Source organism: Lonchura striata, chromosome W (genome assembly GCF_050655825.1).
Source record: "Lonchura striata isolate lonStrDom1 chromosome W, ASM5065582v1, whole genome shotgun sequence".
Taxonomy (NCBI): domain Eukaryota; kingdom Metazoa; phylum Chordata; class Aves; order Passeriformes; family Estrildidae; genus Lonchura; species Lonchura striata.
This window is the reverse complement of record NC_140743.1, coordinates 35,882,516-35,952,182: the sequence shown is the minus strand read 5'-3', so window position 1 is coordinate 35,952,182 and position 69,667 is coordinate 35,882,516.

Below are 69,667 nucleotides of genomic sequence, written 5' to 3'. Positions count from 1 at the left end.
AGACCCCTCGCCTGACTCTCCTACTAGGCTTAAGAAGCTTGGTCTCTCTGTTGATGTAAGGTCGAACGTCCTGCCGAGCTTTACACTCGAACTCCGAAAAAGTCCCCTCGCCTGACTCCGCCTAGGCTTGGGAAGCGTGGTCTCCCTGCCGAGTTACGGTTGAACCTTCTGCCGAGCCTTACACTCGAACTCCGGCCAAGTCCCCTTGCCTTACTCTTACTAGGCTTATGAAGCTTGGTCTCCCTGCCGAGGTAAGGTTGAACATCCTGCCGAGTCTTACACTCGAACTCCGGCCATGTCCCCTCGCCTGACTCCTACTAGGCTCAGGAAGCTTGGTCTCCCTGCCGAGGTAATGTCGAACATCCTGCCGAGACTTACACTCAAACTCCGGCCAAGTCCCCTCGCCTGACTCCTACTAGGCTTGGGAAGCGTGGTCTCCCTGCAGAGTTAAGGTCGAACGTCCTGCCGAGCCTTACACTCGAACTCCAGCCAAGTCGCCTAGCTTGACTCCTACTGGGCTTAGGAAGCTTGGTCTCCCTGCCGAGTTATGGTCGAACATCCTGCCGAGACTTACACTCGAACTCCGGCCAAGTCCCCTCGCCTAATTCTCCGACTAGGCTTAGGAAGCTTCGTCTCCCTGCCGAGGGAAGGTCGTAAGTCCTGCTGAGCCTTACACTCGAACTCCGGCCAAGTCCCTTTGCCTGACTCTTACTAGGCTTATGAAGCTTGGTCTCCCTGCCGAGGTAAGGTCGAACGTCCTGCCGAGCCTTACACTCGAACTCCGAACAAGTCCCCTCGCCTAACTCTCCTACTAGGCTTAGGAATCTTGGCCTCCCTGCCGAGGTAAGGTCGAACATCCTGCTGAGCCTTACACTCGAACTCCGGCCAAGTCCCTTTGCCTGACTCTTTCTAGGCTTAGGAAGCTTGATCGCCCTGCCTAGGTAAGGTCGAACATCCTGCCGAGCCTTACACTCGAACTCCGAACAAGTCCCCTCGCCTAACTCTCCTACTAGGCTCAGGAAGCTTGGTCTCCCTGCCGAGGTAAGGTTGAACGTCCTGCCGAGCCTTACACTCGATCTCCGGCCAAGTCCCTTTGCCTGACACTTACTAGGCTTAGGAAGCTTGTTCTCCCTGCCGAGGTAGCGTCAAACATCCTGCCGAGCCTTACACTCGAACTCTTGCCAAGTCCCTTTGCCTGACTCCTATTAGGCTTCGTAAGCTTGGTCTCTCTGTTGAGGTAAGGTCGAACGTCCTGCTGAGGCTTACACTCTAATTCCAGCCAAGTCCCCTCGCCTGACTCTCCTACTAGGCTTAGGAAGCTTGGTCTTCCTGCCGAGGTAAGGTCGAACATCCTGCCGAGCCTTACACTCGAACTCCGGCCAAGTCCCTTTGCCTGACTCTTCTACTAGGCTTAGGAAGCTTGGTCTCTCTGTTGAGGCAAGGTCGAACGTCCTGCCGAGGCTTACACTCGAATTCCGGCCAAGTCCCCTCGCCTGACTCTCCTACTAGGCTTAGGAAGCTTGGTCTCCCTGCCGAGGTAAGGTCGAACATCCTGTTGAGCCTTACACTCGAACTCCGGCCAAGTCCCCTCGCCTAACTCTCCTACTAGGCTTATGAAGCTTGGTCACTATGCCGAGGTAAGGTCGAACGTCCTGCAGAGCCTTACACTCGAACTCCGGCCAAGCCCCTTTGCCAGACTCATACTAGGCTTAGGAAGCTTGGTCTCCCTGCCGAGTTAAGGTCGAACGTCCTGCCGAGCCTTACACTTGAACTTCCGACAAGTCCCCTCGCCTGACTCTCCTACTAGGCTTAGGAAGCTTGGTCTCTCTGTTGAAGTAAGGTCGAACGTCCTGCCGAGCCTTATACTCGAACTCCGGCCAAGACCCCTCGCCTGACTCTCCTACTAGGCTTAAGAAGCTTGGTCTCTCTGTTGATGTAAGGTCGAACGTCCTGCCGAGCTTTACACTCGAACTCCGAAAAAGTCCCCTCGCCTGACTCCGCCTAGGCTTGGGAAGCGTGGTCTCCCTGCCGAGTTACGGTTGAACCTTCTGCCGAGCCTTACACTCGAACTCCGGCCAAGTCCCCTCGCCTAACTCTCCTACTAGGCTTAGGAATCTTGGCCTCCCTGCCGAGGTAAGGTCGAACGTCCTGCCGAGCCTTACACTCGAACTCCGGCCAAGTCCCTTTGCCTGACTCTTTCTAGGCTTAGGAAGCTTGATCGCCCTGCCTAGGTAAGGTCGAACATCCTGCCGAGCCTTACACTCGAACTCCTAACAAGTCCCCTCGCCTAACTCTCCCACTAGGCTTAGGAATCTTGGCCTCCCTGCCGAGGTAAGGTCGAACATCCTGCCGAGCCTTACACTCGAACTCCGGCCAAGTCCCATTGCCTGACTCTTTCTAGGCTTAGGAAGCTTGATCGCCCTGCCTAGGTAAGGTCGAACATCCTGCCGAGCCTTACACTCGAACTCCGAACAAGTCCCCTCGCCTAACTCTCCTACTAGGCTCAGGAAGCGTGGTCTCCCTGCCGAGGTAAGGTTGAACGTCCTGCCGAGCCTTACACTCGATCTCCGGCCAAGTCCCTTTGCCTGACACTTACTAGGCTTAGGAAGCTTGGTCTCCCTGCCGAGGTAGCGTCGAACATCCTGCCGAGCCTTACACTCGAACTCCTGCCAAGTCCCTTTGCCTGACTCCTACTAGGCTTCGGAAGCTTGGTCTCTCTGTTGAGGTAAGGTCGAACGTCCTGCTGAGGCTTACACTCTAATTCCAGCCAAGTCCCCTCGCCTGACTCTCCTACTAGGCTTAGGAAGCTTGGTCTTCCTGCCGAGGTAAGGTCGAACATCCTGCCGAGCCTTACACTCGAACTCCGGTCACGTCCCTTAGCCTGACTCCTAATAGGCTTGGGAAGTGTGGTCTCCCTGCCGAGTTAAGGTTGAACCTCCTGCCGAGCCTTTCACTCGAACTCCGGCCAAGTCCGTTCGCCTGATTCTCCTACTAGGCTTAGGAATCTTCGTCTCCCTGCCGAGGTAAGGTCGAATGTCCTGCCGAGCCTTACACTCGAACGCCGAACAAGTCCCCTCGCCTCACTCTCCTACTAGGCTTAGGAAGCTTGGTCTTCCTGCCGAGGTAAGGTCGAACATCCTGCCGAGCCTTACACTCGAACTCCGGCCACGTCCCTTTGCCTGACTCTTAACAGGCTTAGGAAGCTTGATCACCCTGCCGAGGTAAAGGTCGAACATCCTGCCGAGCCTTACACTCGAACTCCGGCCAAGTCCCTTTGCCTGACTCTTCTACTAGGCTTAGGAAGCTTGGTCTCTCTGTTGAGGCAAGGTCGAACGTCCTGCCGAGGCTTACACTCGAATTCCGGCCAAGTCCCCTCGCCTGACTCTCCTACTAGGCTTAGGAAGCTTGGTCTCCCTGCCGAGGTAAGGTCGAACATCCTGTTGAGCCTTACACTCGAACTCCGGCCAAGTCCCCTCGCCTAACTCTCCTACTAGGCTTAGGAAGCTTGGTCACTATGCCGAGGTAAGGTCGAACGTCCTGCAGAGCCTTACACTCGAACTCCGGCCAAGCCCCTTTGCCAGACTCATACTAGGCTTAGGAAGCTTGGTCTCCCTGCCGAGTTAAGGTCGAACGTCCTGCCGAGCCTTACACTTGAACTCCCGACAAGTCCCCTCGCCTGACTCTCCTACTAGGCTTAGGAAGCTTGGTCTCTCTGTTGAAGTAAGGTCGAACGTCCTGCCGAGCCTTATACTCGAACTCCGGCCAAGACCCCTCGCCTGACTCTCCTACTAGGCTTAAGAAGCTTGGTCTCTCTGTTGATGTAAGGTCGAACGTCCTGCCGAGCTTTACACTCGAACTCCGAAAAAGTCCCCTCGCCTGACTCCGCCTAGGCTTGGGAAGCGTGGTCTCCCTGCCGAGCTACGGTTGAACCTTCTGCCGAGTCTTACACTCAAACTCCGGCCAAGTCCCCTCGCCTGACTCCTACTAGGCTTGGGAAGCGTAGTCTCCCTGCAGAGTTAAGGTCGAACGTCCTGCCGAGCCTTACACTCGAACTCCAGCCAAGTCGCCTAGCTTGACTCCTACTGGGCTTAGGAAGCTTGGTCTCCCTGCCGAGGTAAGGTCGAACGTCCTGCTGAGCCTTACACTCGAACTTTGGCCAAGTCCCCTTGCCTGACTCCTACTAGGCTTGGGAAGCGTGGTCTCCCTGCCGAGGTAAGGTTGAACGTTCTGCCGAGCCTTACACTCGAACTCCGAACAAGTCCCCTCGCCTGACTCTTACTAGGCTGAGGAAGCTTGGTCTCCCTGCCGAGTTAGGGTCGAACATCCTGCCGAGCCTTACACTCGAACTCCGGCCAAGTCCCTTTGCCTGACTCTTACTAGGCTTAGGAACCTTGATCTCCCTGCCGAGGTAAGGTCGAACATCCTGCCGAGCCTTACACTCGAACTCCGAACAAGTCCCCTCGCCTAACTCTCATACTAGGCCCAGGAAGTGTGGTCTTCCTGCCGAGGTAAGGTTGAACGTCCTGCCGAGCCTTACACTCGAACTCCGGCCAAGTTTCTTTGGCTGACATTTACTAGGCTTAGGAAGCTTGGTCTCCCTGCCGAGGTAGCGTCGAACATCCTGCCGAGCCTTACATTTGAACTCCGAACAAGACCCCTCGCCTAACTCTCCTACTAAGCTTAGGAAGCTTGGTCTCTATGCCGAGGTAATGTCGAACGTCCTGCCGAGCCTTACACTCGATCTCCGGCCAAGTCCCTTTGCCTGACACTTACTAGGCTTAGGAAGCTTGATCTCCCTGCCGAGGTAGCGTCGAACATCCTGCCGAGCCTTACACTCGAACTTTGGCCAAGTCCCTTTGCCTGACTCCTACTAGGCTTCGGAAGCTTGGTCTCTCTGTTGAGGTAAGGTCGAACGTCCTGCTGAGGCTTACACTCTAATTCCAGCCAAGTCCCCTCGCCTGACTCTCCTACTAGGCTTAGGAAGCTTGGTCTTCCTGCCGAGGTAAGGTCGAACGTCCTGCCGAGCCTTATACTCGAACTCCGGCCAAGACCCCTCGCCTGACTCTCCTACTAGGCTTAAGAAGCTTGGTCTCTCTGTTGATGTAAGGTCGAACGTCCTGCCGAGCTTTACACTCGAACTCCGAAAAAGTCCCCTCGCCTGACTCCGCCTAGGCTTGGGAAGCGTGGTCTCCCTGCCGAGTTACGGTTGAACCTTCTGCCGAGCCTTACACTCGAACTCCGGCCAAGTCCCCTTGCCTTACTCTTACTAGGCTTATGAAGCTTGGTCTCCCTGCCGAGGTAAGGTTGAACATCCTGCCGAGTCTTACACTCGAACTCCGGCCATGTCCCCTCGCCTGACTCCTACTAGGCTCAGGAAGCTTGGTCTCCCTGCCGAGGTAATGTCGAACATCCTGCCGAGACTTACACTCAAACTCCGGCCAAGTCCCCTCGCCTGACTCCTACTAGGCTTGGGAAGCGTGGTCTCCCTGCAGAGTTAAGGTCGAACGTCCTGCCGAGCCTTACACTCGAACTCCAGCCAAGTCGCCTAGCTTGACTCCTACTGGGCTTAGGAAGCTTGGTCTCCCTGCCGAGTTATGGTCGAACATCCTGCCGAGACTTACACTCGAACTCCGGCCAAGTCCCCTCGCCTAATTCTCCGACTAGGCTTAGGAAGCTTCGTCTCCCTGCCGAGGGAAGGTCGTAAGTCCTGCTGAGCCTTACACTCGAACTCCGGCCAAGTCCCTTTGCCTGACTCTTACTAGGCTTATGAAGCTTGGTCTCCCTGCCGAGGTAAGGTCGAACGTCCTGCCGAGCCTTACACTCGAACTCCGAACAAGTCCCCTCGCCTAACTCTCCTACTAGGCTTAGGAATCTTGGCCTCCCTGCCGAGGTAAGGTCGAACATCCTGCTGAGCCTTACACTCGAACTCCGGCCAAGTCCCTTTGCCTGACTCTTTCTAGGCTTAGGAAGCTTGATCGCCCTGCCTAGGTAAGGTCGAACATCCTGCCGAGCCTTACACTCGAACTCCGAACAAGTCCCCTCGCCTAACTCTCCTACTAGGCTCAGGAAGCTTGGTCTCCCTGCCGAGGTAAGGTTGAACGTCCTGCCGAGCCTTACACTCGATCTCCGGCCAAGTCCCTTTGCCTGACACTTACTAGGCTTAGGAAGCTTGTTCTCCCTGCCGAGGTAGCGTCAAACATCCTGCCGAGCCTTACACTCGAACTCTTGCCAAGTCCCTTTGCCTGACTCCTATTAGGCTTCGTAAGCTTGGTCTCTCTGTTGAGGTAAGGTCGAACGTCCTGCTGAGGCTTACACTCTAATTCCAGCCAAGTCCCCTCGCCTGACTCTCCTACTAGGCTTAGGAAGCTTGGTCTTCCTGCCGAGGTAAGGTCGAACATCCTGCCGAGCCTTACACTCGAACTCCGGCCAAGTCCCTTTGCCTGACTCTTCTACTAGGCTTAGGAAGCTTGGTCTCTCTGTTGAGGCAAGGTCGAACGTCCTGCCGAGGCTTACACTCGAATTCCGGCCAAGTCCCCTCGCCTGACTCTCCTACTAGGCTTAGGAAGCTTGGTCTCCCTGCCGAGGTAAGGTCGAACATCCTGTTGAGCCTTACACTCGAACTCCGGCCAAGTCCCCTCGCCTAACTCTCCTACTAGGCTTATGAAGCTTGGTCACTATGCCGAGGTAAGGTCGAACGTCCTGCAGAGCCTTACACTCGAACTCCGGCCAAGCCCCTTTGCCAGACTCATACTAGGCTTAGGAAGCTTGGTCTCCCTGCCGAGTTAAGGTCGAACGTCCTGCCGAGCCTTACACTTGAACTTCCGACAAGTCCCCTCGCCTGACTCTCCTACTAGGCTTAGGAAGCTTGGTCTCTCTGTTGAAGTAAGGTCGAACGTCCTGCCGAGCCTTATACTCGAACTCCGGCCAAGACCCCTCGCCTGACTCTCCTACTAGGCTTAAGAAGCTTGGTCTCTCTGTTGATGTAAGGTCGAACGTCCTGCCGAGCTTTACACTCGAACTCCGAAAAAGTCCCCTCGCCTGACTCCGCCTAGGCTTGGGAAGCGTGGTCTCCCTGCCGAGTTACGGTTGAACCTTCTGCCGAGCCTTACACTCGAACTCCGGCCAAGTCCCCTCGCCTAACTCTCCTACTAGGCTTAGGAATCTTGGCCTCCCTGCCGAGGTAAGGTCGAACGTCCTGCCGAGCCTTACACTCGAACTCCGGCCAAGTCCCTTTGCCTGACTCTTTCTAGGCTTAGGAAGCTTGATCGCCCTGCCTAGGTAAGGTCGAACATCCTGCCGAGCCTTACACTCGAACTCCGAACAAGTCCCCTCGCCTAACTCTCCTACTAGGCTCAGGAAGCGTGGTCTCCCTGCCGAGGTAAGGTTGAACGTCCTGCCGAGCCTTACACTCGATCTCCGGCCAAGTCCCTTTGCCTGACACTTACTAGGCTTAGGAAGCTTGGTCTCCCTGCCGAGGTAGCGTCGAACATCCTGCCGACCCTTACACTCGAACTCCGGCCAAGTCCCTTTGCCTGACTCCTACTAGGCTTCGGAAGCTTGGTCTCTCTGTTGAGGTAAGGTCGAACGTCCTGCTGAGGCTTACACTCTAATTCCAGCCAAGTCCCCTCGCCTGACTCTCCTACTAGGCTTAGGAAGCTTGGTCTTCCTGCCGAGGTAAGGTCGAACATCCTGCCGAGCCTTACACTCGAACTCCGGCCACGTCCCTTTGCCTGACTCTTCTACTAGGCTTAGGAAGCTTGGTCTCTCTGTTGAGGTAAGGTCGAACGTCCTGCCGAGGCTTACACTCGAATTTCGGCCAAGTCCCCTCGCCTGACTCTCCTACTAGGCTTAGGAATCTTGGTCTCCCTGCCGAGGTAAGGTCGAAAATCCTGTTGAGCCTTACACTCGAACTCCGACAAGTCCCCTCGCCTGACTCTCCTACTAGGCTTAGGAAGCTTGGTCTCTCTGTTGAAGTAAGGTCGAACGTCCTGCCGAGCCTTATACTCGAACTTCGGCCAAGACCCCTCGCCTGACTCTCCTACTAGGCTTAAGAAGCTTGGTCTCTCTGTTGATGTTAGGTCGAACGTCCTGCCGAGCCTTACACTCGAACTCCGAAAAAGTCCCCTCGCCTGACTCCGCCTAGGCTTGGGAAGCGTGGTCTCCCTGCCGAGTTACGGTTGAACCTTCTGCCGAGCCTTACACTCGAACTCCGGCCAAGTCCCTTTGCCTTACTCTTACTAGGCTTATGAAGCTTGGTCTCCCTGCCGAGGTAAGGTTGAACATCCTGCCGAGTCTTACACTCGAACTCCGGCCATGTCCCTTCGCCTGACTCCTACTAGGCTCAGGAAGCTTGGTCTCCCTGCCGAGGTAATGTCGAACATCCTGCCGAGACTTACACTCAAACTCCGGCCAAGTCCCCTCGCCTGACTCCTACTAGGCTTGGGAAGCGTGGTCTCCCTGCAGAGTTAAGGTCGAACGTCCTGCCGAGCCTTACACTCGAACTCCAGCCAAGTCGCCTAGCTTGACTCCTACTAAGCTTAGGAAGCTTGGTCTCCCTGCCGAGGTAAGGTCGAACGTCCTGCTGAGCCTTACACTCGAACTTTGGCCAAGTCCCCTTGCCTGACTCCTACTAGGCTTGGGAAGCGTGGTCTCCCTGCCGAGGTAAGGTTGAACGTCCTGCCCAGCCTTACACTCAAACTCCGAACAAGTCCCCTCGCCTGACTCTTACTAGGCTTAGGAAGCTTGGTCTGCCTGCCGAGTTAGGGTCGAACATCCTGCCGAGCCTTACATTCGAACTCCGGCCAAGTCCGTTCGCCTGATTCTCCTTTAGGCTTAGGAATCTTCGTCTCCGTGCCGAGGTAAGGTCGAATGTCCTGCCGAGCCTTACACTCGAACTCCGAACAAGTCCCCTCGCGTAACTCTCATACTAGGCCCAGGAAGTGTGGTCTCCCTGCCGAGGTAATGTCGAACGTCCTGCCGAGCCTTACACTCGATCTCCGGCCAAGTCCCTTTGCCTGACACTTACTAGGCTTAGGAAGCTTGGTCTCCCTGCCGAGGTAGCGTCGAACATCCTGCCGAGCCTTACACTCGAACTTTGGCCAAGTCCCTTTGCCTGACTCCTACTAGGCTTCGGAAGCTTGGTCTCTCTGTTGAGGTAAGGTCGAACGTCCTGCTGAGGCTTACACTCTAATTCCAGCCAAGTCCCCTCGCCTGACTCTCCTACTAGGCTTAGGAAGCTTGGTCTTCCTGCCGAGGTAAGGTCGAACATCCTGCCGAGCCTTACACTCGAACTCCGGCCACGTCCCTTTGCCTGACTCCTAATAGGCTTGGGAAGTGTGGTCTCCCTGCCGAGTTAAGGTTGAACCTCCTGCCGAGCCTTTCACTCGAACTCCGGCCAAGTCCCCTCGCCTGACTCTCCTACTCGGCTTAGGAAGCTTGGTCTCTCTGTTGAGGTAAGGTCGAACGTCCTGCCGAGCCTTACACTCGAACTCCGGCCAAGTCCCCTCGCCTGACTCTTCTACTAGGCTTCGGAAGCTTGGTCTCCCTGCTGAGGTAACGTCGAACGTCCTGCCGAGCCTTATACTCGAACTCCGGCCAAGACCCCTCGCCTGACTCTCCTACTAGGCTTAAGAAGCTTGGTCTCTCTGTTGATGTAAGGTCGAACGTCCTGCCGAGCTTTACACTCGAACTCCGAAAAAGTCCCCTCGCCTGACTCCGCCTAGGCTTGGGAAGCGTGGTCTCCCTGCCGAGCTACGGTTGAACCTTCTGCCGAGTCTTACACTCAAACTCCGGCCAAGTCCCCTCGCCTGACTCCTACTAGGCTTGGGAAGCGTGGTCTCCCTGCAGAGTTAAGGTCGAACGTCCTGCCGAGCCTTACACTCGAACTCCAGCCAAGTCGCCTAGCTTGACTCCTACTGGGCTTAGGAAGCTTGGTCTCCCTGCCGAGGTAAGGTCGAACGTCCTGCTGAGCCTTACACTCGAACTTTGGCCAAGTCCCCTTGCCTGACTCCTACTAGGCTTGGGAAGCGTGGTCTCCCTGCCGAGGTAAGGTTGAACGTTCTGCCGAGCCTTACACTCGAACTCCGAACAAGTCCCCTCGCCTGACTCTTACTAGGCTGAGGAAGCTTGGTCTCCCTGCCGAGTTAGGGTCGAACATCCTGCCGAGCCTTACACTCGAACTCCGGCCAAGTCCCTTTGCCTGACTCTTACTAGGCTTAGGAACCTTGATCTCCCTGCCGAGGTAAGGTCGAACATCCTGCCGAGCCTTACACTCGAACTCCGAACAAGTCCCCTCGCCTAACTCTCATACTAGGCCCAGGAAGTGTGGTCTTCCTGCCGAGGTAAGGTTGAACGTCCTGCCGAGCCTTACACTCGAACTCCGGCCAAGTTTCTTTGGCTGACATTTACTAGGCTTAGGAAGCTTGGTCTCCCTGCCGAGGTAGCGTCGAACATCCTGCCGAGCCTTACATTTGAACTCCGAACAAGACCCCTCGCCTAACTCTCCTACTAAGCTTAGGAAGCTTGGTCTCTATGCCGAGGTAATGTCGAACGTCCTGCCGAGCCTTAGACTCGATCTCCGGCCAAGTCCCTTTGCCTGACACTTACTAGGCTTAGGAAGCTTGATCTCCCTGCCGAGGTAGCGTCGAACATCCTGCCGAGCCTTACACTCGAACTTTGGCCAAGTCCCTTTGCCTGACTCCTACTAGGCTTCGGAAGCTTGGTCTCTCTGTTGAGGTAAGGTCGAACGTCCTGCTGAGGCTTACACTCTAATTCCAGCCAAGTCCCCTCGCCTGACTCTCCTACTAGGCTTAGGAAGCTTGGTCTTCCTGCCGAGGTAAGGTCGAACGTCCTGCCGAGCCTTATACTCGAACTCCGGCCAAGACCCCTCGCCTGACTCTCCTACTAGGCTTAAGAAGCTTGGTCTCTCTGTTGATGTAAGGTCGAACGTCCTGCCGAGCTTTACACTCGAACTCCGAAAAAGTCCCCTCGCCTGACTCCGCCTAGGCTAGGGAAGCGTGGTCTCCCTGCCGAGTTACGGTTGAACCTTCTGCCGAGCCTTACACTCGAACTCCGGCCAAGTCCCCTTGCCTTACTCTTACTAGGCTTATGAAGCTTGGTCTCCCTGCCGAGGTAAGGTTGAACATCCTGCCGAGTCTTACACTCGAACTCCGGCCATGTCCCCTCGCCTGACTCCTACTAGGCTCAGGAAGCTTGGTCTCCCTGCCGAGGTAATGTCGAACATCCTGCCGAGACTTACACTCAAACTCCGGCCAAGTCCCCTCGCCTGACTCCTACTAGGCTTGGGAAGCGTGGTCTCCCTGCAGAGTTAAGGTCGAACGTCCTGCCGAGCCTTACACTCGAACTCCAGCCAAGTCGCCTAGCTTGACTCCTACTGGGCTTAGGAAGCTTGGTCTCCCTGCCGAGTAATGGTCGAACATCCTGCCGAGACTTACACTCGAACTCCGGCCAAGTCCCCTCGCCTAATTCTCCGACTAGGCTTAGGAAGCTTCGTCTCCCTGCCGAGGGAAGGTCGTAAGTCCTGCTGAGCCTTACACTCGAACTCCGGCCAAGTCCCTTTGCCTGACTCTTACTAGGCTTATGAAGCTTGGTCTCCCTGCCGAGGTAAGGTCGAACGTCCTGCCGAGCCTTACACTCGAACTCCGAACAAGTCCCCTCGCCTAACTCTCCTACTAGGCTTAGGAATCTTGGCCTCCCTGCCGAGGTAAGGTCGAACATCCTGCTGAGCCTTACACTCGAACTCCGGCCAAGTCCCTTTGCCTGACTCTTTCTAGGCTTAGGAAGCTTGATCGCCCTGCCTAGGTAAGGTCGAACATCCTGCCGAGCCTTACACTCGAACTCCGAACAAGTCCCCTCGCCTAACTCTCCTACTAGGCTCAGGAAGCTTGGTCTCCCTGCCGAGGTAAGGTTGAACGTCCTGCCGAGCCTTACACTCGATCTCCGGCCAAGTCCCTTTGCCTGACACTTACTAGGCTTAGGAAGCTTGGTCTCCCTGCCGAGGTAGCGTCAAACATCCTGCCGAGCCTTACACTCGAACTCTTGCCAAGTCCCTTTGCCTGACTCCTACTAGGCTTCGGAAGCTTGGTCTCTCTGTTGAGGTAAGGTCGAACGTCCTGCTGAGGCTTACACTCTAATTCCAGCCAAGTCCCCTCGCCTGACTCTCCTACTAGGCTTAGGAAGCTTGGTCTTCCTGCCGAGGTAAGGTCGAACATCCTGCCGAGCCTTACACTCGAACTCCGGCCAAGTCCCTTTGCCTGACTCTTCTACTAGGCTTAGGAAGCTTGGTCTCTCTGTTGAGGCAAGGTCGAACGTCCTGCCGAGGCTTACACTCGAATTCCGGCCAAGTCCCCTCGCCTGACTCTCCTACTAGGCTTAGGAAGCTTGGTCTCCCTGCCGAGGTAAGGTCGAACATCCTGTTGAGCCTTACACTCGAACTCCGGCCAAGTCCCCTCGCCTAACTCTCCTACTAGGCTTATGAAGCTTGGTCACTATGCCGAGGTAAGGTCGAACGTCCTGCAGAGCCTTACACTCGAACTCCGGCCAAGCCCCTTTGCCAGACTCATACTAGGCTTAGGAAGCTTGGTCTCCCTGCCGAGTTAAGGTCGAACGTCCTGCCGAGCCTTACACTTGAACTTCCGACAAGTCCCCTCGCCTGACTCTCCTACTAGGCTTAGGAAGCTTGGTCTCTCTGTTGAAGTAAGGTCGAACGTCCTGCCGAGCCTTATACTCGAACTCCGGCCAAGACCCCTCGCCTGACTCTCCTACTAGGCTTAAGAAGCTTGGTCTCTCTGTTGATGTAAGGTCGAACGTCCTGCCGAGCTTTACACTCGAACTCCGAAAAAGTCCCCTCGCCTGACTCCGCCTAGGCTTGGGAAGCGTGGTCTCCCTGCCGAGTTACGGTTGAACCTTCTGCCGAGCCTTACACTCGAACTCCGGCCAAGTCCCCTCGCCTAACTCTCCTACTAGGCTTAGGAATCTTGGCCTCCCTGCCGAGGTAAGGTCGAACGTCCTGCCGAGCCTTACACTCGAACTCCGGCCAAGTCCCTTTGCCTGACTCTTTCTAGGCTTAGGAAGCTTGATCGCCCTGCCTAGGTAAGGTCGAACATCCTGCCGAGCCTTACACTCGAACTCCGAACAAGTCCCCTCGCCTAACTCTCCTACTAGGCTCAGGAAGCGTGGTCTCCCTGCCAAGGTAAGGTTGAACGTCCTGCCGAGCCTTACACTCGATCTCCGGCCAAGTCCCTTTGCCTGACACTTACTAGGCTTAGGAAGCTTGGTCTCCCTGCCGAGGTAGCGTCGAACATCCTGCCGAGCCTTACACTCGAACTCCGGCCAAGTCCCTTTGCCTGACTCCTACTAGGCTTCGGAAGTTTGGTCTCTCTGTTGAGGTAAGGTCGAACGTCCTGCTGAGGCTTACACTCTAATTCCAGCCAAGTCCCCTCGCCTGACTCTCCTACTAGGCTTAGGAAGCTTGGTCTTCCTGCCGAGGTAAGGTCGAACATCCTGCCGAGCCTTACACTCGAACTCCGGCCACGTCCCTTTGCCTGACTCCTAATAGGCTTGGGAAGTGTGGTCTCCCTGCCGAGTTAAGGTTGAACCTCCTGCCGAGCCTTTCACTCGAACTCCGGCCAAGTCCGTTCGCCTGATTCTCCTACTAGGCTTAGGAATCTTCGTCTACCTGCCGAGGTAAGGTCGAATGTCCTGTTGAGCCTTACACTCGAACTTTGGCCAAGTCCCCTTGCCTGACTCCTACTAGGCTTGGGAAGCTTGGTCTCCCTGCCGAGGTAAGGTTGAACGTCCTGCCGAGCCTTACACTCGATCTCCGGCCAAGTCCCTTTGCCTGACTCTCCTACTAGGCTTAGGAAGCTTGGTCTCTCTGTTGAGGTAACGTCGAACGTCCTGCCGAGCCTTACACTCGAACTCCAGCCAAGTCCCCTCACCTGACTCTTCTACTAGGCTTAGGAAGCTTGGTCTCCCTGCCGAGTTAAGGTTGAACCTCCTGCCAAGCCTTACACTCGAACTCCGGCCAAGTCCCTTTGCCTGACTCTTACTAGGCTTATGAAGCTTGGTCTCCCTGCCGAGGTAAGGTCGAACGTCCTGCCGAGCCTTACACTCGAACTCCGAACAAGTCCCCTCGCCTAACTCTCCTACTAGACTTAGGAATCTTGGCCTCCCTGCCGAGGTAAGGTCGAACGTCCTGCCGAGCCTTACACTCGAACTCCGGCCAAGTCCCTTTGCCTGACTCTTTCTAGGCTTAGGAAGCTTGATCGCCCTGCCGAGGTAAGGTCGAACATCCTGCCAAGCCTTACACTCGAACTCCGAACAAGTCCCTTTGCCTGACTCCTACTAGGCTTCGGAAGCTTGGTCTCTCTGTTGAGGTAAGGTCGAACGTCCTGCTGAGGCTTACACTCTAATTCCAGCCAAGTCCCCTCGCCTGACTCTCCTACTAGGCTTAGGAAGCTTGGTCTTCCTGCCGAGGTAAGGTCGAACATCCTGCCGAGCCTTACACTCGAACTCCGGCCACGTCCCTTTGCCTGACTCCTAATAGGCTTGGGAAGTGTGGTCTCCCTGCCGAGTTAAGGTTGAACCTCCTGCCGAGCCTTTCACTCGAACTCCGGCCAAGTCCGTTCGCCTGATTCTCCTACTAGGCTTAGGAATCTTCGTCTCCCTGCCGAGGTAAGGTCGAATGTCCTGCCGAGCCTTACACTCGAACTCCGAACAAGTCCCCTCGCCTCACTTACCTACTAGGCTTAGGAAGCTTGGTCTTCCTGCCGAGGTAAGGTCGAACATCCTGCCGAGCCTTACACTCGAACTCCGGCCACGTCCCTTTGCCTGACTCTTCTACTAGGCTTAGGAAGCTTGGTCTCTCTGTTGAGGTAAGGTCGAACGTCCTGCCGAGGCTTACACTCGAATTTCGGCCAAGTCCCCTCGCCTGACTCTCCTACTAGGCTTAGGAATCTTGGTCTCCCTGCCGAGGTAAGGTCGAACATCCTGTTGAGCCTTACACTCGAACTCCGACAAGTCCCCTCGCCTGACTCTCCTACTAGGCTTAGGAAGCTTGGTCTCTCTGTTGAAGTAAGGTCGAACGTCCTGCCGAGCCTTATACTCGAACTTCGGCCAAGACCCCTCGCCTGACTCTCCTACTAGGCTTAAGAAGCTTGGTCTCTCTGTTGATGTTAGGTCGAACGTCCTGCCGAGCCTTACACTCGAACTCCGAAAAAGTCCCCTCGCCTGACTCCGCCTAGGCTTGGGAAGCGTGGTCTCCCTGCCGAGTTACGGTTGAACCTTCTGCCGAGCCTTACACTCGAACTCCGGCCAAGTCCCTTTGCCTTACTCTTACTAGGCTTATGAAGCTTGGTCTCCCTGCCGAGGTAAGGTTGAACATCCTGCCGAGTCTTACACTCGAACTCCGGCCATGTCCCTTCGCCTGACTCCTACTAGGCTCAGGAAGCTTGGTCTCCCTGCCGAGGTAATGTCGAACATCCTGCCGAGACTTACACTCAAACTCCGGCCAAGTCCCCTCGCCTGACTCCTACTAGGCTTGGGAAGCGTGGTCTCCCTGCAGAGTTAAGGTCGAACGTCCTGCCGAGCCTTACACTCGAACTCCGGCCAAGTCCCCTCGCCTAACTCTCCTACTAGGCTTAAGAAGCTTGGTCACTATGCCGAGGTAAGGTCGAACGTCCTGCAGAGCCTTACACTCGAACTCCGGCCAAGCCCCTTTGCCAGACTCATACTAGGCTTAGGAAGCTTGGTCTCCCTGCCGAGTTAAGGTCGAACGTCCTGCCGAGCCTTACACTTGAACTTCCGACAAGTCCCCTCGCCTGACTCTCCTACTAGGCTTAGGAAGCTTGGTCTCTCTGTTGAAGTAAGGTCGAACGTCCTGCCGAGCCTTATACTCGAACTCCGGCCAAGACCCCTCGCCTGACTCTCCTACTAGGCTTAAGAAGCTTGGTCTCTCTGTTGATGTAAGGTCGAACGTCCTGCCGAGCTTTACACTCGAACTCCGAAAAAGTCCCCTCGCCTGACTCCGCCTAGGCTTGGGAAGCGTGGTCTCCCTGCCGAGTTACGGTTGAACCTTCTGCCGAGCCTTACACTCGAACTCCGGCCAAGTCCCCTCGCCTAACTCTCCTACTAGGCTTAGGAATCTTGGCCTCCCTGCCGAGGTAAGGTCGAACGTCCTGCCGAGCCTTACACTCGAACTCCGGCCAAGTCCCTTTGCCTGACTCTTTCTAGGCTTAGGAAGCTTGGTCTCCCTGCCGAGGTAGCGTCGAACATCCTGCCGAGCCTTACACTCGAACTCCGGCCAAGTCCCTTTGCCTGACTCCTACTAGGCTTCGGAAGCTTGGTCTCTCTGTTGAGGTAAGGTCGAACGTCCTGCTGAGGCTTACACTCTAATTCCAGCCAAGTCCCCTCGCCTGACTCTCCTACTAGGCTTAGGAAGCTTGGTCTTCCTGCCGAGGTAAGGTCGAACATCCTGCCGAGCCTTACACTCGAACTCCGGCCACGTCCCTTTGCCTGACTCCTAATAGGCTTGGGAAGTGTGGTCTCCCTGCCGAGTTAAGGTTGAACCTCCTGCCGAGCCTTTCACTCGAACTCCGGCCAAGTCCGTTCGCCTAATTCTCCTACTAGGCTTAGGAATCTTCGTCTAACTGCCGAGGTAAGGTCGAATGTCCTGTTGAGCCTTACACTCGAACTTTGGCCAAGTCCCCTTGCCTGACTCCTACTAGGCTTGGGAAGCTTGGTCTCCCTGCCGAGGTAAGGTTGAACGTCCTGCCGAGCCTTACACTCGATCTCCGGCCAAGTCCCTTTGCCTGACTCTCCTACTAGGCTTAGGAAGCTTGGTCTCTCTGTTGAGGTAACGTCGAACGTCCTACCGAGCCTTACACTCGAACTCCAGCCAAGTCCCCTCACCTGACTCTTCTACTAGGCTTAGGAAGCTTGGTCTCCCTGCCGAGTTAAGGTTGAACCTCCTGCCAAGCCTTACACTCGAACTCCGGCCAAGTCCCTTTGCCTGACTCTTACTAGGCTTATGAAGCTTGGTCTCCCTGCCGAGGTAAGGTCGAACGTCCTGCCGAGCCTTACACTCGAACTCCGAACAAGTCCCCTCGCCTAACTCTCCTACTAGACTTAGGAATCTTGGCCTCCCTGCCGAGGTAAGGTCGAACGTCCTGCCGAGCCTTACACTCGAACTCCGGCCAAGTCCCTTTGCCTGACTCTTTCTAGGCTTAGGAAGCTTGATCGCCCTGCCGAGGTAAGGTCGAACATCCTGCCAAGCCTTACACTCGAACTCCGAACAAGTCCCTTTGCCTGACTCCTACTAGGCTTCGGAAGCTTGGTCTCTCTGTTGAGGTAAGGTCGAACGTCCTGCTGAGGCTTACACTCTAATTCCAGCCAAGTCCCCTCGCCTGACTCTCCTACTAGGCTTAGGAAGCTTGGTCTTCCTGCCGAGGTAAGGTCGAACATCCTGCCGAGCCTTACACTCGAACTCCGGCCACGTCCCTTTGCCTGACTCCTAATAGGCTTGGGAAGTGTGGTCTCCCTGCCGAGTTAAGGTTGAACCTCCTGCCGAGCCTTTCACTCGAACTCCGGCCAAGTCCGTTCGCCTGATTCTCCTACTAGGCTTAGGAATCTTCGTCTCCCTGCCGAGGTAAGGTCGAATGTCCTGCCGAGCCTTACACTCGAACTCCGAACAAGTCCCCTCGCCTCACTTACCTACTAGGCTTAGGAAGCTTGGTCTTCCTGCCGAGGTAAGGTCGAACATCCTGCCGAGCCTTACACTCGAACTCCGGCCACGTCCCTTTGCCTGACTCTTCTACTAGGCTTAGGAAGCTTGGTCTCTCTGTTGAGGTAAGGTCGAACGTCCTGCCGAGGCTTACACTCGAATTTCGGCCAAGTCCCCTCGCCTGACTCTCCTACTAGGCTTAGGAATCTTGGTCTCCCTGCCGAGGTAAGGTCGAAAATCCTGTTGAGCCTTACACTCGAACTCCGACAAGTCCCCTCGCCTGACTCTCCTACTAGGCTTAGGAAGCTTGGTCTCTCTGTTGAAGTAAGGTCGAACGTCCTGCCGAGCCTTATACTCGAACTTCGGCCAAGACCCCTCGCCTGACTCTCCTACTAGGCTTAAGAAGCTTGGTCTCTCTGTTGATGTTAGGTCGAACGTCCTGCCGAGCCTTACACTCGAACTCCGAAAAAGTCCCCTCGCCTGACTCCGCCTAGGCTTGGGAAGCGTGGTCTCCCTGCCGAGTTACGGTTGAACCTTCTGCCGAGCCTTACACTCGAACTCCGGCCAAGTCCCTTTGCCTTACTCTTACTAGGCTTATGAAGCTTGGTCTCCCTGCCGAGGTAAGGTTGAACATCCTGCCGAGTCTTACACTCGAACTCCGGCCATGTCCCTTCGCCTGACTCCTACTAGGCTCAGGAAGCTTGGTCTCCCTGCCGAGGTAATGTCGAACATCCTGCCGAGACTTACACTCAAACTCCGGCCAAGTCCCCTCGCCTGACTCCTACTAGGCTTGGGAAGCGTGGTCTCCCTGCAGAGTTAAGGTCGAACGTCCTGCCGAGCCTTACACTCGAACTCCAGCCAAGTCGCCTAGCTTGACTCCTACTAGGCTTGGGAAGCGTGGTCTCCCTGCCGAGGTAAGGTTGAACGTCCTGCCCAGCCTTACACTCGAACTCCGAACAAGTCCCCTCGCCTGACTCTTACTAGGCTTAGGAAGCTTGGTCTGCCTGCCGAGTTAGGGTCGAACATCCTGCCGAGCCTTACATTCGAACTCCGGCCAAGTCCGTTCGCCTGATTCTCCTTTAGGCTTAGGAATCTTCGTCTCCGTGCCGAGGTAAGGTCGAATGTCCTGCCGAGCCTTACACTCGAACTCCGAACAAGTCCCCTCGCGTAACTCTCATACTAGGCCCAGGAAGTGTGGTCTCCCTGCCGAGGTAATGTCGAACGTCCTGCCGAGCCTTACACTCGATCTCCGGCCAAGTCCCTTTGCCTGACACTTACTAGGCTTAGGAAGCTTGGTCTCCCTGCCGAGGTAGCGTCGAACATCCTGCCGAGCCTTACACTCGAACTTTGGCCAAGTCCCTTTGCCTGACTCCTACTAGGCTTCGGAAGCTTGGTCTCTCTGTTGAGGTAAGGTCGAACGTCCTGCTGAGGCTTACACTCTAATTCCAGCCAAGTCCCCTCGCCTGACTCTCCTACTAGGCTTAGGAAGCTTGGTCTTCCTGCCGAGGTAAGGTCGAACATCCTGCCGAGCCTTACACTCGAACTCCGGCCACGTCCCTTTGCCTGACTCCTAATAGGCTTGGGAAGTGTGGTCTCCCTGCCGAGTTAAGGTTGAACCTCCTGCCGAGCCTTTCACTCGAACTCCGGCCAAGTCCCCTCGCCTGACTCTCCTACTCGGCTTAGGAAGCTTGGTCTCTCTGTTGAGGTAAGGTCGAACGTCCTGCCGAGCCTTACACTCGAACTCCGGCCAAGTCCCCTCGCCTGACTCTTCTACTAGGCTTCGGAAGCTTGGTCTCCCTGCTGAGGTAACGTCGAACGTCCTGCCGAGCCTTATACTCGAACTCCGGCCAAGACCCCTCGCCTGACTCTCCTACTAGGCTTAAGAAGCTTGGTCTCTCTGTTGATGTAAGGTCGAACGTCCTGCCGAGCTTTACACTCGAACTCCGAAAAAGTCCCCTCGCCTGACTCCGCCTAGGCTTGGGAAGCGTGGTCTCCCTGCCGAGCTACGGTTGAACCTTCTGCCGAGTCTTACACTCAAACTCCGGCCAAGTCCCCTCGCCTGACTCCTACTAGGCTTGGGAAGCGTGGTCTCCCTGCAGAGTTAAGGTCGAACGTCCTGCCGAGCCTTACACTCGAACTCCAGCCAAGTCGCCTAGCTTGACTCCTACTGGGCTTAGGAAGCTTGGTCTCCCTGCCGAGGTAAGGTCGAACGTCCTGCTGAGCCTTACACTCGAACTTTGGCCAAGTCCCCTTGCCTGACTCCTACTAGGCTTGGGAAGCGTGGTCTCCCTGCCGAGGTAAGGTTGAACGTTCTGCCGAGCCTTACACTCGAACTCCGAACAAGTCCCCTCGCCTGACTCTTACTAGGCTGAGGAAGCTTGGTCTCCCTGCCGAGTTAGGGTCGAACATCCTGCCGAGCCTTACACTCGAACTCCGGCCAAGTCCCTTTGCCTGACTCTTACTAGGCTTAGGAACCTTGATCTCCCTGCCGAGGTAAGGTCGAACATCCTGCCGAGCCTTACACTCGAACTCCGAACAAGTCCCCTCGCCTAACTCTCATACTAGGCCCAGGAAGTGTGGTCTTCCTGCCGAGGTAAGGTTGAACGTCCTGCCGAGCCTTACACTCGAACTCCGGCCAAGTTTCTTTGGCTGACATTTACTAGGCTTAGGAAGCTTGGTCTCCCTGCCGAGGTAGCGTCGAACATCCTGCCGAGCCTTACATTTGAACTCCGAACAAGACCCCTCGCCTAACTCTCCTACTAAGCTTAGGAAGCTTGGTCTCTATGCCGAGGTAATGTCGAACGTCCTGCCGAGCCTTAGACTCGATCTCCGGCCAAGTCCCTTTGCCTGACACTTACTAGGCTTAGGAAGCTTGATCTCCCTGCCGAGGTAGCGTCGAACATCCTGCCGAGCCTTACACTCGAACTTTGGCCAAGTCCCTTTGCCTGACTCCTACTAGGCTTCGGAAGCTTGGTCTCTCTGTTGAGGTAAGGTCGAACGTCCTGCTGAGGCTTACACTCTAATTCCAGCCAAGTCCCCTCGCCTGACTCTCCTACTAGGCTTAGGAAGCTTGGTCTTCCTGCCGAGGTAAGGTCGAACGTCCTGCCGAGCCTTATACTCGAACTCCGGCCAAGACCCCTCGCCTGACTCTCCTACTAGGCTTAAGAAGCTTGGTCTCTCTGTTGATGTAAGGTCGAACGTCCTGCCGAGCTTTACACTCGAACTCCGAAAAAGTCCCCTCGCCTGACTCCGCCTAGGCTTGGGAAGCGTGGTCTCCCTGCCGAGTTACGGTTGAACCTTCTGCCGAGCCTTACACTCGAACTCCGGCCAAGTCCCCTTGCCTTACTCTTACTAGGCTTATGAAGCTTGGTCTCCCTGCCGAGGTAAGGTTGAACATCCTGCCGAGTCTTACACTCGAACTCCGGCCATGTCCCCTCGCCTGACTCCTACTAGGCTCAGGAAGCTTGGTCTCCCTGCCGAGGTAATGTCGAACATCCTGCCGAGACTTACACTCAAACTCCGGCCAAGTCCCCTCGCCTGACTCCTACTAGGCTTGGGAAGCGTGGTCTCCCTGCAGAGTTAAGGTCGAACGTCCTGCCGAGCCTTACACTCGAACTCCAGCCAAGTCGCCTAGCTTGACTCCTACTGGGCTTAGGAAGCTTGGTCTCCCTGCCGAGTTATGGTCGAACATCCTGCCGAGACTTACACTCGAACTCCGGCCAAGTCCCCTCGCCTAATTCTCCGACTAGGCTTAGGAAGCTTCGTCTCCCTGCCGAGGGAAGGTCGTAAGTCCTGCTGAGCCTTACACTCGAACTCCGGCCAAGTCCCTTTGCCTGACTCTTACTAGGCTTATGAAGCTTGGTCTCCCTGCCGAGGTAAGGTCGAACGTCCTGCCGAGCCTTACACTCGAACTCCGAACAAGTCCCCTCGCCTAACTCTCCTACTAGGCTTAGGAATCTTGGCCTCCCTGCCGAGGTAAGGTCGAACATCCTGCTGAGCCTTACACTCGAACTCCGGCCAAGTCCCTTTGCCTGACTCTTTCTAGGCTTAGGAAGCTTGATCGCCCTGCCTAGGTAAGGTCGAACATCCTGCCGAGCCTTACACTCGAACTCCGAACAAGTCCCCTCGCCTAACTCTCCTACTAGGCTCAGGAAGCTTGGTCTCCCTGCCGAGGTAAGGTTGAACGTCCTGCCGAGCCTTACACTCGATCTCCGGCCAAGTCCCTTTGCCTGACACTTACTAGGCTTAGGAAGCTTGTTCTCCCTGCCGAGGTAGCGTCAAACATCCTGCCGAGCCTTACACTCGAACTCTTGCCAAGTCCCTTTGCCTGACTCCTACTAGGCTTCGGAAGCTTGGTCTCTCTGTTGAGGTAAGGTCGAACGTCCTGCTGAGGCTTACACTCTAATTCCAGCCAAGTCCCCTCGCCTGACTCTCCTACTAGGCTTAGGAAGCTTGGTCTTCCTGCCGAGGTAAGGTCGAACATCCTGCCAAGCCTTACACTCGAACTCCGAACAAGTCCCTTTGCCTGACTCCTACTAGGCTTCGGAAGCTTGGTCTCTCTGTTGAGGTAAGGTCGAACGTCCTGCTGAGGCTTACACTCTAATTCCAGCCAAGTCCCCTCGCCTGACTCTCCTACTAGGCTTAGGAAGCTTGGTCTTCCTGCCGAGGTAAGGTCGAACATCCTGCCGAGCCTTACACTCGAACTCCGGCCACGTCCCTTTGCCTGACTCCTAATAGGCTTGGGAAGTGTGGTCTCCCTGCCGAGTTAAGGTTGAACCTCCTGCCGAGCCTTTCACTCGAACTCCGGCCAAGTCCGTTCGCCTGATTCTCCTACTAGGCTTAGGAATCTTCGTCTCCCTGCCGAGGTAAGGTCGAATGTCCTGCCGAGCCTTACACTCGAACTCCGAACAAGTCCCCTCGCCTCACTTACCTACTAGGCTTAGGAAGCTTGGTCTTCCTGCCGAGGTAAGGTCGAACATCCTGCCGAGCCTTACACTCGAACTCCGGCCACGTCCCTTTGCCTGACTCTTCTACTAGGCTTAGGAAGCTTGGTCTCTCTGTTGAGGTAAGGTCGAACGTCCTGCCGAGGCTTACACTCGAATTTCGGCCAAGTCCCCTCGCCTGACTCTCCTACTAGGCTTAGGAATCTTGGTCTCCCTGCCGAGGTAAGGTCGAAAATCCTGTTGAGCCTTACACTCGAACTCCGACAAGTCCCCTCGCCTGACTCTCCTACTAGGCTTAGGAAGCTTGGTCTCTCTGTTGAAGTAAGGTCGAACGTCCTGCCGAGCCTTATACTCGAACTTCGGCCAAGACCCCTCGCCTGACTCTCCTACTAGGCTTAAGAAGCTTGGTCTCTCTGTTGATGTTAGGTCGAACGTCCTGCCGAGCCTTACACTCGAACTCCGAAAAAGTCCCCTCGCCTGACTCCGCCTAGGCTTGGGAAGCGTGGTCTCCCTGCCGAGTTACGGTTGAACCTTCTGCCGAGCCTTACACTCGAACTCCGGCCAAGTCCCTTTGCCTTACTCTTACTAGGCTTATGAAGCTTGGTCTCCCTGCCGAGGTAAGGTTGAACATCCTGCCGAGTCTTACACTCGAACTCCGGCCATGTCCCTTCGCCTGACTCCTACTAGGCTCAGGAAGCTTGGTCTCCCTGCCGAGGTAATGTCGAACATCCTGCCGAGACTTACACTCAAACTCCGGCCAAGTCCCCTCGCCTGACTCCTACTAGGCTTGGGAAGCGTGGTCTCCCTGCAGAGTTAAGGTCGAACGTCCTGCCGAGCCTTACACTCGAACTCCAGCCAAGTCGCCTAGCTTGACTCCTACTAGGCTTGGGAAGCGTGGTCTCCCTGCCGAGGTAAGGTTGAACGTCCTGCCCAGCCTTACACTCGAACTCCGAACAAGTCCCCTCGCCTGACTCTTACTAGGCTTAGGAAGCTTGGTCTGCCTGCCGAGTTAGGGTCGAACATCCTGCCGAGCCTTACATTCGAACTCCGGCCAAGTCCGTTCGCCTGATTCTCCTTTAGGCTTAGGAATCTTCGTCTCCGTGCCGAGGTAAGGTCGAATGTCCTGCCGAGCCTTACACTCGAACTCCGAACAAGTCCCCTCGCGTAACTCTCATACTAGGCCCAGGAAGTGTGGTCTCCCTGCCGAGGTAATGTCGAACGTCCTGCCGAGCCTTACACTCGATCTCCGGCCAAGTCCCTTTGCCTGACACTTACTAGGCTTAGGAAGCTTGGTCTCCCTGCCGAGGTAGCGTCGAACATCCTGCCGAGCCTTACACTCGAACTTTGGCCAAGTCCCTTTGCCTGACTCCTACTAGGCTTCGGAAGCTTGGTCTCTCTGTTGAGGTAAGGTCGAACGTCCTGCTGAGGCTTACACTCTAATTCCAGCCAAGTCCCCTCGCCTGACTCTCCTACTAGGCTTAGGAAGCTTGGTCTTCCTGCCGAGGTAAGGTCGAACATCCTGCCGAGCCTTACACTCGAACTCCGGCCACGTCCCTTTGCCTGACTCCTAATAGGCTTGGGAAGTGTGGTCTCCCTGCCGAGTTAAGGTTGAACCTCCTGCCGAGCCTTTCACTCGAACTCCGGCCAAGTCCCCTCGCCTGACTCTCCTACTCGGCTTAGGAAGCTTGGTCTCTCTGTTGAGGTAAGGTCGAACGTCCTGCCGAGCCTTACACTCGAACTCCGGCCAAGTCCCCTCGCCTGACTCTTCTACTAGGCTTCGGAAGCTTGGTCTCCCTGCTGAGGTAACGTCGAACGTCCTGCCGAGCCTTATACTCGAACTCCGGCCAAGACCCCTCGCCTGACTCTCCTACTAGGCTTAAGAAGCTTGGTCTCTCTGTTGATGTAAGGTCGAACGTCCTGCCGAGCTTTACACTCGAACTCCGAAAAAGTCCCCTCGCCTGACTCCGCCTAGGCTTGGGAAGCGTGGTCTCCCTGCCGAGCTACGGTTGAACCTTCTGCCGAGTCTTACACTCAAACTCCGGCCAAGTCCCCTCGCCTGACTCCTACTAGGCTTGGGAAGCGTGGTCTCCCTGCAGAGTTAAGGTCGAACGTCCTGCCGAGCCTTACACTCGAACTCCAGCCAAGTCGCCTAGCTTGACTCCTACTGGGCTTAGGAAGCTTGGTCTCCCTGCCGAGGTAAGGTCGAACGTCCTGCTGAGCCTTACACTCGAACTTTGGCCAAGTCCCCTTGCCTGACTCCTACTAGGCTTGGGAAGCGTGGTCTCCCTGCCGAGGTAAGGTTGAACGTTCTGCCGAGCCTTACACTCGAACTCCGAACAAGTCCCCTCGCCTGACTCTTACTAGGCTGAGGAAGCTTGGTCTCCCTGCCGAGTTAGGGTCGAACATCCTGCCGAGCCTTACACTCGAACTCCGGCCAAGTCCCTTTGCCTGACTCTTACTAGGCTTAGGAACCTTGATCTCCCTGCCGAGGTAAGGTCGAACATCCTGCCGAGCCTTACACTCGAACTCCGAACAAGTCCCCTCGCCTAACTCTCATACTAGGCCCAGGAAGTGTGGTCTTCCTGCCGAGGTAAGGTTGAACGTCCTGCCGAGCCTTACACTCGAACTCCGGCCAAGTTTCTTTGGCTGACATTTACTAGGCTTAGGAAGCTTGGTCTCCCTGCCGAGGTAGCGTCGAACATCCTGCCGAGCCTTACATTTGAACTCCGAACAAGACCCCTCGCCTAACTCTCCTACTAAGCTTAGGAAGCTTGGTCTCTATGCCGAGGTAATGTCGAACGTCCTGCCGAGCCTTAGACTCGATCTCCGGCCAAGTCCCTTTGCCTGACACTTACTAGGCTTAGGAAGCTTGATCTCCCTGCCGAGGTAGCGTCGAACATCCTGCCGAGCCTTACACTCGAACTTTGGCCAAGTCCCTTTGCCTGACTCCTACTAGGCTTCGGAAGCTTGGTCTCTCTGTTGAGGTAAGGTCGAACGTCCTGCTGAGGCTTACACTCTAATTCCAGCCAAGTCCCCTCGCCTGACTCTCCTACTAGGCTTAGGAAGCTTGGTCTTCCTGCCGAGGTAAGGTCGAACGTCCTGCCGAGCCTTATACTCGAACTCCGGCCAAGACCCCTCGCCTGACTCTCCTACTAGGCTTAAGAAGCTTGGTCTCTCTGTTGATGTAAGGTCGAACGTCCTGCCGAGCTTTACACTCGAACTCCGAAAAAGTCCCCTCGCCTGACTCCGCCTAGGCTTGGGAAGCGTGGTCTCCCTGCCGAGTTACGGTTGAACCTTCTGCCGAGCCTTACACTCGAACTCCGGCCAAGTCCCCTTGCCTTACTCTTACTAGGCTTATGAAGCTTGGTCTCCCTGCCGAGGTAAGGTTGAACATCCTGCCGAGTCTTACACTCGAACTCCGGCCATGTCCCCTCGCCTGACTCCTACTAGGCTCAGGAAGCTTGGTCTCCCTGCCGAGGTAATGTCGAACATCCTGCCGAGACTTACACTCAAACTCCGGCCAAGTCCCCTCGCCTGACTCCTACTAGGCTTGGGAAGCGTGGTCTCCCTGCAGAGTTAAGGTCGAACGTCCTGCCGAGCCTTACACTCGAACTCCAGCCAAGTCGCCTAGCTTGACTCCTACTGGGCTTAGGAAGCTTGGTCTCCCTGCCGAGTTATGGTCGAACATCCTGCCGAGACTTACACTCGAACTCCGGCCAAGTCCCCTCGCCTAATTCTCCGACTAGGCTTAGGAAGCTTCGTCTCCCTGCCGAGGGAAGGTCGTAAGTCCTGCTGAGCCTTACACTCGAACTCCGGCCAAGTCCCTTTGCCTGACTCTTACTAGGCTTATGAAGCTTGGTCTCCCTGCCGAGGTAAGGTCGAACGTCCTGCCGAGCCTTACACTCGAACTCCGAACAAGTCCCCTCGCCTAACTCTCCTACTAGGCTTAGGAATCTTGGCCTCCCTGCCGAGGTAAGGTCGAACATCCTGCTGAGCCTTACACTCGAACTCCGGCCAAGTCCCTTTGCCTGACTCTTTCTAGGCTTAGGAAGCTTGATCGCCCTGCCTAGGTAAGGTCGAACATCCTGCCGAGCCTTACACTCGAACTCCGAACAAGTCCCCTCGCCTAACTCTCCTACTAGGCTCAGGAAGCTTGGTCTCCCTGCCGAGGTAAGGTTGAACGTCCTGCCGAGCCTTACACTCGATCTCCGGCCAAGTCCCTTTGCCTGACACTTACTAGGCTTAGGAAGCTTGTTCTCCCTGCCGAGGTAGCGTCAAACATCCTGCCGAGCCTTACACTCGAACTCTTGCCAAGTCCCTTTGCCTGACTCCTACTAGGCTTCGGAAGCTTGGTCTCTCTGTTGAGGTAAGGTCGAACGTCCTGCTGAGGCTTACACTCTAATTCCAGCCAAGTCCCCTCGCCTGACTCTCCTACTAGGCTTAGGAAGCTTGGTCTTCCTGCCGAGGTAAGGTCGAACATCCTGCCGAGCCTTACACTCGAACTCCGGCCAAGTCCCCTCGCCTGACTCTCCTACTAGGCTTAGGAAGCTTGGTCTCCCTGCCGAGGTAAGGTCGAACATCCTGTTGAGCCTTACACTCGAACTCCGGCCAAGTCCCCTCGCCTAACTCTCCTACTAGGCTTATGAAGCTTGGTCACTATGCCGAGGTAAGGTCGAACGTCCTGCAGAGCCTTACACTCGAACTCCGGCCAAGCCCCTTTGCCAGACTCATACTAGGCTTAGGAAGCTTGGTCTCCCTGCCGAGTTAAGGTCGAACGTCCTGCCGAGCCTTACACTTGAACTTCCGACAAGTCCCCTCGCCTGACTCTCCTACTAGGCTTAGGAAGCTTGGTCTCTCTGTTGAAGTAAGGTCGAACGTCCTGCCGAGCCTTATACTCGAACTCCGGCCAAGACCCCTCGCCTGACTCTCCTACTAGGCTTAAGAAGCTTGGTCTCTCTGTTGATGTAAGGTCGAACGTCCTGCCGAGCTTTACACTCGAACTCCGAAAAAGTCCCCTCGCCTGACTCCGCCTAGGCTTGGGAAGCGTGGTCTCCCTGCCGAGTTACGGTTGAACCTTCTGCCGAGCCTTACACTCGAACTCCGGCCAAGTCCCCTCGCCTAACTCTCCTACTAGGCTTAGGAATCTTGGCCTCCCTGCCGAGGTAAGGTCGAACGTCCTGCCGAGCCTTACACTCGAACTCCGGCCAAATCCCTTTGCCTGACTCTTTCTAGGCTTAGGAAGCTTGATCGCCCTGCCTAGGTAAGGTCGAACATCCTGCCGAGCCTTACACTCGAACTCCGAACAAGTCCCCTCGCCTAACTCTCCTACTAGGCTCAGGAAGCGTGGTCTCCCTGCCAAGGTAAGGTTGAACGTCCTGCCGAGCCTTACACTCGATCTCCGGCCAAGTCCCTTTGCCTGACACTTACTAGGCTTAGGAAGCTTGGTCTCCCTGCCGAGGTAGCGTCAAACATCCTGCCGAGCCTTACACTCGAACTCCGGCCAAGTCCCTTTGCCTGACTCCTACTAGGCTTCGGAAGCTTGGTCTCTCTGTTGAGGTAAGGTCGAACGTCCTGCTGAGGCTTACACTCTAATTCCAGCCAAGTCCCCTCGCCTGACTCTCCTACTAGGCTTAGGAAGCTTGGTCTTCCTGCCGAGGTAAGGTCGAACATCCTGCCGAGCCTTACACTCGAACTCCGGCCACGTCCCTTTGCCTGACTCCTAATAGGCTTGGGAAGTGTGGTCTCCCTGCCGAGTTAAGGTTGAACCTCCTGCCGAGCCTTTCACTCGAACTCCGGCCAAGTCCGTTCGCCTGATTCTCCTACTAGGCTTAGGAATCTTCGTCTACCTGCCGAGGTAAGGTCGAATGTCCTGTTGAGCCTTACACTCGAACTTTGGCCAAGTCCCCTTGCCTGACTCCTACTAGGCTTGGGAAGCTTGGTCTCCCTGCCGAGGTAAGGTTGAACGTCCTGCCGAGCCTTACACTCGATCTCCGGCCAAGTCCCTTTGCCTGACTCTCCTACTAGGCTTAGGAAGCTTGGTCTCTCTGTTGAGGTAACGTCGAACGTCCTGCCGAGCCTTACACTCGAACTCCAGCCAAGTCCCCTCACCTGACTCTTCTACTAGGCTTAGGAAGCTTGGTCTCCCTGCCGAGTTAAGGTTGAACCTCCTGCCAAGCCTTACACTCGAACTCCGGCCAAGTCCCTTTGCCTGACTCTTACTAGGCTTATGAAGCTTGGTCTCCCTGCCGAGGTAAGGTCGAACGTCCTGCCGAGCCTTACACTCGAACTCCGAACAAGTCCCCTCGCCTAACTCTCCTACTAGACTTAGGAATCTTGGCCTCCCTGCCGAGGTAAGGTCGAACGTCCTGCCGAGCCTTACACTCGAACTCCGGCCAAGTCCCTTTGCCTGACTCTTTCTAGGCTTAGGAAGCTTGATCGCCCTGCCGAGGTAAGGTCGAACATCCTGCCAAGCCTTACACTCGAACTCCGAACAAGTCCCTTTGCCTGACTCCTACTAGGCTTCGGAAGCTTGGTCTCTCTGTTGAGGTAAGGTCGAACGTCCTGCTGAGGCTTACACTCTAATTCCAGCCAAGTCCCCTCGCCTGACTCTCCTACTAGGCTTAGGAAGCTTGGTCTTCCTGCCGAGGTAAGGTCGAACATCCTGCCGAGCCTTACACTCGAACTCCGGCCACGTCCCTTTGCCTGACTCCTAATAGGCTTGGGAAGTGTGGTCTCCCTGCCGAGTTAAGGTTGAACCTCCTGCCGAGCCTTTCACTCGAACTCCGGCCAAGTCCGTTCGCCTGATTCTCCTACTAGGCTTAGGAATCTTCGTCTCCCTGCCGAGGTAAGGTCGAATGTCCTGCCGAGCCTTACACTCGAACTCCGAACAAGTCCCCTCGCCTCACTTACCTACTAGGCTTAGGAAGCTTGGTCTTCCTGCCGAGGTAAGGTCGAACATCCTGCCGAGCCTTACACTCGAACTCCGGCCACGTCCCTTTGCCTGACTCTTCTACTAGGCTTAGGAAGCTTGGTCTCTCTGTTGAGGTAAGGTCGAACGTCCTGCCGAGGCTTACACTCGAATTTCGGCCAAGTCCCCTCGCCTGACTCTCCTACTAGGCTTAGGAATCTTGGTCTCCCTGCCGAGGTAAGGTCGAAAATCCTGTTGAGCCTTACACTCGAACTCCGACAAGTCCCCTCGCCTGACTCTCCTACTAGGCTTAGGAAGCTTGGTCTCTCTGTTGAAGTAAGGTCGAACGTCCTGCCGAGCCTTATACTCGAACTTCGGCCAAGACCCCTCGCCTGACTCTCCTACTAGGCTTAAGAAGCTTGGTCTCTCTGTTGATGTTAGGTCGAACGTCCTGCCGAGCCTTACACTCGAACTCCGAAAAAGTCCCCTCGCCTGACTCCGCCTAGGCTTGGGAAGCGTGGTCTCCCTGCCGAGTTACGGTTGAACCTTCTGCCGAGCCTTACACTCGAACTCCGGCCAAGTCCCTTTGCCTTACTCTTACTAGGCTTATGAAGCTTGGTCTCCCTGCCGAGGTAAGGTTGAACATCCTGCCGAGTCTTACACTCGAACTCCGGCCATGTCCCTTCGCCTGACTCCTACTAGGCTCAGGAAGCTTGGTCTCCCTGCCGAGGTAATGTCGAACATCCTGCCGAGACTTACACTCAAACTCCGGCCAAGTCCCCTCGCCTGACTCCTACTAGGCTTGGGAAGCGTGGTCTCCCTGCAGAGTTAAGGTCGAACGTCCTGCCGAGCCTTACACTCGAACTCCAGCCAAGTCGCCTAGCTTGACTCCTACTAGGCTTGGGAAGCGTGGTCTCCCTGCCGAGGTAAGGTTGAACGTCCTGCCCAGCCTTACACTCGAACTCCGAACAAGTCCCCTCGCCTGACTCTTACTAGGCTTAGGAAGCTTGGTCTGCCTGCCGAGTTAGGGTCGAACATCCTGCCGAGCCTTACATTCGAACTCCGGCCAAGTCCGTTCGCCTGATTCTCCTTTAGGCTTAGGAATCTTCGTCTCCGTGCCGAGGTAAGGTCGAATGTCCTGCCGAGCCTTACACTCGAACTCCGAACAAGTCCCCTCGCGTAACTCTCATACTAGGCCCAGGAAGTGTGGTCTCCCTGCCGAGGTAATGTCGAACGTCCTGCCGAGCCTTACACTCGATCTCCGGCCAAGTCCCTTTGCCTGACACTTACTAGGCTTAGGAAGCTTGGTCTCCCTGCCGAGGTAGCGTCGAACATCCTGCCGAGCCTTACACTCGAACTTTGGCCAAGTCCCTTTGCCTGACTCCTACTAGGCTTCGGAAGCTTGGTCTCTCTGTTGAGGTAAGGTCGAACGTCCTGCTGAGGCTTACACTCTAATTCCAGCCAAGTCCCCTCGCCTGACTCTCCTACTAGGCTTAGGAAGCTTGGTCTTCCTGCCGAGGTAAGGTCGAACATCCTGCCGAGCCTTACACTCGAACTCCGGCCACGTCCCTTTGCCTGACTCCTAATAGGCTTGGGAAGTGTGGTCTCCCTGCCGAGTTAAGGTTGAACCTCCTGCCGAGCCTTTCACTCGAACTCCGGCCAAGTCCCCTCGCCTGACTCTCCTACTCGGCTTAGGAAGCTTGGTCTCTCTGTTGAGGTAAGGTCGAACGTCCTGCCGAGCCTTACACTCGAACTCCGGCCAAGTCCCCTCGCCTGACTCTTCTACTAGGCTTCGGAAGCTTGGTCTCCCTGCTGAGGTAACGTCGAACGTCCTGCCGAGCCTTATACTCGAACTCCGGCCAAGACCCCTCGCCTGACTCTCCTACTAGGCTTAAGAAGCTTGGTCTCTCTGTTGATGTAAGGTCGAACGTCCTGCCGAGCTTTACACTCGAACTCCGAAAAAGTCCCCTCGCCTGACTCCGCCTAGGCTTGGGAAGCGTGGTCTCCCTGCCGAGCTACGGTTGAACCTTCTGCCGAGTCTTACACTCAAACTCCGGCCAAGTCCCCTCGCCTGACTCCTACTAGGCTTGGGAAGCGTGGTCTCCCTGCAGAGTTAAGGTCGAACGTCCTGCCGAGCCTTACACTCGAACTCCAGCCAAGTCGCCTAGCTTGACTCCTACTGGGCTTAGGAAGCTTGGTCTCCCTGCCGAGGTAAGGTCGAACGTCCTGCTGAGCCTTACACTCGAACTTTGGCCAAGTCCCCTTGCCTGACTCCTACTAGGCTTGGGAAGCGTGGTCTCCCTGCCGAGGTAAGGTTGAACGTTCTGCCGAGCCTTACACTCGAACTCCGAACAAGTCCCCTCGCCTGACTCTTACTAGGCTGAGGAAGCTTGGTCTCCCTGCCGAGTTAGGGTCGAACATCCTGCCGAGCCTTACACTCGAACTCCGGCCAAGTCCCTTTGCCTGACTCTTACTAGGCTTAGGAACCTTGATCTCCCTGCCGAGGTAAGGTCGAACATCCTGCCGAGCCTTACACTCGAACTCCGAACAAGTCCCCTCGCCTAACTCTCATACTAGGCCCAGGAAGTGTGGTCTTCCTGCCGAGGTAAGGTTGAACGTCCTGCCGAGCCTTACACTCGAACTCCGGCCAAGTTTCTTTGGCTGACATTTACTAGGCTTAGGAAGCTTGGTCTCCCTGCCGAGGTAGCGTCGAACATCCTGCCGAGCCTTACATTTGAACTCCGAACAAGACCCCTCGCCTAACTCTCCTACTAAGCTTAGGAAGCTTGGTCTCTATGCCGAGGTAATGTCGAACGTCCTGCCGAGCCTTAGACTCGATCTCCGGCCAAGTCCCTTTGCCTGACACTTACTAGGCTTAGGAAGCTTGATCTCCCTGCCGAGGTAGCGTCGAACATCCTGCCGAGCCTTACACTCGAACTTTGGCCAAGTCCCTTTGCCTGACTCCTACTAGGCTTCGGAAGCTTGGTCTCTCTGTTGAGGTAAGGTCGAACGTCCTGCTGAGGCTTACACTCTAATTCCAGCCAAGTCCCCTCGCCTGACTCTCCTACTAGGCTTAGGAAGCTTGGTCTTCCTGCCGAGGTAAGGTCGAACGTCCTGCCGAGCCTTATACTCGAACTCCGGCCAAGACCCCTCGCCTGACTCTCCTACTAGGCTTAAGAAGCTTGGTCTCTCTGTTGATGTAAGGTCGAACGTCCTGCCGAGCTTTACACTCGAACTCCGAAAAAGTCCCCTCGCCTGACTCCGCCTAGGCTTGGGAAGCGTGGTCTCCCTGCCGAGTTACGGTTGAACCTTCTGCCGAGCCTTACACTCGAACTCCGGCCAAGTCCCCTTGCCTTACTCTTACTAGGCTTATGAAGCTTGGTCTCCCTGCCGAGGTAAGGTTGAACATCCTGCCGAGTCTTACACTCGAACTCCGGCCATGTCCCCTCGCCTGACTCCTACTAGGCTCAGGAAGCTTGGTCTCCCTGCCGAGGTAATGTCGAACATCCTGCCGAGACTTACACTCAAACTCCGGCCAAGTCCCCTCGCCTGACTCCTACTAGGCTTGGGAAGCGTGGTCTCCCTGCAGAGTTAAGGTCGAACGTCCTGCCGAGCCTTACACTCGAACTCCAGCCAAGTCGCCTAGCTTGACTCCTACTGGGCTTAGGAAGCTTGGTCTCCCTGCCGAGTTATGGTCGAACATCCTGCCGAGACTTACACTCGAACTCCGGCCAAGTCCCCTCGCCTAATTCTCCGACTAGGCTTAGGAAGCTTCGTCTCCCTGCCGAGGGAAGGTCGTAAGTCCTGCTGAGCCTTACACTCGAACTCCGGCCAAGTCCCTTTGCCTGACTCTTACTAGGCTTATGAAGCTTGGTCTCCCTGCCGAGGTAAGGTCGAACGTCCTGCCGAGCCTTACACTCGAACTCCGAACAAGTCCCCTCGCCTAACTCTCCTACTAGGCTTAGGAATCTTGGCCTCCCTGCCGAGGTAAGGTCGAACATCCTGCTGAGCCTTACACTCGAACTCCGGCCAAGTCCCTTTGCCTGACTCTTTCTAGGCTTAGGAAGCTTGATCGCCCTGCCTAGGTAAGGTCGAACATCCTGCCGAGCCTTACACTCGAACTCCGAACAAGTCCCCTCGCCTAACTCTCCTACTAGGCTCAGGAAGCTTGGTCTCCCTGCCGAGGTAAGGTTGAACGTCCTGCCGAGCCTTACACTCGATCTCCGGCCAAGTCCCTTTGCCTGACACTTACTAGGCTTAGGAAGCTTGTTCTCCCTGCCGAGGTAGCGTCAAACATCCTGCCGAGCCTTACACTCGAACTCTTGCCAAGTCCCTTTGCCTGACTCCTACTAGGCTTCGGAAGCTTGGTCTCTCTGTTGAGGTAAGGTCGAACGTCCTGCTGAGGCTTACACTCTAATTCCAGCCAAGTCCCCTCGCCTGACTCTCCTACTAGGCTTAGGAAGCTTGGTCTTCCTGCCGAGGTAAGGTCGAACATCCTGCCGAGCCTTACACTCGAACTCCGGCCAAGTCCCCTCGCCTGACTCTCCTACTAGGCTTAGGAAGCTTGGTCTCCCTGCCGAGGTAAGGTCGAACATCCTGTTGAGCCTTACACTCGAACTCCGGCCAAGTCCCCTCGCCTAACTCTCCTACTAGGCTTATGAAGCTTGGTCACTATGCCGAGGTAAGGTCGAACGTCCTGCAGAGCCTTACACTCGAACTCCGGCCAAGCCCCTTTGCCAGACTCATACTAGGCTTAGGAAGCTTGGTCTCCCTGCCGAGTTAAGGTCGAACGTCCTGCCGAGCCTTACACTTGAACTTCCGACAAGTCCCCTCGCCTGACTCTCCTACTAGGCTTAGGAAGCTTGGTCTCTCTGTTGAAGTAAGGTCGAACGTCCTGCCGAGCCTTATACTCGAACTCCGGCCAAGACCCCTCGCCTGACTCTCCTACTAGGCTTAAGAAGCTTGGTCTCTCTGTTGATGTAAGGTCGAACGTCCTGCCGAGCTTTACACTCGAACTCCGAAAAAGTCCCCTCGCCTGACTCCGCCTAGGCTTGGGAAGCGTGGTCTCCCTGCCGAGTTACGGTTGAACCTTCTGCCGAGCCTTACACTCGAACTCCGGCCAAGTCCCCTCGCCTAACTCTCCTACTAGGCTTAGGAATCTTGGCCTCCCTGCCGAGGTAAGGTCGAACGTCCTGCCGAGCCTTACACTCGAACTCCGGCCAAATCCCTTTGCCTGACTCTTTCTAGGCTTAGGAAGCTTGATCGCCCTGCCTAGGTAAGGTCGAACATCCTGCCGAGCCTTACACTCGAACTCCGAACAAGTCCCCTCGCCTAACTCTCCTACTAGGCTCAGGAAGCGTGGTCTCCCTGCCAAGGTAAGGTTGAACGTCCTGCCGAGCCTTACACTCGATCTCCGGCCAAGTCCCTTTGCCTGACACTTACTAGGCTTAGGAAGCTTGGTCTCCCTGCCGAGGTAGCGTCAAACATCCTGCCGAGCCTTACACTCGAACTCCGGCCAAGTCCCTTTGCCTGACTCCTACTAGGCTTCGGAAGCTTGGTCTCTCTGTTGAGGTAAGGTCGAACGTCCTGCTGAGGCTTACACTCTAATTCCAGCCAAGTCCCCTCGCCTGACTCTCCTACTAGGCTTAGGAAGCTTGGTCTTCCTGCCGAGGTAAGGTCGAACATCCTGCCGAGCCTTACACTCGAACTCCGGCCACGTCCCTTTGCCTGACTCCTAATAGGCTTGGGAAGTGTGGTCTCCCTGCCGAGTTAAGGTTGAACCTCCTGCCGAGCCTTTCACTCGAACTCCGGCCAAGTCCGTTCGCCTGATTCTCCTACTAGGCTTAGGAATCTTCGTCTACCTGCCGAGGTAAGGTCGAATGTCCTGTTGAGCCTTACACTCGAACTTTGGCCAAGTCCCCTTGCCTGACTCCTACTAGGCTTGGGAAGCTTGGTCTCCCTGCCGAGGTAAGGTTGAACGTCCTGCCGAGCCTTACACTCGATCTCCGGCCAAGTCCCTTTGCCTGACTCTCCTACTAGGCTTAGGAAGCTTGGTCTCTCTGTTGAGGTAACGTCGAACGTCCTGCCGAGCCTTACACTCGAACTCCAGCCAAGTCCCCTCACCTGACTCTTCTACTAGGCTTAGGAAGCTTGGTCTCCCTGCCGAGTTAAGGTTGAACCTCCTGCCAAGCCTTACACTCGAACTCCGGCCAAGTCCCTTTGCCTGACTCTTACTAGGCTTATGAAGCTTGGTCTCCCTGCCGAGGTAAGGTCGAACGTCCTGCCGAGCCTTACACTCGAACTCCGAACAAGTCCCCTCGCCTAACTCTCCTACTAGACTTAGGAATCTTGGCCTCCCTGCCGAGGTAAGGTCGAACGTCCTGCCGAGCCTTACACTCGAACTCCGGCCAAGTCCCTTTGCCTGACTCTTTCTAGGCTTAGGAAGCTTGATCGCCCTGCCGAGGTAAGGTCGAACATCCTGCCAAGCCTTACACTCGAACTCCGAACAAGTCCCTTTGCCTGACTCCTACTAGGCTTCGGAAGCTTGGTCTCTCTGTTGAGGTAAGGTCGAACGTCCTGCTGAGGCTTACACTCTAATTCCAGCCAAGTCCCCTCGCCTGACTCTCCTACTAGGCTTAGGAAGCTTGGTCTTCCTGCCGAGGTAAGGTCGAACATCCTGCCGAGCCTTACACTCGAACTCCGGCCACGTCCCTTTGCCTGACTCCTAATAGGCTTGGGAAGTGTGGTCTCCCTGCCGAGTTAAGGTTGAACCTCCTGCCGAGCCTTTCACTCGAACTCCGGCCAAGTCCGTTCGCCTGATTCTCCTACTAGGCTTAGGAATCTTCGTCTCCCTGCCGAGGTAAGGTCGAATGTCCTGCCGAGCCTTACACTCGAACTCCGAACAAGTCCCCTCGCCTCACTTACCTACTAGGCTTAGGAAGCTTGGTCTTCCTGCCGAGGTAAGGTCGAACATCCTGCCGAGCCTTACACTCGAACTCCGGCCACGTCCCTTTGCCTGACTCTTCTACTAGGCTTAGGAAGCTTGGTCTCTCTGTTGAGGTAAGGTCGAACGTCCTGCCGAGGCTTACACTCGAATTTCGGCCAAGTCCCCTCGCCTGACTCTCCTACTAGGCTTAGGAATCTTGGTCTCCCTGCCGAGGTAAGGTCGAAAATCCTGTTGAGCCTTACACTCGAACTCCGACAAGTCCCCTCGCCTGACTCTCCTACTAGGCTTAGGAAGCTTGGTCTCTCTGTTGAAGTAAGGTCGAACGTCCTGCCGAGCCTTATACTCGAACTTCGGCCAAGACCCCTCGCCTGACTCTCCTACTAGGCTTAAGAAGCTTGGTCTCTCTGTTGATGTTAGGTCGAACGTCCTGCCGAGCCTTACACTCGAACTCCGAAAAAGTCCCCTCGCCTGACTCCGCCTAGGCTTGGGAAGCGTGGTCTCCCTGCCGAGTTACGGTTGAACCTTCTGCCGAGCCTTACACTCGAACTCCGGCCAAGTCCCTTTGCCTTACTCTTACTAGGCTTATGAAGCTTGGTCTCCCTGCCGAGGTAAGGTTGAACATCCTGCCGAGTCTTACACTCGAACTCCGGCCATGTCCCTTCGCCTGACTCCTACTAGGCTCAGGAAGCTTGGTCTCCCTGCCGAGGTAATGTCGAACATCCTGCCGAGACTTACACTCAAACTCCGGCCAAGTCCCCTCGCCTGACTCCTACTAGGCTTGGGAAGCGTGGTCTCCCTGCAGAGTTAAGGTCGAACGTCCTGCCGAGCCTTACACTCGAACTCCAGCCAAGTCGCCTAGCTTGACTCCTACTAAGCTTAGGAAGCTTGGTCTCCCTGCCGAGGTAAGGTCGAACGTCCTGCTGAGCCTTACACTCGAACTTTGGCCAAGTCCCCTTGCCTGACTCCTACTAGGCTTGGGAAGCGTGGTCTCCCTGCCGAGGTAAGGTTGAACGTCCTGCCCAGCCTTACACTCGAACTCCGAACAAGTCCCCTCGCCTGACTCTTACTAGGCTTAGGAAGCTTGGTCTGCCTGCCGAGTTAGGGTCGAACATCCTGCCGAGCCTTACATTCGAACTCCGGCCAAGTCCGTTCGCCTGATTCTCCTTTAGGCTTAGGAATCTTCGTCTCCGTGCCGAGGTAAGGTCGAATGTCCTGCCGAGCCTTACACTCGAACTCCGAACAAGTCCCCTCGCGTAACTCTCATACTAGGCCCAGGAAGTGTGGTCTCCCTGCCGAGGTAATGTCGAACGTCCTGCCGAGCCTTACACTCGATCTCCGGCCAAGTCCCTTTGCCTGACACTTACTAGGCTTAGGAAGCTTGGTCTCCCTGCCGAGGTAGCGTCGAACATCCTGCCGAGCCTTACACTCGAACTTTGGCCAAGTCCCTTTGCCTGACTCCTACTAGGCTTCGGAAGCTTGGTCTCTCTGTTGAGGTAAGGTCGAACGTCCTGCTGAGGCTTACACTCTAATTCCAGCCAAGTCCCCTCGCCTGACTCTCCTACTAGGCTTAGGAAGCTTGGTCTTCCTGCCGAGGTAAGGTCGAACATCCTGCCGAGCCTTACACTCGAACTCCGGCCACGTCCCTTTGCCTGACTCCTAATAGGCTTGGGAAGTGTGGTCTCCCTGCCGAGTTAAGGTTGAACCTCCTGCCGAGCCTTTCACTCGAACTCCGGCCAAGTCCCCTCGCCTGACTCTCCTACTCGGCTTAGGAAGCTTGGTCTCTCTGTTGAGGTAAGGTCGAACGTCCTGCCGAGCCTTACACTCGAACTCCGGCCAAGTCCCCTCGCCTGACTCTTCTACTAGGCTTCGGAAGCTTGGTCTCCCTGCTGAGGTAACGTCGAACGTCCTGCCGAGCCTTACATTCGAACTTCGGCCAAGTCCCTTTGCCTGACTCCTACTAGGCTTAGGAAGCTTGGTCTCCCTTCCAAGGTAAGGTGGAACGTCCTGCCGAGCCATACACTCGAACTACGAACAAGTCCCCTCGCCTGACTCCTACTAGGCTTGGGAAGCGTGGTCTCCCTGCCGAGTTACGGTTGAACCTTCTGCCGAGCCTTACACTCGAACTCCGGCCAAGTCTCTTTGCCTTACTCTTACTAGGATTATGAAGCTTGGTCTCCCTGCCGAGGTAAGGTTGAAGATCCTGCCGAGTCTTACACTCGAACTCCGAACAAGTCCCCTCACCTAACTCTCCTACTAGGCTTCGGAAGCTTGGTCTCCCTGCCAAGGTAAGGTCGAACGTCCTGCTGAGCCATACACTCGAACTCCGGCCATGTCCCCTCGCCTGACTCCTACTAGGCTCAGGAAGCGTGGTCTCCCTGCCGAGGTAAGGTCGAACATCCTGCTGAGACTTACACTCAAACTCCGGCCAAGTCCCCTCGCCTGACTCCTACTAGGCTTGGGAAGCGTGGTCTCCCTGCCGAGTTATGGTCGAACATCCTGCCGAGACTTACACTCGAACTCCGAACAAGTCCCCTCGCCTAACTCTCCTACTAGGCTCAGGAAGCGTGGTCTCCCTGCCGAGGTAAGGTTGAACGTCCTGCCGAGCCTTACACTCGATCTCCGGCCAAGTCCCTTTGCCTGACACTTACTAGGCTTAGGAAGCTTGGTCTCCCTGCCGAGGTAGCGTCGAACATCCTGCCGAGCCTTACACTCGAACTCCTGCCAAGTCCGTTCGCCTGATTCTCCTACTAGGCTTAGGAATCTTCGTCTCCGTTCCGAGGTAAGGTCGAATGTCCTGCCGGGCCTTACACTCGAACTCCGAACAAGTCCCCTCGCCTAACTCTCATACTGGGCCCAGGAAGTGTGGTCTCCCTGCCGAGCCTTACACTCGAACTCCGGCCAAGTTTCTTTGGCTGACATTTACTAGGCTTAGGAAGCTTGGTCTCCCTGCCGAGGCAGCGTCAAACATCCTGCCGAGCCTTACATTTGAACTCCGAACAAGTCCCCTCGCCTAACTCTCCTACTAAGCGTAGGAAGCTTGGTCTCTATGCCGAGGTAATGTTGAAGATCCTGCCGAGTCTTACACTCGAACTCCGAACAAGTCCCCTCACCTAACTCTCCTACTAGGCTTCGGAAGCTTGGTCTCCCTGCCAAGGTAAGGTCGAACGTCCTGCTGAGCCATACACTCGAACTCCGGCCATGTCCCCTCGCCTGACTCCTACTAGGCTCAGGAAGCTTGGTCTCCCTGCCGAGGTAAGGTCGAACGTCCTGCCGAGCCTTACACTCGAACTCCGGCCAAGCCCCTTTGCCTGACTCCTACTAGGCTTAGGAAGCTTGGTCTCCCTTCCAAGGTAAGGTCGAACGTCCTGCCGAGCCATACACTCGAACTACGAACAAGTCCCCTCGCCTGACTCCTACTAGGCTTGGGAAGCGTGGTCTCCCTGCCGAGTTACGGTTGAACCTTCTGCCGAGCCTTACACTCGAACTCCGGCCAAGTCTCTTTGCCTTACTCTTACTAGGATTATGAAGCTTGGTCTCCCTGCCGAGGTAAGGTTGAAGATCCTGCCGAGTCTTACACTCGAACTCCGAACAAGTCCCCTCACCTAACTCTCCTACTAGGCTTCGGAAGCTTGGTCTCCCTGCCAAGGTAAGGTCGAACGTCCTGCTGAGCCATACACTCGAACTCCGGCCATGTCCCCTCGCCTGACACCTACTAGGCTCAGGAAGCTTGGTCTCCCTGCCGAGGTAAGGTCGAACATCCTGCTGAGACTTACACTCAAACTCCGGCCAAGTCCCCTCGCCTGACTCCTACTAGGCTTGGGAAGCGTGGTCTCCCTGCCGAGTTATGGTCGAACATCCTGCCGAGACTTACACTCGAACTCCGGCCAAGTCCCCTCGCCTAATTCTCCGACTAGGCTTAGGAAGCTTCGTCTCCCTGCCGAGGGAAGGTCGTAAGTCCTGCTGAGCCTTACACTAGAACTCCGGCCAAGTCCCTTTGCCTGACTCTTCTTCTAGGCTTATGAAGCTTGGTCTCCCTGCCGAGGTAAGGTCGAACGTCCTGCCGAGCCTTACACTCGAACTCCGAACAAGTCCCCTCGCCTAACTCTCCTACTAGGCTTAGGAATCTTGGCCTCCCTGCCGAGGTAAGGTTGAACATCCTGCCGAGCCTTACACTCGAACTCCGGCCAAGTCCCTTTGCCTGACTCTTTCTAGGCTTAGGAAGCTTGATCGCCCTGCCTAGGTAAGGTCGAACATCCTGCCGAGCCTTACACTCGAACTCCGAACAAGTCCCCTCGCCTAACTCTCCTACTAGGCTCAGGAAGCGTGGTCTCCCTGCCGAGGTAAGGTTGAACGTCCTGCCGAGCCTTACACTCGATCTCCGGCCAAGTCCCTTTGCCTGACACTTACTATGCTTAGGAAGCTTGGCCTCCCTGCCGAGGTAGCGTCGAACATCCTGCCGAGCCTTACACTCGAACTTTGGCCAAGTCCCTTTGCCTGACTCCTACTAGGCTTCGGAAGCTTGGTCTCTCTGTTGAGGTAAGGTCGAACGTCCTGCTGAGGCTTACACTCTAATTCCAGCCAAGTCCCCTCGCCTGACTCTCCTACTAGGCTTAGGAAGCTTGGTCTTCCTGCCGAGGTAAGGTCGAACATCCTGCCGAGCCTTACACTCGAACTCCGGCCACGTCCCTTTGCCTGACTCCTAATAGGCTTGGGAAGTGTGGTCTCCCTGATGAGTTAAGGTTGAACCTCCTGCCGAGCCTTTCACTCGAACTCCGGCCAAGTCCCCTCGCCTGACTCTCCTACTCGGCTTAGGAAGCTTGGTCTCTCTGTTGAGGTAAGGTCGAAAGTCCTGCCGAGCCTTACACTCGAACTCCGGCCAAGTCCCCTCGCCTGACTCTTCTACTAGGCTTCGGAAGCTTGGTCTCCCTGCTGAGGTAACGTCGAACGTCCTGCCGAGCCTTACATTCGAACTTCGGCCAAGTCCCTTTGCATGACTCTTACTAGGCTTAGGAAGCTTGGTCTCTCTGTTGAGGTAAGGTCGAACGTCCTGCCGAGCCTTATACTCGAACTCCGGCAAAGTCCCCTCGCCTGACTCTTTTACCAGGCTTAGGAAGCTTGGTCTCTCTGTTGATGTAAGGTCGAACGTCCTGCCGAGCCTTACACTCGAACTCCGGCCAAGCCCCTTTGCCTGACTCCTACTAGGCTTAGGAAGCTTGGTCTCCCTTCCAAGGTAAGGTCGAACGTCCTGCCGAGCCATACACTCGAACTACGAACAAGTCCCCTCGCCTGACTCCTACTAGGCTTGGGAAGCGTGGTCTCCCTGCCGAGTTACGGTTGAACCTTCTGCCGAGCCTTACACTCGAACTCCGGCCAAGTCTCTTTGCCTTACTCTTACTAGGATTATGAAGCTTGGTCTCCCTGCCGAGGTAAGGTTGAAGATCCTGCCGAGTCTTACACTCGAACTCCGAACAAGTCCCCTCACCTAACTCTCCTACTAGGCTTCGGAAGCTTGGTCTCCCTGCCAAGGTAAGGTCGAACGTCCTGCTGAGCCATACACTCGAACTCCGGCCATGTCCCCTCGCCTGACTCCTACTAGGCTCAGGAAGCGTGGTCTCCCTGCCGAGGTAAGGTCGAACATCCTGCTGAGACTTACACTCAAACTCCGGCCAAGTCCCCTCGCCTGACTCCTACTAGGCTTGGGAAGCGTGGTCTCCCTGCCGAGTTATGGTCGAACATCCTGCCGAGACTTACACTCGAACTCCGAACAAGTCCCCTCGCCTAACTCTCCTACTAGGCTCAGGAAGCGTGGTCTCCCTGCCGAGGTAAGGTTGAACGTCCTGCCGAGCCTTACACTCGATCTCCGGCCAAGTCCCTTTGCCTGACACTTACTAGGCTTAGGAATCTTGGTCTCCCTGCCGAGGTAGCGTCGAACATCCTGCCGAGCCTTACACTCGAACTCCTGCCAAGTCCGTTCGCCTGATTCTCCTACTAGGCTTAGGAATCTTCGTCTCCGTTCCGAGGTAAGGTCGAATGTCCTGCCGGGCCTTACACTCGAACTCCGAACAAGTCCTCTCGCCTAACTCTCATACTAGGCCCAGGAAGTGTGGTCTCCCTGCCGAGCCTTACACTCGAACTCCGGCCAAGTTTCTTTGGCTGACATTTACTAGGCTTAGGAAGCTTGGTCTCCCTGCCGAGGCAGCGTCGAACATCCTGCCGAGCCTTACATTTGAACTCCGAACAAGTCGCCTCGCCTAACTCTCCTACTAAGCTTAGGAAGCTTGGTCTCTATGCCGAGGTAAGGTTGAAGATCCTGCCGAGTCTTACACTCGAACTCCGAACAAGTCCCCTCACCTAACTCTCCTACTAGGCTTCGGAAGCTTGGTCTCCCTGCCAAGGTAAGGTCGAACGTCCTGCTGAGCCATACACTCGAACTCCGGCCATGTCCCCTCGCCTGACTCCTACTAGGCTCAGGAAGCTTGGTCTCCCTGCCGAGGTAAGGTCGAACATCCTGCTGAGACTTACACTCAAACTCCGGCCAAGTCCCCTCGCCTGACTCCTACTAGGCTTGGGAAGTGTGGTCTCCCTGCCGAGGTAAGGTCGAACGTCCTGCCGAGCCTTACACTCGAACTCCGAACAAGTCCCCTCGCCTAACTCTCCTACTAGGCTTAGGAATCTTGGCCTCCCTGCCGAGGTAAGGTTGAACATCCTGCCGAGCCTTACACTCGAACTCCGGCCAAGTCCCTTTGCCTGACTCTTTCAAGGCTTAGGAAGCTTGATCGCCCTGCCTAGGTAAGGTCGAACATCCTGCCGAGCCTTACACTCGAACTCCGAACAAGTCCCCTCGCCTAACTCTCCTACTAGGCTCAGGAAGCGTGGTCTCCCTGCCGAGGTAAGGTTGAACGTCCTGCCGAGCCTTACACTCGATCTCCGGCCAAGTCCCTTTGCCTGACACTTACTAGGCTTAGGAAGCTTGGTCTCCCTGCCGAGGTAGCGTCGAACATCCTGCCGAGCCTTACACTCGAACTTTGGCCAAGTCCCTTTGCCTGACTCCTACTAGGCTTCGGAAGCTTGGTCTCTCTGTTGAGGTAAGGTCGAACGTCCTGCTGAGGCTTACACTCTAATTCCAGCCAAGTCCCCTCGCCTGACTCTCCTACTAGGCTTAGGAAGCTTGGTCTTCCTGCCGAGATAAGGTCGAACGTCCTGCCGAGCCTTATACTCGAACTCCGGCCAAGACCCCTCGCCTGACTCTCCTACTAGGCTTAAGAAGCTTGGTCTCTCTGTTGATGTAAGGTCGAACGTCCTGCCGAGCTTTACACTCGAACTCCGAAAAAGTCCCCTCGCCTGTCTCCGCCTAGGCTTGGGAAGCGTGGTCTCCCTGCCGAGTTACGGTTGAACCTTCTGCCGAGCCTTACACTCGAACTCCGGCCAAGTCCCCTTGCCTTACTCTTACTAGGCTTATGAAGCTTGGTCTCCCTGCCGAGGTAAGGTTGAACATCCTGCCGAGTCTTACACTCGAACTCCGGCCATGTCCCCTCGCCTGACTCCTACTAGGCTCAGGAAGCTTGGTCTCCCTGCCGAGGTAATGTCGAACATCCTGCCGAGACTTACACTCAAACTCCGGCCAAGTCCCCTCGCCTGACTCCTACTAGGCTTGGGAAGCGTGGTCTCCCTGCAGAGTTAAGGTCGAACGTCCTGCCGAGCCTTACACTCGAACTCCAGCCAAGTCGCCTAGCTTGACTCCTACTGGGCTTAGGAAGCTTGGTCTCCCTGCCGAGTTATGGTCGAACATCCTGCCGAGACTTACACTCGAACTCCGGCCAAGTCCCCTCGCCTGACTCTCCTACTAGGCTTAGGAAGCTTGGTCTTCCTGCCGAGGTAAGGTCGAACATCCTGCCGAGCCTTACACTCGAACTCCGGCCACGTCCCTTTGCCTGACTCCTAATAGGCTTGGGAAGTGTGGTCTCCCTGCCGAGTTAAGGTTGAACCTCCTGCCGAGCCTTTCACTCGAACTCCGGCCAAGTCCCCTCGCCTGACTCTCCTACTCGGCTTAGGAAGCTTGGTCTCTCTGTTGAGGTAAGGTCGAACGTCCTGCCGAGCCTTACACTCGAACTCCGGCCAAGTCCCCTCGCCTGACTCTTCTACTAGGCTTCGGAAGCTTGGTCTCCCTGCTGAGGTAACGTCGAACGTCCTGCCGAGCCTTACATTCGAACTTCGGCCAAGTCCCTTTGCCTGACTCCTACTAGGCTTAGGAAGCTTGGTCTCCCTTCCAAGGTAAGGTGGAACGTCCTGCCGAGCCATACACTCGAACTACGAACAAGTCCCCTCGCCTGACTCCTACTAGGCTTGGGAAGCGTGGTCTCCCTGCCGAGTTACGGTTGAACCTTCTGCCGAGCCTTACACTCGAACTCCGGCCAAGTCTCTTTGCCTTACTCTTACTAGGATTATGAAGCTTGGTCTCCCTGCCGAGGTAAGGTTGAAGATCCTGCCGAGTCTTACACTCGAACTCCGAACAAGTCCCCTCACCTAACTCTCCTACTAGGCTTCGGAAGCTTGGTCTCCCTGCCAAGGTAAGGTCGAACGTCCTGCTGAGCCATACACTCGAACTCCGGCCATGTCCCCTCGCCTGACTCCTACTAGGCTCAGGAAGCGTGGTCTCCCTGCCGAGGTAAGGTCGAACATCCTGCTGAGACTTACACTCAAACTCCGGCCAAGTCCCCTCGCCTGACTCCTACTAGGCTTGGGAAGCGTGGTCTCCCTGCCGAGTTATGGTCGAACATCCTGCCGAGACTTACACTCGAACTCCGAACAAGTCCCCTCGCCTAACTCTCCTACTAGGCTCAGGAAGCGTGGTCTCCCTGCCGAGGTAAGGTTGAACGTCCTGCCGAGCCTTACACTCGATCTCCGGCCAAGTCCCTTTGCCTGACACTTACTAGGCTTAGGAAGCTTGGTCTCCCTGCCGAGGTAGCGTCGAACATCCTGCCGAGCCTTACACTCGAACTCCTGCCAAGTCCGTTCGCCTGATTCTCCTACTAGGCTTAGGAATCTTCGTCTCCGTTCCGAGGTAAGGTCGAATGTCCTGCCGGGCCTTACACTCGAACTCCGAACAAGTCCCCTCGCCTAACTCTCATACTGGGCCCAGGAAGTGTGGTCTCCCTGCCGAGCCTTACACTCGAACTCCGGCCAAGTTTCTTTGGCTGACATTTACTAGGCTTAGGAAGCTTGGTCTCCCTGCCGAGGCAGCGTCAAACATCCTGCCGAGCCTTACATTTGAACTCCGAACAAGTCCCCTCGCCTAACTCTCCTACTAAGCGTAGGAAGCTTGGTCTCTATGCCGAGGTAATGTTGAAGATCCTGCCGAGTCTTACACTCGAACTCCGAACAAGTCCCCTCACCTAACTCTCCTACTAGGCTTCGGAAGCTTGGTCTCCCTGCCAAGGTAAGGTCGAACGTCCTGCTGAGCCATACACTCGAACTCCGGCCATGTCCCCTCGCCTGACTCCTACTAGGCTCAGGAAGCTTGGTCTCCCTGCCGAGGTAAGGTCGAACGTCCTGCCGAGCCTTACACTCGAACTCCGGCCAAGCCCCTTTGCCTGACTCCTACTAGGCTTAGGAAGCTTGGTCTCCCTTCCAAGGTAAGGTCGAACGTCCTGCCGAGCCATACACTCGAACTACGAACAAGTCCCCTCGCCTGACTCCTACTAGGCTTGGGAAGCGTGGTCTCCCTGCCGAGTTACGGTTGAACCTTCTGCCGAGCCTTACACTCGAACTCCGGCCAAGTCTCTTTGCCTTACTCTTACTAGGATTATGAAGCTTGGTCTCCCTGCCGAGGTAAGGTTGAAGATCCTGCCGAGTCTTACACTCGAACTCCGAACAAGTCCCCTCACCTAACTCTCCTACTAGGCTTCGGAAGCTTGGTCTCCCTGCCAAGGTAAGGTCGAACGTCCTGCTGAGCCATACACTCGAACTCCGGCCATGTCCCCTCGCCTGACTCCTACTAGGCTCAGGAAGCTTGGTCTCCCTGCCGAGGTAAGGTCGAACATCCTGCTGAGACTTACACTCAAACTCCGGCCAAGTCCCCTCGCCTGACTCCTACTAGGCTTGGGAAGCGTGGTCTCCCTGCCGAGTTATGGTCGAACATCCTGCCGAGACTTACACTCGAACTCCGGCCAAGTCCCCTCGCCTAATTCTCCGACTAGGCTTAGGAAGCTTCGTCTCCCTGCCGAGGGAAGGTCGTAAGTCCTGCTGAGCCTTACACTAGAACTCCGGCCAAGTCCCTTTGCCTGACTCTTCTTCTAGGCTTATGAAGCTTGGTCTCCCTGCCGAGGTAAGGTCGAACGTCCTGCCGAGCCTTACACTCGAACTCCGAACAAGTCCCCTCGCCTAACTCTCCTACTAGGCTTAGGAATCTTGGCCTCCCTGCCGAGGTAAGGTTGAACATCCTGCCGAGCCTTACACTCGAACTCCGGCCAAGTCCCTTTGCCTGACTCTTTCTAGGCTTAGGAAGCTTGATCGCCCTGCCTAGGTAAGGTCGAACATCCTGCCGAGCCTTACACTCGAACTCCGAACAAGTCCCCTCGCCTAACTCTCCTACTAGGCTCAGGAAGCGTGGTCTCCCTGCCGAGGTAAGGTTGAACGTCCTGCCGAGCCTTACACTCGATCTCCGGCCAAGTCCCTTTGCCTGACACTTACTATGCTTAGGAAGCTTGGCCTCCCTGCCGAGGTAGCGTCGAACATCCTGCCGAGCCTTACACTCGAACTTTGGCCAAGTCCCTTTGCCTGACTCCTACTAGGCTTCGGAAGCTTGGTCTCTCTGTTGAGGTAAGGTCGAACGTCCTGCTGAGGCTTACACTCTAATTCCAGCCAAGTCCCCTCGCCTGACTCTCCTACTAGGCTTAGGAAGCTTGGTCTTCCTGCCGAGGTAAGGTCGAACATCCTGCCGAGCCTTACACTCGAACTCCGGCCACGTCCCTTTGCCTGACTCCTAATAGGCTTGGGAAGTGTGGTCTCCCTGCCGAGTTAAGGTTGAACCTCCTGCCGAGCCTTTCACTCGAACTCCGGCCAAGTCCCCTCGCCTGACTCTCCTACTCGGCTTAGGAAGCTTGGTCTCTCTGTTGAGGTAAGGTCGAAAGTCCTGCCGAGCCTTACACTCGAACTCCGGCCAAGTCCCCTCGCCTGACTCTTCTACTAGGCTTCGGAAGCTTGGTCTCCCTGCTGAGGTAACGTCGAACGTCCTGCCGAGCCTTACATTCGAACTTCGGCCAAGTCCCTTTGCATGACTCTTACTAGGCTTAGGAAGCTTGGTCTCTCTGTTGAGGTAAGGTCGAACGTCCTGCCGAGCCTTATACTCGAACTCCGGCAAAGTCCCCTCGCCTGACTCTTTTACCAGGCTTAGGAAGCTTGGTCTCTCTGTTGATGTAAGGTCGAACGTCCTGCCGAGCCTTACACTCGAACTCCGGCCAAGCCCCTTTGCCTGACTCCTACTAGGCTTAGGAAGCTTGGTCTCCCTTCCAAGGTAAGGTCGAACGTCCTGCCGAGCCATACACTCGAACTACGAACAAGTCCCCTCGCCTGACTCCTACTAGGCTTGGGAAGCGTGGTCTCCCTGCCGAGTTACGGTTGAACCTTCTGCCGAGCCTTACACTCGAACTCCGGCCAAGTCTCTTTGCCTTACTCTTACTAGGATTATGAAGCTTGGTCTCCCTGCCGAGGTAAGGTTGAAGATCCTGCCGAGTCTTACACTCGAACTCCGAACAAGTCCCCTCACCTAACTCTCCTACTAGGCTTCGGAAGCTTGGTCTCCCTGCCAAGGTAAGGTCGAACGTCCTGCTGAGCCATACACTCGAACTCCGGCCATGTCCCCTCGCCTGACTCCTACTAGGCTCAGGAAGCGTGGTCTCCCTGCCGAGGTAAGGTCGAACATCCTGCTGAGACTTACACTCAAACTCCGGCCAAGTCCCCTCGCCTGACTCCTACTAGGCTTGGGAAGCGTGGTCTCCCTGCCGAGTTATGGTCGAACATCCTGCCGAGACTTACACTCGAACTCCGAACAAGTCCCCTCGCCTAACTCTCCTACTAGGCTCAGGAAGCGTGGTCTCCCTGCCGAGGTAAGGTTGAACGTCCTGCCGAGCCTTACACTCGATCTCCGGCCAAGTCCCTTTGCCTGACACTTACTAGGCTTAGGAATCTTGGTCTCCCTGCCGAGGTAGCGTCGAACATCCTGCCGAGCCTTACACTCGAACTCCTGCCAAGTCCGTTCGCCTGATTCTCCTACTAGGCTTAGGAATCTTCGTCTCCGTTCCGAGGTAAGGTCGAATGTCCTGCCGGGCCTTACACTCGAACTCCGAACAAGTCCTCTCGCCTAACTCTCATACTAGGCCCAGGAAGTGTGGTCTCCCTGCCGAGCCTTACACTCGAACTCCGGCCAAGTTTCTTTGGCTGACATTTACTAGGCTTAGGAAGCTTGGTCTCCCTGCCGAGGCAGCGTCGAACATCCTGCCGAGCCTTACATTTGAACTCCGAACAAGTCCCCTCGCCTAACTCTCCTACTAAGCTTAGGAAGCTTGGTCTCTATGCCGAGGTAAGGTTGAAGATCCTGCCGAGTCTTACACTCGAACTCCGAACAAGTCCCCTCACCTAACTCTCCTACTAGGCTTCGGAAGCTTGGTCTCCCTGCCAAGGTAAGGTCGAACGTCCTGCTGAGCCATACACTCGAACTCCGGCCATGTCCCCTCGCCTGACTCCTACTAGGCTCAGGAAGCTTGGTCTCCCTGCCGAGGTAAGGTCGAACATCCTGCTGAGACTTACACTCAAACTCCGGCCAAGTCCCCTCGCCTGACTCCTACTAGGCTTGGGAAGTGTGGTCTCCCTGCCGAGGTAAGGTCGAACGTCCTGCCGAGCCTTACACTCGAACTCCGAACAAGTCCCCTCGCCTAACTCTCCTACTAGGCTTAGGAATCTTGGCCTCCCTGCCGAGGTAAGGTTGAACATCCTGCCGAGCCTTACACTCGAACTCCGGCCAAGTCCCTTTGCCTGACTCTTTCAAGGCTTAGGAAGCTTGATCGCCCTGCCTAGGTAAGGTCGAACATCCTGCCGAGCCTTACACTCGAACTCCGAACAAGTCCCCTCGCCTAACTCTCCTACTAGGCTCAGGAAGCGTGGTCTCCCTGCCGAGGTAAGGTTGAACGTCCTGCCGAGCCTTACACTCGATCTCCGGCCAAGTCCCTTTGCCTGACACTTACTAGGCTTAGGAAGCTTGGTCTCCCTGCCGAGGTAGCGTCGAACATCCTGCCGAGCCTTACACTCGAACTTTGGCCAAGTCCCTTTGCCTGACTCCTACTAGGCTTCGGAAGCTTGGTCTCTCTGTTGAGGTAAGGTCGAACGTCCTGCTGAGGCTTACACTCTAATTCCAGCCAAGTCCCCTCGCCTGACTCTCCTACTAGGCTTAGGAAGCTTGGTCTTCCTGCCGAGATAAGGTCGAACGTCCTGCCGAGCCTTATACTCGAACTCCGGCCAAGACCCCTCGCCTGACTCTCCTACTAGGCTTAAGAAGCTTGGTCTCTCTGTTGATGTAAGGTCGAACGTCCTGCCGAGCTTTACACTCGAACTCCGAAAAAGTCCCCTCGCCTGTCTCCGCCTAGGCTTGGGAAGCGTGGTCTCCCTGCCGAGTTACGGTTGAACCTTCTGCCGAGCCTTACACTCGAACTCCGGCCAAGTCCCCTTGCCTTACTCTTACTAGGCTTATGAAGCTTGGTCTCCCTGCCGAGGTAAGGTTGAACATCCTGCCGAGTCTTACACTCGAACTCCGGCCATGTCCCCTCGCCTGACTCCTACTAGGCTCAGGAAGCTTGGTCTCCCTGCCGAGGTAATGTCGAACATCCTGCCGAGACTTACACTCAAACTCCGGCCAAGTCCCCTCGCCTGACTCCTACTAGGCTTGGGAAGCGTGGTCTCCCTGCAGAGTTAAGGTCGAACGTCCTGCCGAGCCTTACACTCGAACTCCAGCCAAGTCGCCTAGCTTGACTCCTACTGGGCTTAGGAAGCTTGGTCTCCCTGCCGAGTTATGGTCGAACATCCTGCCGAGACTTACACTCGAACTCCGGCCAAGTCCCCTCGCCTAATTCTCCGACTAGGCTTAGGAAGCTTCGTCTCCCTGCCGAGGGAAGGTCGTAAGTCCTGCTGAGCCTTACACTCGAACTCCGGCCAAGTCCCTTTGCCTGACTCTTACTAGGCTTATGAAGCTTGGTCTCCCTGCCGAGGTAAGGTCGAACGTCCTGCCGAGCCTTACACTCGAACTCCGAACAAGTCCCCTCGCCTAACTCTCCTACTAGGCTTAGGAATCTTGGCCTCCCTGCCGAGGTAAGGTCGAACATCCTGCTGAGCCTTACACTCGAACTCCGGCCAAGTCCCTTTGCCTGACTCTTTCTAGGCTTAGGAAGCTTGATCGCCCTGCCTAGGTAAGGTCGAACATCCTGCCGAGCCTTACACTCGAACTCCAAACAAGTCCCCTCGCCTAACTCTCCTACTAGGCTCAGGAAGCGTGGTCTCCCTGCCGAGGTAAGGTTGAACGTCCTGCCGAGCCTTACACTCGATCTCCGGCCAAGTCCCTTTGCCTGACACTTACTAGGCTTAGGAAGCTTGGTCTCCCTGCCGAGGTAGCGTCGAACATCCTGCCGAGCCTTACACTCGAACCCTTGCCAAGTCCCTTTGCCTGACTCCTACTAGGCTTCGGAAGCTTGGTCTCTCTGTTGAGGTAAGGTCGAACGTCCTGCTGAGGCTTACACTCTAATTCCAGCCAAGTCCCCTCGCCTGACTCTCCTACTAGGCTTAGGAAGCTTGGTCTTCCTGCCGAGGTAAGGTCGAACATCCTGCCGAGCCTTACACTCGAACTCCGGCCAAGTCCCTTTGCCTGACTCTTCTACTAGGCTTAGGAAGCTTGGTCTCTCTGTTGAGGCAAGGTCGAACGTCCTGCCGAGGCTTACACTCGAATTCCGGCCAAGTCCCCTCGCCTGACTCTCCTACTAGGCTTAGGAAGCTTGGTCTCCCTGCCGAGGTAAGGTCGAACATCCTGTTGAGCCTTACACTCGAACTCCGGCCAAGTCCCCTCGCCTAACTCTCCTACTAGGCTTATGAAGCTTGGTCACTATGCCGAGGTAAGGTCGAACGTCCTGCAGCGCCTTACACTCGAACTCCGGCCAAGCCCCTTTGCCAGACTCATACTAGGCTTAGGAAGCTTGGTCTCCCTGCCGAGTTAAGGTCGAACGTCCTGCCGAGCCTTACACTTGAACTTCCGACAAGTCCCCTCGCCTGACTCTCCTACTAGGCTTAGGAAGCTTGGTCTCTCTGTTGAAGTAAGGTCGAACGTCCTGCCGAGCCTTATACTCGAACTCCGGCCAAGACCCCTCGCCTGACTCTCCTACTAGGCTTAAGAAGCTTGGTCTCTCTGTTGATGTAAGGTCGAACGTCCTGCCGAGCTTTACACTCGAACTCCGAAAAAGTCCCCTCGCCTGACTCCGCCTAGGCTTGGGAAGCGTGGTCTCCCTGCCGAGTTACGGTTGAACCTTCTGCCGAGCCTTACACTCGAACTCCGGCCAAGTCCCCTTGCCTTACTCTTACTAGGCTTATGAAGCTTGGTCTCCCTGCCGAGGTAAGGTTGAACATCCTGCCGAGTCTTACACTCGAACTCCGGCCGTGTCCCCTCGCCTGACTCCTACTAGGCTCAGGAAGCTTGGTCTCCCTGCCGAGGTAATGTCGAACATCCTGCCGAGACTTACACTCAAACTCCGGCCAAGTCCCCTCGCCTGACTCCTACTAGGCTTGGGAAGCGTGGTCTCCCTGCAGAGTTAAGGTCGAACGTCCTGCCGAGCCTTACACTCGAACTCCAGCCAAGTCGCCTAGCTTGACTCCTACTGGGCTTAGGAAGCTTGGTCTCCCTGCCGAGTTATGGTCGAACATCCTGCCGAGACTTACACTCGAACTCCGGCCAAGTCCCCTCGCCTAATTCTCCGACTAGGCTTAGGAAGCTTCGTCTCCCTGCCGAGGGAAGGTCGTAAGTCCTGCTGAGCCTTACACTCGAACTCCGGCCAAGTCCCTTTGCCTGACTCTTACTAGGCTTATGAAGCTTGGTCTCCCTGCCGAGGTAAGGTCGAACGTCCTGCCGAGCCTTACACTCGAACTCCGAACAAGTCCCCTCGCCTAACTCTCCTACTAGGCTTAGGAATCTTGGCCTCCCTGCCGAGGTAAGGTCGAACATCCTGCTGAGCCTTATACTCGAACTCCGGCCAAGTCCCTTTGCCTGACTCTTTCTAGGCTTAGGAAGCTTGATCGCCCTGCCTAGGTAAGGTCGAACATCCTGCCGAGCCTTACACTCGAACTCCGAACAAGTTCCCTCGCCTAACTCTCCTACTAGTCTCAGGAAGCGTGGTCTCCCTGCCGAGGTAAGGTTGAACGTCCTGCCGAGCCTTACACTCGATCTCCGGCCAAGTCCCTTTGCCTGACACTTACTAGGCTTAGGAAGCTTGGTCTCCCTCCCGAGGTAGCGTCGAACATCCTGCCGAGCCTTACACTCGAACTCCTGCCAAGTCCCTTTGCCTGACTCCTACTAGGCTTCGGAAGCTTGGTCTCTCTGTTGAGGTAAGGTCGAACGTCCTGCTGAGGCTTACACTCTAATTCCAGCCAAGTCCCCTCGCCTGACTCTCCTACTAGGCTTATGAAGCTTGGTCTTCCTGCCGAGGTAAGGTCGAACATCCTGCCGAGCCTTACACTCGAACTCCGGCCACGTCCCTTTCCCTGACTCCTAATAGGCTTGGGAAGTGTGGTCTCCCTGCCGAGTTAAGGTTGAACCTCCTGCCGAGCCTTTCACTCGAACTCCGGCCAAGTCCGTTTGCCTGATTCTCCTACTAGGCTTAGGAATCTTCGTCTCCCTGCCGAGGTAAGGTCGAATGTCCTGCCGAGCCTTACACTCGAACGCCGAACAAGTCCCCTCGCCTCACTCTCCCACTAGGCTTAGGAAGCTTGGTCTTCCTGCCGAGGTAAGGTCGAACATCCTGCCGAGCCTTACACTCGAACTCCGGCCACGTCCCTTTGCCTGACTCTTAACAGGCTTAGGAAGCTTGATCTCCCTGCCGAGGTAAGGTCGAACATCCTGCCGAGCCTTACACTCGAACTCCGGCCAAGTCCCTTTGCCTGACTCTTCTACTAGGCTTAGGAAGCTTGGTCTCTCTGTTGAGGCAAGGTCGAACGTCCTGCCGAGGCTTACACTCGAATTCCGGCCAAGTCCCCTCGCCTGACTCTCCTACTAGGCTTAGGAAGCTTGGTCTCCCTGCCGAGGTAAGGTCGAACATCCTGTTGAGCCTTACACTCGAACTCCGGCCAAGTCCCCTCGCCTAACTCTCCTACTAGGCTTAGGAAGCTTGGTCACTATGCCGAGGTAAGGTCGAACGTCCTGCAGAGCCTTACACTTGAACTTCCGACAAGTCCCCTCGCCTGACTCTCCTACTAGGCTTAGGAAGCTTGGTCTCTCTGTTGATGTAAGGTCGAACGTCCTGCCGAGCTTTACACTCGAACTCCGAAAAAGTCCCCTCGCCTGACTCCGCCTAGGCTTGGGAAGCGTGGTCTCCCTGCCGAGTTACGGTTGAACCTTCTGCCGAGCCTTACACTCGAACTCCGGCCAAGTCTCTTTGCCTTACTCTTACTAGGATTATGAAGCTTGGTCTCCCTGCCGAGGTAAGGTTGAAGATCCTGCCGAGTCTTACACTCGAACTCCGAACAAGTCCCCTCACCTAACTCTCCTACTAGGCTTCGGAAGCTTGGTCTCCCTGCCAAGGTAAGGTCGAACGTCCTGCTGAGCCATACACTCGAACTCCGGCCATGTCCCCTCGCCTGACTCCTACTAGGCTTGGGAAGCGTGGTCTCCCTGCCGAGTTATGGTCGAACATCCTGCCGAGACTTACACTCGAACTCCGAACAAGTCCCCTCGCCTAACTCTCCTACTAGGCTCAGGAAGCGTGGTCTCCCTGCCGAGGTAAGGTTGAACGTCCTGCCGAGCCTTACACTCGATCTCCGGCCAAGTCCCTTTGCCTGACACTTACTAGGCTTAGGAATCTTGGTCTCCCTGCCGAGGTAGCGTCGAACATCCTGCCGAGCCTTACACTCGAACTCCTGCCAAGTCCGTTCGCCTGATTCTCCTACTAGGCTTAGGAATCTTCGTCTCCGTTCCGAGGTAAGGTCGAATGTCCTGCCGGGCCTTACACTCGAACTCCGAACAAGTCCCCTCGCCTAACTCTCATACTAGGCCCAGGAAGTGTGGTCTCCCTGCCGAGCCTTACACTCGAACTCCGGCCAAGTTTCTTTGGCTGACATTTACTAGGCTTAGGAAGCTTGGTCTCCCTGCCGAGGCAGCGTCGAACATCCTGCCGAGCCTTACATTTGAACTCCGAACAAGTCCCCTCGCCTAACTCTCCTACTAAGCTTAGGAAGCTTGGTCTCTATGCCGAGGTAAGGTTGAAGATCCTGCCGAGTCTTACACTCGAACTCCGAACAAGTCCCCTCACCTAACTCTCCTACTAGGCTTCGGAAGCTTGGTCTCCCTGCCAAGGTAAGGTCGAACGTCCTGCTGAGCCATACACTCGAACTCCGGCCATGTCCCCTCGCCTGACTCCTACTAGGCTCAGGAAGCTTGGTCTCCCTGCCGAGGTAAGGTCGAACATCCTGCTGAGACTTACACTCAAACTCCGGCCAAGTCCCCTCGCCTGACTCCTACTAGGCTTGGGAAGTGTGGTCTCCCTGCCGAGGTAAGGTCGAACGTCCTGCCGAGCCTTACACTCGAACTCCGAACAAGTCCCCTCGCCTAACTCTCCTACTAGGCTTAGGAATCTTGGCCTCCCTGCCGAGGTAAGGTTGAACATCCTGCCGAGCCTTACACTCGAACTCCGGCCAAGTCCCTTTGCCTGACTCTTTCTAGGCTTAGGAAGCTTGATCGCCCTGCCTAGGTAAGGTCGAACATCCTGCCGAGCCTTACACTCGAACTCCGAACAAGTCCCCTCGCCTAACTCTCCTACTAGGCTCAGGAAGCGTGGTCTCCCTGCCGAGGTAAGGTTGAACGTCCTGCCGAGCCTTACACTCGATCTCCGGCCAAGTCCCTTTGCCTGACACTTACTAGGCTTAGGAAGCTTGGTCTCCCTGCCGAGGTAGCGTCGAACATCCTGCCGAGCCTTACACTCGAACTTTGGCCAAGTCCCTTTGCCTGACTCCTACTAGGCTTCGGAAGCTTGGTCTCTCTGTTGAGGTAAGGTCGAACGTCCTGCTGAGGCTTACACTCTAATTCCAGCCAAGTCCCCTTGCCTGACTCTCCTACTAGGCTTAGGAAGCTTGGTCTTCCTGCCGAGATAAGGTCGAACGTCCTGCCGAGCCTTATACTCGAACTCCGGCCAAGACCCCTCGCCTGACTCTCCTACTAGGCTTAAGAAGCTTGGTCTCTCTGTTGATGTAAGGTCGAACGTCCTGCCGAGCTTTACACTCGAACTCCGAAAAAGTCCCCTCGCCTGTCTCCGCCTAGGCTTGGGAAGCGTGGTCTCCCTGCCGAGTTACGGTTGAACCTTCTGCCGAGCCTTACACTCGAACTCCGGCCAAGTCCCCTTGCCTTACTCTTACTAGGCTTATGAAGCTTGGTCTCCCTGCCGAGGTAAGGTTGAACATCCTGCCGAGTCTTACACTCGAACTCCGGCCATGTCCCCTCGCCTGACTCCTACTAGGCTCAGGAAGCTTGGTCTCCCTGCCGAGGTAATGTCGAACATCCTGCCGAGACTTACACTCAAACTCCGGCCAAGTCCCCTCGCCTGACTCCTACTAGGCTTGGGAAGCGTGGTCTCCCTGCAGAGTTAAGGTCGAACGTCCTGCCGAGCCTTACACTCGAACTCCAGCCAAGTCGCCTAGCTTGACTCCTACTGGGCTTAGGAAGCTTGGTCTCCCTGCCGAGTTATGGTCGAACATCCTGCCGAGACTTACACTCGAACTCCGGCCAAGTCCCCTCGCCTAATTCTCCGACTAGGCTTAGGAAGCTTCGTCTCCCTGCCGAGGGAAGGTCGTAAGTCCTGCTGAGCCTTACACTCGAACTCCGGCCAAGTCCCTTTGCCTGACTCTTACTAGGCTTATGAAGCTTGGTCTCCCTGCCGAGGTAAGGTCGAACGTCCTGCCGAGCCTTACACTCGAACTCCGAACAAGTCCCCTCGCCTAACTCTCCTACTAGGCTTAGGAATCTTGGCCTCCCTGCCGAGGTAAGGTCGAACATCCTGCTGAGCCTTACACTCGAACTCCGGCCAAGTCCCTTTGCCTGACTCTTTCTAGGCTTAGGAAGCTTGATCGCCCTGCCTAGGTAAGGTCGAACATCCTGCCGAGCCTTACACTCGAACTCCAAACAAGTCCCCTCGCCTAACTCTCCTACTAGGCTCAGGAAGCGTGGTCTCCCTGCCGAGGTAAGGTTGAACGTCCTGCCGAGCCTTACACTCGATCTCCGGCCAAGTCCCTTTGCCTGACACTTACTAGGCTTAGGAAGCTTGGTCTCCCTGCCGAGGTAGCGTCGAACATCCTGCCGAGCCTTACACTCGAACCCTTGCCAAGTCCCTTTGCCTGACTCCTACTAGGCTTCGGAAGCTTGGTCTCTCTGTTGAGGTAAGGTCGAACGTCCTGCTGAGGCTTACACTCTAATTCCAGCCAAGTCCCCTCGCCTGACTCTCCTACTAGGCTTAGGAAGCTTGGTCTTCCTGCCGAGGTAAGGTCGAACATCCTGCCGAGCCTTACACTCGAACTCCGGCCAAGTCCCTTTGCCTGACTCTTCTACTAGGCTTAGGAAGCTTGGTCTCTCTGTTGAGGCAAGGTCGAACGTCCTGCCGAGGCTTACACTCGAATTCCGGCCAAGTCCCCTCGCCTGACTCTCCTACTAGGCTTAGGAAGCTTGGTCTCCCTGCCGAGGTAAGGTCGAACATCCTGTTGAGCCTTACACTCGAACTCCGGCCAAGTCCCCTCGCCTAACTCTCCTACTAGGCTTATGAAGTTTGGTCACTATGCCGAGGTAAGGTCGAACGTCCTGCAGCGCCTTACACTCGAACTCCGGCCAAGCCCCTTTGCCAGACTCATACTAGGCTTAGGAAGCTTGGTCTCCCTGCCGAGTTAAGGTCGAACGTCCTGCCGAGCCTTACACTTGAACTTCCGACAAGTCCCCTCGCCTGACTCTCCTACTAGGCTTAGGAAGCTTGGTCTCTCTGTTGAAGTAAGGTCGAACGTCCTGCCGAGCCTTATACTCGAACTCCGGCCAAGACCCCTCGCCTGACTCTCCTACTAGGCTTAAGAAGCTTGGTCTCTCTGTTGATGTAAGGTCGAACGTCCTGCCGAGCTTTACACTCGAACTCCGAAAAAGTCCCCTCGCCTGACTCCGCCTAGGCTTGGGAAGCGTGGTCTCCCTGCCGAGTTACGGTTGAACCTTCTGCCGAGCCTTACACTCGAACTCCGGCCAAGTCCCCTTGCCTTACTCTTACTAGGCTTATGAAGCTTGGTCTCCCTGCCGAGGTAAGGTTGAACATCCTGCCGAGTCTTACACTCGAACTCCGGCCATGTCCCCTCGCCTGACTCCTACTAGGCTCAGGAAGCTTGGTCTCCCTGCCGAGGTAATGTCGAACATCCTGCCGAGACTTACACTCAAACTCCGGCCAAGTCCCCTCGCCTGACTCCTACTAGGCTTGGGAAGCGTGGTCTCCCTGCAGAGTTAAGGTCGAACGTCCTGCCGAGCCTTACACTCGAACTCCAGCCAAGTCGCCTAGCTTGACTCCTACTGGGCTTAGGAAGCTTGGTCTCCCTGCCGAGTTATGGTCGAACATCCTGCCGAGACTTACACTCGAACTCCGGCCAAGTCCCCTCGCCTAATTCTCCGACTAGGCTTAGGAAGCTTCGTCTCCCTGCCGAGGGAAGGTCGTAAGTCCTGCTGAGCCTTACACTCGAACTCCGGCCAAGTCCCTTTGCCTGACTCTTACTAGGCTTATGAAGCTTGGTCTCCCTGCCGAGGTAAGGTCGAACGTCCTGCCGAGCCTTACACTCGAACTCCGAACAAGTCCCCTCGCCTAACTCTCCTACTAGGCTTAGGAATCTTGGCCTCCCTGCCGAGGTAAGGTCGAACATCCTGCTGAGCCTTATACTCGAACTCCGGCCAAGTCCCTTTGCCTGGCTCTTTCTAGGCTTAGGAAGCTTGATCGCCCTGCCTAGGTAAGGTCGAACATCCTGCCGAGCCTTACACTCGAACTCCGAACAAGTTCCCTCGCCTAACTCTCCTACTAGTCTCAGGAAGCGTGGTCTCCCTGCCGAGGTAAGGTTGAACGTCCTGCCGAGCCTTACACTCGATCTCCGGCCAAGTCCCTTTGCCTGACACTTACTAGGCTTAGGAAGCTTGGTCTCCCTCCCGAGGTAGCGTCGAACATCCTGCCGAGCCTTACACTCGAACTCCTGCCAAGTCCCTTTGCCTGACTCCTACTAGGCTTCGGAAGCTTGGTCTCTCTGTTGAGGTAAGGTCGAACGTCCTGCTGAGGCTTACACTCTAATTCCAGCCAAGTCCCCTCGCCTGACTCTCCTACTAGGCTTATGAAGCTTGGTCTTCCTGCCGAGGTAAGGTCGAACATCCTGCCGAGCCTTACACTCGAACTCCGGCCACGTCCCTTTCCCTGACTCCTAATAGGCTTGGGAAGTGTGGTCTCCCTGCCGAGTTAAGGTTGAACCTCCTGCCGAGCCTTTCACTCGAACTCCGGCCAAGTCCGTTTGCCTGATTCTCCTACTAGGCTTAGGAATCTTCGTCTCCCTGCCGAGGTAAGGTCGAATGTCCTGCCGAGCCTTACACTCGAACGCCGAACAAGTCCCCTCGGGTAACTCTCATACTAGGCTTAGGAAGCTTGGTCTTCCTGCCGAGGTAAGGTCGAACATCCTGCCGAGCCTTACACTCGAACTCCGGCCACGTCCCTTTGCCTGACTCTTAACAGGCTTAGGAAGCTTGATCTCCCTGCCGAGGTAAGGTCGAACATCCTGCCGAGCCTTACACTCGAACTCCGGCCAAGTCCCTTTGCCTGACTCTTCTACTAGGCTTAGGAAGCTTGGTCTCTCTGTTGAGGCAAGGTCGAACGTCCTGCCGAGGCTTACACTCGAATTCCGGCCAAGTCCCCTCGCCTGACTCTCCTACTAGGCTTAGGAAGCTTGGTCTCCCTGCCGAGGTAAGGTCGAACATCCTGTTGAGCCTTACACTCGAACTCCGGCCAAGTCCCCTCGCCTAACTCTCCTACTAGGCTTAGGAAGCTTGGTCACTATGCCGAGGTAAGGTCGAACGTCCTGCAGAGCCTTACACTTGAACTTCCGACAAGTCCCCTCGCCTGACTCTCCTACTAGGCTTAGGAAGCTTGGTCTCTCTGTTGATGTAAGGTCGAACGTCCTGCCGAGCTTTACACTCGAACTCCGAAAAAGTCCCCTCGCCTGACTCCGCCTAGGCTTGGGAAGCGTGGTCTCCCTGCCGAGTTACGGTTGAACCTTCTGCCGAGCCTTACACTCGAACTCCGGCCAAGTCCCCTTGCCTTACTCTTACTAGGCTTAGGAAGCTTGGTCTTCCTGCCGAGGTAAGGTCGAACATCCTGCCGAGCCTTACACTCGAACTCCGGCCACGTCCCTTTGCCTGACTCTTCTACTAGGCTTAGGAAGCTTGGTCTCTCTGTTGAGGTAAGGTCGAACGTCCTGCCGAGGCTTACACTCGAATTTCGGCCAAGTCCCCTCGCCTGACTCTCCTACTAGGCTTAGGAATCTTGGTCTCCCTGCCGAGGTAAGGTCGAAAATCCTGTTGAGCCTTACACTCGAACTCCGACAAGTCCCCTCGCCTGACTCTCCTACTAGGCTTAGGAAGCTTGGTCTCTCTGTTGAAGTAAGGTCGAACGTCCTGCCGAGCCTTATACTCGAACTTCGGCCAAGACCCCTCGCCTGACTCTCCTACTAGGCTTAAGAAGCTTGGTCTCTCTGTTGATGTTAGGTCGAACGTCCTGCCGAGCCTTACACTCGAACTCCGAAAAAGTCCCCTCGCCTGACTCCGCCTAGGCTTGGGAAGCGTGGTCTCCCTGCCGAGTTACGGTTGAACCTTCTGCCGAGCCTTACACTCGAACTCCGGCCAAGTCCCTTTGCCTTACTCTTACTAGGCTTATGAAGCTTGGTCTCCCTGCCGAGGTAAGGTTGAACATCCTGCCGAGTCTTACACTCGAACTCCGGCCATGTCCCTTCGCCTGACTCCTACTAGGCTCAGGAAGCTTGGTCTCCCTGCCGAGGTAATGTCGAACATCCTGCCGAGACTTACACTCAAACTCCGGCCAAGTCCCCTCGCCTGACTCCTACTAGGCTTGGGAAGCATGGTCTCCCTGCAGAGTTAAGGTCGAACGTCCTGCCGAGCCTTACACTCGAACTCCAGCCAAGTCGCCTAGCTTGACTCCTACTAAGCTTAGGAAGCTTGGTCTCCCTGCCGAGGTAAGGTCGAACGTCCTGCTGAGCCTTACACTCGAACTTTGGCCAAGTCCCCTTGCCTGACTCCTACTAGGCTTGGGAAGCGTGGTCTCCCTGCCGAGGTAAGGTTGAACGTCCTGCCCAGCCTTACACTCGAACTCCGAACAAGTCCCCTCGCCTGACTCTTACTAGGCTTAGGAAGCTTGGTCTGCCTGCCGAGTTAGGGTCGAACATCCTGCCGAGCCTTACATTCGAACTCCGGCCAAGTCCGTTCGCCTGATTCTCCTTTAGGCTTAGGAATCTTCGTCTCCGTGCCGAGGTAAGGTCGAATGTCCTGCCGAGCCTTACACTCGAACTCCGAACAAGTCCCCTCGCGTAACTCTCATACTAGGCCCAGGAAGTGTGGTCTCCCTGCCGAGGTAATGTCGAACGTCCTGCCGAGCCTTACACTCGATCTCCGGCCAAGTCCCTTTGCCTGACACTTACTAGGCTTAGGAAGCTTGGTCTCCCTGCCGAGGTAGCGTCGAACATCCTGCCGAGCCTTACACTCGAACTTTGGCCAAGTCCCTTTGCCTGACTCCTACTAGGCTTCGGAAGCTTGGTCTCTCTGTTGAGGTAAGGTCGAACGTCCTGCTGAGGCTTACACTCAAACTCCGGCCAAGTCCCTTTGCCTGACTCTTACTAGGCTTATGAAGCTTGGTCTCCCTGCCGAGGTAAGGTCGAACGTCCTGCCGAGCCTTACACTCGAACTCCGAACAAGTCCCCTCGCCTAACTCTCCTACTAGGCTTAGGAATCTTGGCCTCCCTGCCGAGGTAAGGTCGAACATCCTGCTGAGCCTTATACTCGAACTCCGGCCAAGTCCCTTTGCCTGACTCTTTCTAGGCTTAGGAAGCTTGATCGCCCTGCCTAGGTAAGGTCGAACATCCTGCCGAGCCTTACACTCGAACTCCGAACAAGTTCCCTCGCCTAACTCTCCTACTAGTCTCAGGAAGCGTGGTCTCCCTGCCGAGGTAAGGTTGAACGTCCTGCCGAGCCTTACACTCGATCTCCGGCCAAGTCCCTTTGCCTGACACTTACTAGGCTTAGGAAGCTTGGTCTCCCTCCCGAGGTAGCGTCGAACATCCTGCCGAGCCTTACACTCGAACTCCTGCCAAGTCCCTTTGCCTGACTCCTACTAGGCTTCGGAAGCTTGGTCTCTCTGTTGAGGTAAGGTCGAACGTCCTGCTGAGGCTTACACTCTAATTCCAGCCAAGTCCCCTCGCCTGACTCTCCTACTAGGCTTATGAAGCTTGGTCTTCCTGCCGAGGTAAGGTCGAACATCCTGCCGAGCCTTACACTCGAACTCCGGCCACGTCCCTTTCCCTGACTCCTAATAGGCTTGGGAAGTGTGGTCTCCCTGCCGAGTTAAGGTTGAACCTCCTGCCGAGCCTTTCACTCGAACTCCGGCCAAGTCCGTTTGCCTGATTCTCCTACTAGGCTTAGGAATCTTCGTCTCCCTGCCGAGGTAAGGTCGAATGTCCTGCCGAGCCTTACACTCGAACGCCGAACAAGTCCCCTCGCCTCACTCTCCCACTAGGCTTAGGAAGCTTGGTCTTCCTGCCGAGGTAAGGTCGAACATCCTGCCGAGCCTTACACTCGAACTCCGGCCACGTCCCTTTGCCTGACTCTTAACAGGCTTAGGAAGCTTGATCTCCCTGCCGAGGTAAGGTCGAACATCCTGCCGAGCCTTACACTCGAACTCCGGCCAAGTCCCTTTGCCTGACTCTTCTACTAGGCTTAGGAAGCTTGGTCTCTCTGTTGAGGCAAGGTCGAACGTCCTGCCGAGGCTTACACTCGAATTCCGGCCAAGTCCCCTCGCCTGACTCTCCTACTAGGCTTAGGAAGCTTGGTCTCCCTGCCGAGGTAAGGTCGAACATCCTGTTGAGCCTTACACTCGAACTCCGGCCAAGTCCCCTCGCCTAACTCTCCTACTAGGCTTAGGAAGCTTGGTCACTATGCCGAGGTAAGGTCGAACGTCCTGCAGAGCCTTACACTTGAACTTCCGACAAGTCCCCTCGCCTGACTCTCCTACTAGGCTTAGGAAGCTTGGTCTCTCTGTTGATGTAAGGTCGAACGTCCTGCCGAGCTTTACACTCGAACTCCGAAAAAGTCCCCTCGCCTGACTCCGCCTAGGCTTGGGAAGCGTGGTCTCCCTGCCGAGTTACGGTTGAACCTTCTGCCGAGCCTTACACTCGAACTCCGGCCAAGTCCCCTTGCCTTACTCTTACTAGGCTTAGGAAGCTTGGTCTTCCTGCCGAGGTAAGGTCGAACATCCTGCCGAGCCTTACACTCGAACTCCGGCCACGTCCCTTTGCCTGACTCTTCTACTAGGCTTAGGAAGCTTGGTCTCTCTGTTGAGGTAAGGTCGAACGTCCTGCCGAGGCTTACACTCGAATTTCGGCCAAGTCCCCTCGCCTGACTCTCCTACTAGGCTTAGGAATCTTGGTCTCCCTGCCGAGGTAAGGTCGAAAATCCTGTTGAGCCTTACACTCGAACTCCGACAAGTCCCCTCGCCTGACTCTCCTACTAGGCTTAGGAAGCTTGGTCTCTCTGTTGAAGTAAGGTCGAACGTCCTGCCGAGCCTTATACTCGAACTTCGGCCAAGACCCCTCGCCTGACTCTCCTACTAGGCTTAAGAAGCTTGGTCTCTCTGTTGATGTTAGGTCGAACGTCCTGCCGAGCCTTACACTCGAACTCCGAAAAAGTCCCCTCGCCTGACTCCGCCTAGGCTTGGGAAGCGTGGTCTCCCTGCCGAGTTACGGTTGAACCTTCTGCCGAGCCTTACACTCGAACTCCGGCCAAGTCCCTTTGCCTTACTCTTACTAGGCTTATGAAGCTTGGTCTCCCTGCCGAGGTAAGGTTGAACATCCTGCCGAGTCTTACACTCGAACTCCGGCCATGTCCCTTCGCCTGACTCCTACTAGGCTCAGGAAGCTTGGTCTCCCTGCCGAGGTAATGTCGAACATCCTGCCGAGACTTACACTCAAACTCCGGCCAAGTCCCCTCGCCTGACTCCTACTAGGCTTGGGAAGCGTGGTCTCCCTGCAGAGTTAAGGTCGAACGTCCTGCCGAGCCTTACACTCGAACTCCAGCCAAGTCGCCTAGCTTGACTCCTACTAAGCTTAGGAAGCTTGGTCTCCCTGCCGAGGTAAGGTCGAACGTCCTGCTGAGCCTTACACTCGAACTTTGGCCAAGTCCCCTTGCCTGACTCCTACTAGGCTTGGGAAGCGTGGTCTCCCTGCCGAGGTAAGGTTGAACGTCCTGCCCAGCCTTACACTCGAACTCCGAACAAGTCCCCTCGCCTGACTCTTACTAGGCTTAGGAAGCTTGGTCTGCCTGCCGAGTTAGGGTCGAACATCCTGCCGAGCCTTACATTCGAACTCCGGCCAAGTCCGTTCGCCTGACTCTCCTTTAGGCTTAGGAATCTTCGTCTCCGTGCCGAGGTAAGGTCGAATGTCCTGCCGAGCCTTACACTCGAACTCCGAACAAGTCCCCTCGGGTAACTCTCATACTAGGCCCAGGAAGTGTGGTCTCCCTGCCGAGGTAATGTCGAACGTCCTGCCGAGCCTTACACTCGATCTCCGGCCAAGTCCCTTTGCCTGACACTTACTAGGCTTAGGAAGCTTGGTCTCCCTGCCGAGGTAGCGTCGAACATCCTGCCGAGCCTTACACTCGAACTTTGGCCAAGTCCCTTTGCCTGACTCCTACTAGGCTTCGGAAGCTTGGTCTCTCTGTTGAGGTAAGGTCGAACGTCCTGCTGAGGCTTACACTCTAATTCCAGCCAAGTCCCCTCGCCTGACTCTCCTACTAGGCTTAGGAAGATTGGTCTTCCTGCCGAGGTAAGGTCGAACATCCTGCCGAGCCTTACACTCGAACTCCGGCCACGTCCCTTTGCCTGACTCCTAATAGGCTTGGGAAGTGTGGTCTCCCTGCCGAGTTAAGGTTGAACCTCCTGCCGAGCCTTTCACTCGAACTCCGGCCAAGTCCCCTCGCCTGACTCTCCTACTCGGCTTAGGAAGCTTGGTCTCTCTGTTGATGTAAGGTCGAACGTCCTGCCGAGCTTTACACTCGAACTCCGAAAAAGTCCCCTCGCCTGACTCCGCCTAGGCTTGGGAAGCGTGGTCTCCCTGCCGAGCTACGGTTGAACCTTCTGCCGAGTCTTACACTCAAACTCCGGCCAAGTCCCCTCGCCTGACTCCTACTAGGCTTGGGAAGCGTGGTCTCCCTGCAGAGTTAAGGTCGAACGTCCTGCCGAGCCTTACACTCGAACTCCAGCCAAGTCGCCTAGCTTGACTCCTACTGGGCTTAGGAAGCTTGGTCTCCCTGCCGAGGTAAGGTCGAACGTCCTGCTGAGCCTTACACTCGAACTTTGGCCAAGTCCCCTTGCCTGACTCCTACTAGGCTTGGGAAGCGTGGTCTCCCTGCCGAGGTAAGGTTGAACGTTCTGCCGAGCCTTACACTCGAACTCCGAACAAGTCCCCTCGCCTGACTCTTACTAGGCTGAGGAAGCTTGGTCTCCCTGCCGAGTTAGGGTCGAACATCCTGCCGAGCCTTACACTCGAACTCCGGCCAAGTCCCTTTGCCTGACTCTTACTAGGCTTAGGAACCTTGATCTCCCTGCCGAGGTAAGGTCGAACATCCTGCCGAGCCTTACACTCGAACTCCGAACAAGTCCCCTCGCCTAACTCTCATACTAGGCCCAGGAAGTGTGGTCTTCCTGCCGAGGTAAGGTTGAACGTCCTGCCGAGCCTTACACTCGAACTCCGGCCAAGTTTCTTTGGCTGACATTTACTAGGCTTAGGAAGCTTGGTCTCCCTGCCGAGGTAGCGTCGAACATCCTGCCGAGCCTTACATTTGAACTCCGAACAAGACCCCTCGCCTAACTCTCCTACTAAGCTTAGGAAGCTTGGTCTCTATGCCGAGGTAATGTCGAACGTCCTGCCGAGCCTTACACTCGATCTCCGGCCAAGTCCCTTTGCCTGACACTTACTAGGCTTAGGAAGCTTGATCTCCCTGCCGAGGTAGCGTCGAACATCCTGCCGAGCCTTACACTCGAACTTTGGCCAAGTCCCTTTGCCTGACTCCTACTAGGCTTCGGAAGCTTGGTCTCTCTGTTGAGGTAAGGTCGAACGTCCTGCTGAGGCTTACACTCTAATTCCAGCCAAGTCCCCTCGCCTGACTCTCCTACTAGGCTTAGGAAGCTTGGTCTTCCTGCCGAGGTAAGGTCGAACGTCCTGCCGAGCCTTATACTCGAACTCCGGCCAAGACCCCTCGCCTGACTCTCCTACTAGGCTTAAGAAGCTTGGTCTCTCTGTTGATGTAAGGTCGAACGTCCTGCCGAGCTTTACACTCGAACTCCGAAAAAGTCCCCTCGCCTGACTCCGCCTAGGCTTGGGAAGCGTGGTCTCCCTGCCGAGTTACGGTTGAACCTTCTGCCGAGCCTTACACTCGAACTCCGGCCAAGTCCCCTTGCCTTACTCTTACTAGGCTTATGAAGCTTGGTCTCCCTGCCGAGGTAAGGTTGAACATCCTGCCGAGTCTTACACTCGAACTCCGGCCATGTCCCCTCGCCTGACTCCTACTAGGCTCAGGAAGCTTGGTCTCCCTGCCGAGGTAATGTCGAACATCCTGCCGAGACTTACACTCAAACTCCGGCCAAGTCCCCTCGCCTGACTCCTACTAGGCTTGGGAAGCGTGGTCTCCCTGCAGAGTTAAGGTCGAACGTCCTGCCGAGCCTTACACTCGAACTCCAGCCAAGTCGCCTAGCTTGACTCCTACTGGGCTTAGGAAGCTTGGTCTCCCTGCCGAGTTATGGTCGAACATCCTGCCGAGACTTACACTCGAACTCCGGCCAAGTCCCCTCGCCTAATTCTCCGACTAGGCTTAGGAAGCTTCGTCTCCCTGCCGAGGGAAGGTCGTAAGTCCTGCTGAGCCTTACACTCGAACTCCGGCCAAGTCCCTTTGCCTGACTCTTACTAGGCTTATGAAGCTTGGTCTCCCTGCCGAGGTAAGGTCGAACGTCCTGCCGAGCCTTACACTTGAACTCCGAACAAGTCCCCTCGCCTAACTCTCCTACTAGGCTTAGGAATCTTGGCCTCCCTGCCGAGGTAAGGTCGAACATCCTGCTGAGCCTTACACTCGAACTCCGGCCAAGTCCCTTTGCCTGACTCTTTCTAGGCTGAGGAAGCTTGATCGCCCTGCCTAGGTAAGGTCGAACATCCTGCCGAGCCTTACACTCGAACTCCGAACAAGTCCCCTCGCCTAACTCTCCTACTAGGCTCAGGAAGCTTGGTCTCCCTGCCGAGGTAAGGTTGAACGTCCTGCCGAGCCTTACACTCGATCTCCGGCCAAGTCCCTTTGCCTGACACTTACTAGGCTTAGGAAGCTTGGTCTCCCTGCCGAGGTAGCGTCAAACATCCTGCCGAGCCTTACACTCGAACTCTTGCCAAGTCCCTTTGCCTGACTCCTACTAGGCTTCGGAAGCTTGGTCTCTCTGTTGAGGTAAGGTCGAACGTCCTGCTGAGGCTTACACTCTAATTCCAGCCAAGTCCCCTCGCCTGACTCTCCTACTAGGCTTAGGAAGCTTGGTCTTCCTGCCGAGGTAAGGTCGAACATCCTGCCGAGCCTTACACTCGAACTCCGGCCAAGTCCCTTTGCCTGACTCTTCTACTAGGCTTAGGAAGCTTGGTCTCTCTGTTGAGGCAAGGTCGAACGTCCTGCCGAGGCTTACACTCGAATTCCGGCCAAGTCCCCTCGCCTGACTCTCCTACTAGGCTTAGGAAGCTTGGTCTCCCTGCCGAGGTAAGGTCGAACATCCTGTTGAGCCTTACACTCGAACTCCGGCCAAGTCCCCTCGCCTAACTCTCCTACTAGGCTTATGAAGCTTGGTCACTATGCCGAGGTAAGGTCGAACGTCCTGCAGAGCCTTACACTCGAACTCCGGCCAAGCCCCTTTGCCAGACTCATACTAGGCTTAGGAAGCTTGGTCTCCCTGCCGAGTTAAGGTCGAACGTCCTGCCGAGCCTTACACTTGAACTTCCGACAAGTCCCCTCGCCTGACTCTCCTACTAGGCTTAGGAAGCTTGGTCTCTCTGTTGAAGTAAGGTCGAACGTCCTGCCGAGCCTTATACTCGAACTCCGGCCAAGACCCCTCGCCTGACTCCGCCTAGGCTTGGGAAGCGTGGTCTCCCTGCCGAGTTACGGTTGAACCTTCTGCCGAGCCTTACACTCGAACTCCGGCCAAGTCCCCTCGCCTAACTCTCCTACTAGGCTTAGGAATCTTGGCCTCCCTGCCGAGGTAAGGTCGAACGTCCTGCCGAGCCTTACACTCGAACTCCGGCCAAGTCCCTTTGCCTGACTCTTTCTAGGCTTAGGAAGCTTGATCGCCCTGCCTAGGTAAGGTCGAACATCCTGCCGAGCCTTACACTCGAACTCCGAACAAGTCCCCTCGCCTAACTCTCCTACTAGGCTCAGGAAGCGTGGTCTCCCTGCCAAGGTAAGGTTGAACGTCCTGCCGAGCCTTACACTCGATCTCCGGCCAAGTCCCTTTGCCTGACACTTACTAGGCTTAGGAAGCTTGGTCTCCCTGCCGAGGTAGCGTCGAACATCCTGCCGAGCCTTACACTCGAACTCCGGCCAAGTCCCTTTGCCTGACTCCTACTAGGCTTCGGAAGCTTGGTCTCTCTGTTGAGGTAAGGTCGAACGTCCTGCTGAGGCTTACACTCTAATTCCAGCCAAGTCCCCTCGCCTGACTCTCCTACTAGGCTTAGGAAGCTTGGTCTTCCTGCCGAGGTAAGGTCGAACATCCTGCCGAGCCTTACACTCGAACTCCGGCCACGTCCCTTTGCCTGACTCCTAATAGGCTTGGGAAGTGTGGTCTCCCTGCCGAGTTAAGGTTGAACCTCCTGCCGAGCCTTTCACTCGAACTCCGGCCAAGTCCGTTCGCCTGATTCTCCTACTAGGCTTAGGAATCTTCGTCTACCTGCCGAGGTAAGGTCGAATGTCCTGTTGAGCCTTACACTCGAACTTTGGCCAAGTCCCCTTGCCTGACTCCTACTAGGCTTGGGAAGCTTGGTCTCCCTGCCGAGGTAAGGTTGAACGTCCTGCCGAGCCTTACACTCGATCTCCGGCCAAGTCCCTTTGCCTGACTCTCCTACTAGGCTTAGGAAGCTTGGTCTCTCTGTTGAGGTAACGTCGAACGTCCTGCCGAGCCTTACACTCGAACTCCAGCCAAGTCCCCTCACCTGACTCTTCTACTAGGCTTAGGAAGCTTGGTCTCCCTGCCGAGTTAAGGTTGAACCTCCTGCCAAGCCTTACACTCGAACTCCGGCCAAGTCCCTTTGCCTGACTCTTACTAGGCTTATGAAGCTTGGTCTCCCTGCCGAGGTAAGGTCGAACGTCCTGCCGAGCCTTACACTCGAACTCCGAACAAGTCCCCTCGCCTAACTCTCCTACTAGACTTAGGAATCTTGGCCTCCCTGCCGAGGTAAGGTCGAACGTCCTGCCGAGCCTTACACTCGAACTCCGGCCAAGTCCCTTTGCCTGACTCTTTCTAGGCTTAGGAAGCTTGATCGCCCTGCCGAGGTAAGGT